General features: G+C 39.9%; 6 protein-coding genes across 10 annotated transcripts; 2 read left to right on the top strand and 4 right to left on the bottom strand.

Moving 5' to 3' along the window:
• Positions 1–3,887: 3,887 nt before the first annotated feature.
• On the bottom strand, positions 3,888–6,224 carry pla2g10 (phospholipase A2 group X; the record flags this gene model as incomplete). Its single annotated transcript, XM_083976621.1, is given in 5 exon segments — positions 3,888–4,036; positions 4,582–4,688; positions 5,373–5,541; positions 6,069–6,134; positions 6,137–6,224. Coding segments are annotated over 5 exon segments (579 nt in total).
• Positions 6,225–11,004: 4,780 nt separating this feature from the next.
• Positions 11,005–24,847, top strand: zc3h7a (zinc finger CCCH-type containing 7A). Of its 2 annotated transcripts, none has more exons than XM_083977157.1 (23): positions 11,005–11,138; positions 12,567–12,673; positions 15,308–15,347; positions 15,528–15,731; positions 17,611–17,769; positions 18,434–18,514; positions 18,715–18,768; positions 18,857–18,896; positions 18,999–19,345; positions 19,439–19,691; positions 19,805–19,839; positions 19,939–20,083; positions 20,177–20,335; positions 20,631–20,836; positions 21,492–21,592; positions 21,784–21,965; positions 22,051–22,124; positions 22,313–22,446; positions 22,957–23,062; positions 23,168–23,276; positions 23,370–23,503; positions 23,887–24,050; positions 24,149–24,847. In XM_083977157.1, the coding sequence occupies exons 2-23, from the start codon at positions 12,606–12,608 to the stop codon at positions 24,336–24,338; spliced, it is 2,985 nt and encodes a 994-aa protein (XP_083833283.1). In that variant the 5' UTR covers positions 11,005–11,138; positions 12,567–12,605; the 3' UTR covers positions 24,339–24,847. The 2 variants fall into 2 exon arrangements, with proteins under 2 accessions (XP_083833283.1, XP_083833282.1); XM_083977156.1 differs by having other exon boundaries at positions 22,310–22,446.
• Positions 24,848–25,463: 616 nt separating this feature from the next.
• On the bottom strand, positions 25,464–27,399 carry rmi2 (RecQ mediated genome instability 2; the record flags this gene model as incomplete). Its single annotated transcript, XM_083976990.1, has 2 exons — positions 25,464–25,621; positions 27,111–27,399. The coding sequence occupies 2 exons, from the start codon at positions 27,397–27,399 to the stop codon at positions 25,464–25,466; spliced, it is 447 nt and encodes a 148-aa protein (XP_083833116.1).
• Positions 27,400–28,707: 1,308 nt separating this feature from the next.
• On the bottom strand, positions 28,708–34,415 carry ubfd1 (ubiquitin family domain containing 1). Of its 2 annotated transcripts, none has more exons than XM_083976693.1 (7): positions 34,362–34,415; positions 32,343–32,615; positions 32,027–32,235; positions 31,877–31,942; positions 31,632–31,737; positions 31,449–31,531; positions 28,708–29,666 (listed from the first exon to the last, which is right to left on the bottom strand). In XM_083976693.1, exons 2-7 carry the CDS (start codon positions 32,596–32,598, stop codon positions 29,556–29,558), a joined length of 831 nt encoding a protein of 276 aa, XP_083832819.1. In that variant the 5' UTR covers positions 32,599–32,615; positions 34,362–34,415; the 3' UTR covers positions 28,708–29,555. The 2 variants fall into 2 exon arrangements, with proteins under 2 accessions (XP_083832819.1, XP_083832818.1); XM_083976692.1 differs by having other exon boundaries at positions 34,145–34,382.
• Positions 34,416–36,690: 2,275 nt separating this feature from the next.
• On the top strand, positions 36,691–48,565 carry LOC310989583 (UNC93-like protein MFSD11). The gene is made up of 13 exons (XM_083976689.1): positions 36,691–37,111; positions 37,795–37,850; positions 37,967–38,074; positions 38,161–38,240; positions 39,369–39,465; positions 42,258–42,316; positions 42,503–42,647; positions 43,702–43,751; positions 45,674–45,739; positions 45,829–45,954; positions 46,042–46,216; positions 46,322–46,457; positions 47,775–48,565. Exons 1-13 carry the CDS (start codon positions 37,022–37,024, stop codon positions 47,925–47,927), a joined length of 1,341 nt encoding a protein of 446 aa, XP_083832815.1. The 5' UTR covers positions 36,691–37,021; the 3' UTR covers positions 47,928–48,565.
• A 2,697-nt stretch (positions 48,566–51,262) lies between these two features.
• Positions 51,263–57,655, bottom strand: kdm8 (lysine (K)-specific demethylase 8). 3 transcript variants are annotated; one of them, XM_083976839.1, is made up of 9 exons: positions 57,473–57,655; positions 56,379–56,416; positions 55,806–56,286; positions 54,354–54,526; positions 53,526–53,658; positions 53,365–53,415; positions 51,730–51,879; positions 51,536–51,628; positions 51,263–51,435 (listed from the first exon to the last, which is right to left on the bottom strand). In XM_083976839.1, the coding sequence occupies exons 3-9, from the start codon at positions 56,262–56,264 to the stop codon at positions 51,271–51,273; spliced, it is 1,224 nt and encodes a 407-aa protein (XP_083832965.1). In that variant the 5' UTR covers positions 56,265–56,286; positions 56,379–56,416; positions 57,473–57,655; the 3' UTR covers positions 51,263–51,270. The 3 variants fall into 3 exon arrangements, with proteins under 3 accessions (XP_083832965.1, XP_083832966.1, XP_083832967.1); XM_083976840.1 differs by lacking the exon at positions 56,379–56,416 and having other exon boundaries at positions 57,473–57,646; XM_083976841.1 differs by lacking the exon at positions 57,473–57,655 and having other exon boundaries at positions 56,379–56,662.
• Positions 57,656–70,528: the final 12,873 nt, after the last annotated feature.

The following is a 70,528-nucleotide window of genomic DNA, read 5'->3' as shown; positions in this document are numbered from 1 at the left end:
GTGAAAATGAGTGACACACAGAACATTTCCTCCAACAAGCATAGGAAAGCAATTGTCAGTTGCCTCCTAAATAGCTTTGACGTTCACACTTGCTCTTTAAATTCCATATATAGCAGCAGCAGAATAAGTGTCTGCATTCCTTATGTTTTAATAGTCGTACTTTTATTGCCTTTACCCCCACATTTCAGTAGCAGAAGGGGCCATGTGACGGAGGCCTGGGGAAACAGATTACTTCTCCTCCTAGATGGTTTAAAAAAACACAGCATATTTTTCAATTATGAAACAACATAATTTGAAATTTGCATATGCATTGAATATTAGACCTAATTGGCCAGATGGGGTTGCTCGAAGGAAAACTAAGATTCTTTCGTCTTCATTCTCAAATGCTTTTCGACCATATTATTCCCCACACGTCGCCATCCTGTCTCCAAGCACCTGAGGGCGTCCTCCGGCTGCTGCCTTTTCTTGAGCATCTCATAAAATAGTGTAAATTCAGCCCTCTGGTGGAATCATCAGGTAATGACAGATGATGCCCAAATCACACTGTATAAAAACACCTTTGTGTATCAGCCTGTAGCACTGGTCTAAAGGCTTAACTAGAGACAGATCACATTCTGCACAGCATATGTGTTGCTCTTTCCATTGGTATACTCATAATCTTCACTGATCATTACACATAACAAGCTCTAATATTGTGTCTTCTCCCTTTAAATATTTACTGGTGAGAGGTTAAAGGTTTTATCCACATAGATAGGCTATTTCTTCTGTGGTTGGACTTTCTTTGTTATTTCTCATTTAATTTAATACCACTTGAGAGCAGTATATAATAAAAAAAAAAAAGACTGGGAGGAGGAAGACAAAAGAGTCTGTAACATGCGGTGTATTAGCAGCAGGTCCAAGTTTGCTGTGGGCTGCACACACATTGATTTTCTCCTTTGTGTGGGCAGCAGTACTCTGAGCTCAAAGGAGATTTTTTTTTCAACAAATGCAGGGGAATGTGGTCCATTCATATCCTGCTTTGCTTGTTATTAATTAATTACCTAATGTACAATTTAAAGAACAAACAAACAAAGCGTATACATGTTATTCCCGGACTTCTATAGCTATAAAGGCATCCAAATCAAATATTGGTAATGTACATACTTCAGTCCACACATGATAGCTATGGTTTATGTTTGTTCTGTTAAAGCCAAGACTTCACTGTGTGCCATCTGGCTCTCGGCTGGGGAGCAAAACAGTTGATTAAAGGACGCAATTAGCGTGGAACCGGCTCTGTCAACTCACCCGGCAGGGATTAAAGAGTGGGCTCATTCACTGTGACAACCACGCTGTCATGCAGTAGGATGGACAACCTGCACTTCCTCTAACGCCAGACTTCTGCAGGAGCTCCACACTTCTCCAGAAATGATAATATGGGGGTCAGCAAGTCAGTTATGATCACTTGAGTATCATGTCAAAATCAAGATGAAATGCATTGACAATGTCCTACTAAAGTGTGTTGCAATGAAAGAAATATCAAGGTCACCACTGACACTGAAAAATAAAGTAACAAGACACAAGACATAATACCATCAAATAGCAGCTATTTGTAACTCCAAATACCCTACAACCATCCCTGAATAGGAGAAGAAATTGTTGTTTTACAACTGTGGCAGATTTGTATCTCATTTTGTGTTTTGCTGTGTGCCTTGTGGTTACGTTGTCTGTCTCTTTGTAGTAGATTGTATCATACTCTGGTTGATTTTTCTCTTCTTAGTCATGCTATGTCTCTTTGGAGCCGTTTTGTGTCGTCCTTTGTTTCCAGCATGTGTCTCTCTGAGGTCATTCTGTAATGTTGAGCTGCTATTTAATTGACTTTCCTGGACTGACCTCATACAGAGGTTCTGGTTCAGGCCTGTGCCACCGTCGGCCAACACTCTGACCCCACCCCTGGGCACCGTGTCTGGACAAAGTGAACTTTCCTAACCTTCAAGTCGGTAGAGGCAGAGAGAGGGTTTGGTCTCATGAAGGTTATGAAGGTGTTTTTAAGGTTGTATCAGACTCAAATAGACAGACTCTATGATGAAGGCAGTTGGGAATAGTACATTTGGGGCAACTGAGAGATTAACGGCAAAGTCAAGAGCTGGAACCACTGAAATGAGGCTTCAAGGCAGCAGGAACAGACGAGAGCAGTGTGCTCTCAGAAAACCACTCTGAGGGGAAAAGCCTCATCAACCTTCACAGGCAGCACCAGGATCCAGGCTGCTTTCAAAACAGTCTCAGAAGTTGCAGGAGTTCATGAGGCAGATAACTGGGCTGGACTTGAATGGAAAGTCCTGTGATTGTTATCAGGAATGGTGGATAGATGGTGGTAACTGTTAAGCAGGTTTTCAGTTTCTGGTCTCATGAACTCAGAGCTGCAGCACTGACTCACTCTGCACCACAGTCAAGGAACATTAAAAAAGTTATTTTCAATTTTAGCACAAGGAAAACATGCTGTGCATTTTCCTTTCTTCTTATCCAAGCACAAGATGTTTAAATATTTTTAAATGAAATAAACCACCTATGTAAATGGTGCACTTTCTCTGCTCTGTCTGCCAAGTGTTTGACTTCCATAACTTCAGAGCTCATACCCTGTTGAAGGCTGGACACAATCAGGCAAGTGTTTGTGGGCCATGACCCAGATACTTATTTCCAGTCCTGGGCTTTTGGACACTGCAGCAGCATCATCTCCCATTTCAGTCCGCGCTCATGATCCTGCGCCGGTTCAACAAAGAAACTGTGTTTTTACTCGGTGAACTCGTAGACGGGGCTCAGGAGGAGCGGAAAAGCTCAAGAAAGCAGCAACATCTGGGAGGGTTTTGATTACAGGCATGACGGTGATAGCCGTTTTACTGCGCGTCAGATCCAAACCAAACCCAAAGATCTGCTCCTGCATCTCAGACATTTAAAGCCATATAGTTACAGGCGCCTCATCTCAAGGCAGGTCAGTAAATAGAATCAGTTCTCTGATCAAAATAACATCAATGTCAGCAATGATTTCTAAGCATAGACTCTCACTGTGAGTGTGCATCCATAAATCCTATGGGCTCCTGTTTTATCACTGGGCTTCAAGATTGGTGATTGTGAATGTGGCACCATCTACAGGAAATATCAGGACATAATAGAGACCGGGCAATTTCCTGCTTCCCTCACAAAAAAGCAGCCAATAGGTTTCCTCACACCCTGGTCATAATCTTAGTATGAGTATATGAGGTCACGTTATAGCAATCCAGTGACTGTATCTTATTCTGTAGACTGTATGGGAAAGTTCTTTTTTTAAACACAACAATCTGTGACCATGATGTGATGCTTTCACAACCATAAAAGGAGCAAAAAAAAAACTTAATTTGTTTCTTTACATGCAACAATTTAAGGTCTGAATCGGTTTGCTGGCTTTCTAAGTAAACATTTGCTGGGTTACAGTGTCACGTAAATAAAAATGAATTTCATACTTTAAAAAAAACAAGGCTTTAAATAGAAAAGCAGAAAACCCTCAGTTTGTCTATTAGCTCAATAAATGTCCCAATGCTTTATTTTTAGAGTGCAGTTAAGTTTAGTCAGGGACATTTACCAGGGCACAAGGACTCAGCTTCAGGTGGGCGCTGCCCTTCAGTGTTTCAACAAATCCTCCTGCTGTGAGGAGCCTCTGTCCCTCACTGATTAACATTTGACCCTGGTCCGAGCCGCTGTAAGCAGCACCACTCTCCACACTGTCACGTTTGGCAAACATCAGGAGTTTATTTGCTGTAAAACCTTTGTAATTCAATAATAATAAAAAAAGAGCCTGAAAGTGATGTAAATTAAAACAGGTTTTTTTTACTTGTATTTACAGAAGGCACACAGGACATGTGGATGCATTTATTGCGTCAGTAAATATTACACGTTGGGTGTTCGTATCCACACATAAAGTCTGGCCATACGGCGTATTTTCGGATGAAGGGTGCTTTTCTCAAACACTTGGCCGCGTTTCTGTCGCACTTACACAGCATCTTCTCACACCTGTCGTTCAAATCCTCTGCAACGAAGAACACACATGTCTTTTTTTCAGTGACAAGCCGCAAAATTGATTTTTTTGACAAAACATACATGTTTTTTTGTGTGTTCCCCATTAACAATGTGAAATGTGTAGTTGTGATCCAATATTGTGACTCGTTAATGTTCATTTTGCTTCCTAATGGTCGATTTGGTGCAATTCCTTGGGAAATGAGAGAAACCTCCTGAGAACCGAGCAATTATGAATATTATACGCTGTTTTCACATTGATTTATTTAAAGAACAACCACAAACAACCCAGTATTCTTGGTACTTTATTGTGTAAAGCTCATTAAGCTTTCTGTTGATAAATCGCAGTGGTTTACAGGGTCTTAAAATACCATGAAATAAAAACACCCAGGTTCCCACCCAATGTGCTGACTGTTACTGCTCATAGTTTTCAAATTTAACCATTTCATTGTGTTATATAGCACAGATAAACATCACATTTCCATGTGCAACCACTAAAGAGAAGAACCAGTTTCATTTAGAGTCAAATGCATTAAATTAAAAAGGAAAAAGTAATACCACACTCAGGTGTCTTGTCCTCACACGTCCAACGATACTGGTCTGTTTTGGTGTAGCAGCCGTAACGTTCTGCATCTCCATAACAGCAGTCATGTCTGTGGCAACACCTATGTATAATAATAAAAAAAAAGTAAAAACATAATAACAGCACATGTGTGTCTTATTTTGAAGGCTGCACCAGTCAAAACACTAGCCTGGAGTAGACAAGGTCAAGAAAGCAGTAGGGGGGTACAGTCAGAGCGGTGTGGTTTGAGTCACACCACTGCTATTTTAAAGGCAGGGTAGGATCAACCACAGGAGTTTTCTTAACAGATAGTTAGCAGTTAACTGGTTTGCGGGGGTTCGGTGTCTTGCGGCGGAGGCGGAGGAAAAAGAAGGAGACGGCAATTAGGATTTGGGTGTGGAATTTTTTGGGCCTATTTTGAAGCAACCAATGGAGCGTGTGAGTCTGCAGAATTTGACCATTATTCCCACCCTTCCATCCCATCGCGCAGCATTTTGTGGTCGTTCGTCTCATTAACAGACGGAAACTGTGCGCACATATCAGGATGTAGGATGACTGGGAGGAACCAAAGGCATCCAGGAGGAGGGAATCACGTGCACACACCAGCCCCAGAGTGGAGGGCTAAAACACCACCAGAGGAGGCTGAATTATATCTTTGGCACCATATAATGTATAGGTGGTGCCATATATAGAGTGTTTACATTTTGACACACACTGTTATCAGGCATGCAGTATATATCTATTCTGTCAGGTTTGGGGAGGAGTGTGATTGTAATTGCTGCCTCACCAGTCGGCCCTGTCTCTGGGCCAGCCCTGACCACCCAGGCCACAGTAGCATCCATACATCATGTAAGCCAAAGCTGATCTCCCCGTGCTGCATTTGATGACCCCGGCCAGCTCGATTAACCCTCTCTTTGTGCGCTGGGAGCTGCGTGCTGCCACAGAGGCCACGGCCACTGCAAAGAGCAAAACACAACAAAAGAAGAGGAACAAACTCAGCTTTATCCACGGAAACAAACCTGAGTTTTCTTGTTTTTTTGAAATGCTTGGTGTTCTTCTAATCTGATATGTTTGATGTGCATTAAGTCAGGATTGTCACACAGCTTTCCATTAGATCCTGATTTGTATTTACATATGTGAGTCCTGGCTATTTTTAACAGGTTTCAGGATCTAAGAAATCCATAAAGGTGCATGCGTTTAAAGATCAAAGCTACACACTGTTTGAACCTCAAGCAGCTTCAGATTTGAAGCGATGAGACAGTGGATAATACTGCAGAGCACCATCATCAGTTCTGTGTATTTGCACTTGCTGCCTTAGAACAACACTCTCACTGAATCACCAGACATAAGTAAACACAAGAAGTTCCTGCTCAAGGCTGTTACCTGCTCTGCTCCGACTCTCCTCTGCCTCTTGAAATTACTTTTTAAGCCTGCGTGTCATCACAAGTTGGAGCTGCACTTGAGAGTAAATGAGCAAACTCACCAGATAACAGGAGAAGTATCCGGTAAAACCCAGTCATGGCATGCAACAGGCAGCTCAGCTTCACACCAAGTGTTGTTCACTTCCACTCTGTGAGTGTGAGTGGGGCATTGAGTGGAGAGCTTTTTTTAGATGCTGTTTGAATAATCTCCTAAGCATCACTATTGGCCAGAGGCTAATCCAGTGTTTGTAAAACTGAACGCCTCCTAGAGGAAGTCGTCTAACCTTTTTTTCTTTTTCTTTTTTTAACTACGTCTTCTCAGGTCTCAGTGTTTGCAACAATATGCTGCTACAGATAAATAAGAATATTTTTACTTTATCAAATAAAATATACACAGGCCCAATGAAATACTCTTCTCATGTATTCATAACTTATATCATTTTTGTATTAAGGCTTTACTTTAACTTTCTTTTTGACCTTGTCGTGGCCTCTGCCAGGATAAGTCCACATTAATTACACCACAATGTTCATAAAAGGAAGAAACAACAGTCAAATACATACATTTAACAGACAGAGTTTATATAAATATAATTTATTAAAAATCTATATCAGATACAGAATCGATAATATAAAATACACCTTTTATGGTTTAGTAAATTATAAAGGGTTCTTAGAGTTCAGAGGAATGTCAAAACAGGTGTAACTGTTGCTGACATGACACATTCCCAGTTGCTTAAACACAATATAGACTGACTATAGACTCAACACAATATAGACTGACTATAGACTCAACACAGCCATAACACAAGGTAATTGTCATGACTGATAGTGTATATCTTATTCAGAAGAACACATTTTGAATAATTCACAATTTGTTGGGAAACTTAATCTCTAATTTGACTTTTTTTTCCTCAGCTTCTTGTCTTGAAAAAAAAAAATCATGCATCTGCTTTAATGTCTCGTGTGATCAGTGCGTGGCTACAGCTCCACTAAGCAAAGGCAACCAGACCTTATAATTATGACAATCACACTCTAATAACACAGCTTTTTCCTCCATAATCATCAGGACATCTACTCATGCCGATGCCGCCCATCCGTCTTCTTCTCTTTTAAATAAACACATCAGAGGAGTAAACACATCAAACCCTCGCCCTATAAAACAAACACACGGGACACATTGTAGCTATCATTATTGTCAGTATGATTTACTGAGCAGCACTCCAAGTGCCGTAAGTTGTAAGTGTGTTAGGGTGCAAGTTTAACAGCTGAGGTTGTTTATAAGACAAATTGTAGACTTGAGCTGGAAATGGCATGAATTGTGTCATATCTTTGCTTTTCATCTTTTTATTATGGCTTCTCAGGGTGTATTTTCAGCTCTGTCACGCTGGACTCCATTGTCATCCATAACGTGCTAATGTCAGGGCAGCTAAATCACAAAAGACACACGCTCCGGGTTTTTGATAACAGGGGACATATTCACAGTCCTTTTTTTTCCTGTTTTCTTTTTGATTCAGTTCTTCAGCGATGCCGCTGCACAATGTGAGATAAGCGCCTCCTCCTGGCAGGCACTATGGCTGCCAGGATGCCTGCACTGCATGAGGAGACACATCCCTCGATCCCTGCATATCTGATTATTCCCAGCTCAGTCGACCCGCTGCCACAAAACATCAGGCCAACGTTAAGATCATATCGAGCTGAACACACCCCGTCTGAAAAGTTTAATGTCAACAATTTGAAGCCTGGATGAGCCACAGATGAGCATTGAACTGAGCAGAGAGACAAACCCCAGGTTTTACTGCTATCTGCGTCAACTCAGAAGGGTGGGGATGAGTAATATGTGAATGTGATTATGACTGTAAATTATGCCAAAATACATATTTCACACTAAATGGGAAAGACAAAAGGCAAAATGAGTTTCAGTCTGAGGAACAACCAGAGGATTATGTTGGTATCAAACTTTATTTCCTCCTCAGTGTTGATTTAAAAACAAAGCAAGTGTGCTCAGGGGGCAAAAAAAAAGAAGAAATATCTGAGTTACACAAAATAGATTATAAAACAGCCGTCTGTTCCAATGCTGCAGACTGGCTAAACTTTGTACTGTTGTTTTCACATCAGGATTATGGATTTAACAATTCACACAACACTGGCAAAAGGCAGAAAAAAGAAGGTGCTCCAATGTGTGCTAGTTTATTTTGATTACGTGTACATCCAGGGGGAGAAAAAAAAGAACAATTAGACATTAATGGTTTATGTCATCCAAAATCTGAAGCACATTATGTTCCAGATGTGTTGCTGAATATCAGCATCTGCACATACATAAACACTGACTATCTTCCCTGATGTTCTGCCAATGTTGATGATGCACACTCTCTGTCTTTGAGACTCTAAGGCCCCTTGTGTTAAATGTTAAATGTTCACATCTCCTTTCACTCACTATACCAGGCCTGCTGCGACCTTGGTTACTACGGCAACTGCGGATGGGATGGGAGCGGAGCGGCTGCAGTGCACACTCACAAGGTTGGAGATAAACAAAAGGTGATGATGACCCGGGGCCGACCTTGTATGTAGACACTAGGATGAAGGAGGGAGTAAAAGGCAGAAATTCCTCCACAGACGGTCCACCTGTAAATCTGTGGGTGGCTTCTATACCTGAAAAAGAAATCGGCGAATGATGAAAATAAGGAAGAAGAAGGGAAACAGCTGGCGCTCTGCCTCCTGACTCAGATCTGTATATATGTCTATGTCTGCCGCTCTAAAGTTCAGTGTTTATGCTTGTTTTGAAGACACTCATTGAACCATGCACCTAATCTGTAGCCTACATGACAAAATGAAAGTGAATTATGAAGAGCGAAAGAAAATAGAACGAATTTATTTCTGAATATATTATTGTTGTGTTTTGTTGCTGTGTTCTTGTCCTTTTGTGCAAATTGAAATAATGTCCTCACTTGACATGGAAGTATAAACTCTCTTTCTTTTTAAAAAAATATATAATTGTGTTCACTGCAGGTTAAGAGCAACTTTCACTATTGAATGAATGAATGAATGAATTTATTTATTTCAGTATATATCAAGCTTATATAACCGAAAGGGTGTAGGTTGAAGCCAAAGCTTATATATACCCCTACCCCTTTTACCTTACTTTTTTTTTTTTATTATTATACGCATTAATACAAAAGGATCAGATCACAGACATTTGAAATTAATCAGTACACTTAAATTTCTGATCATAACAAAATAGTACAAAATCATTTAACTTAATTTTCCATACTGTAACGAGAAATTATGTTGTTCTTATAAAGTCTTTTAAAGCTGACTAGAATACAGCATAATTTAATATTTTCAGGACAATTATTCCATTTGTTAACCCCTCTAACAGAAAGACAGTGATTTTTTTTTGATTTTTTGATTTTTTTTTTTACAGTTGTTCGAGTCTTTGGTTTCTCAAATAATAGTGGTCTTCTCAGGTTATAACTGGAATCCTTCATTTTAAACAGATTCTGGATATCTTGAGGAAGAAGTTTATTTTTTTGCTTTGTACATTCATTCATAGCCTACATTTGTAACTTCACAAATAGGTGCGCAAGGTTCCCTGAGCTCGGTACTTTTTTTTTTTTTTCATTTGATTCTTCTTATCACTTGTTTCTTAATCATGTAAAATGATTAACAACTGTTACAACTTTACAGCAGAGGAGTGGGTATCTATGAGACACTTAGCAGTGTTGATTAAATCGTAGGCTAAATGAAAGAACCAGAAAATGCTTTGCATCAATTTACAGGAAAGAGAGTTCAGGGTGAGAAGTTAAAGGTTACTTCAGGCTTAAAAAAACTGTGAGTAGCATGGATGTGATTGAATTGACGGAAACACACAATGTCTATGACAAACGGGTCAACAAGATAACAAGATAACATCCATTGTTCAAAGTTGCCCTAGTGCGATAGAAAAGGAAAAACCGCTGAAATGTCCAAACAAATTAATTCCTGGAAAGTAAAAGGCTAAATGAAAGGAGTAGGGAAGACACTTCTAAATGATGTGGTCACTTCTGACTTAATATTCTATAGACTATTATAGGCTATTATATGACTTTTGGTTTCATTAACTTGATTTGACAGTTTGGTATGACAGGTCATTGCTTACTGTTTCCTTTGTAAATAACAAAGCAAGTAGATAGGGTTTGGCACGAGCTGGGGCTGGATGTTGATGAAATGAAACTGAATTATCAGTATGCTCACGCAACTTTGAAAACCTTTTGTATTTCTGTATGTGGAGTGAAATTGTGGAACAGACTGACTGGGGAGCTCATAGGCAATGTCCAACCGGTACAAACACACGGTAAGGTTCTTACATTTTGTATAGGCCTACTTGTTATTTATTCTATTTATTTTGTATTGTCAACACAAGCAACTATGTTGTTGTTTGTGTTGAGAGTACTAAGTAATTAAAAAAAGAAACAGGACACACAGGAAGTGCAGGCTAAACAAGTAGCCTACTAAGTGGAGAAGCTGTAGGACTAAATAGTGTTTCTTCCTACTCCTTTTCAAACATGCAAAGTTGTATGTAAATGTACTTATTCTGTTATCTACTCCTCTGTCTTTATGGACTTTTTATGTTAATTGTTGTATTGTTTTGGGGACTACGGATGTAATTTAGCACCAGTGCTAAATCCGGTGTACCTACTCTTGCACTGCACTGTCCCGACTAAATTGCTGAAATGCTTTAAATATGATATTACTCACATGTTTGAAATAAAGCTTTCATTAATTGATTACATTTTATTCATTCATAAAAACAAGTCTATCCGGTTTTGGTCAGTATTTTAATCAAATGTATTTGCATGTATTTGTCTCTTCGTTTTCTTTATTCAAGTAGTTTATTTACAATTTGTAGGTGTGGTGCTTTACTTTACTGTATTGTGATTTCCTATGTGGTGTCATACCCCTCCGCTGCCTGTGGGGGGCAGCAGCGCGGTGGAGTCGGTGTTGGCTCTCCCTCCAATCACGGTAGAAGAAGAGCCAAAGGGCGGCCTTCGGCGATACAGCACATCTAGCTAAGTTATTTTAGCTAAAACGAAAAATCAATTTCCCTCCTTTTCGATAACCGACACAGGGTTTGTTGGGAATAAAGATCCATTCATGTAAGTATGCACAGCGTCCGCCGGCGCCTCTTGGACGCGTGGTGACTTCGGCGGCTCTCAGCCAGCAGCTATACAACATGTTAAAGCTCGCTATTGTTTGCGTTGGGGGAACTAGTTTAACTTGGACATGCCTTCGCTTTGTTAGGTTCAGGCTAACTTACTTCCCAGAAACTTGGTGGCGTAGCGTCGCGTAGCTGCTGAAGTCCGTGTGTTTTCCAGCACCGGAGAAAACATGTGAATATTATTTGTGTGTGTGAATGTGTGTGTGTAGTGTTAGCAGCGGTCAAACCGTGTGTGTGTGTGAGTGAGTGAATCGCTATCCTTTGCTAGCAGATGATGGTTTGTCTCCTCGGTGGTCCTCCACGGCCGCGGGTAACACACGTGCGCTAAATGACATGCGCCCATTTTCGGACACCCTCTTCTCTCGCCGCAAAACTTCACAAAAATTGTATATTTTTATATAGTTTGGTGCGTTGTCGCAACGTAAACGTGATTGCAAGCGTCTGGACACATGAGTGGTCATTGAATAAAGTTAATGGTGGCTTTGCTGACCGAAGCAGGACAGGCACACCCGCCTAAAAGCTAACATGAAGTTACCACCATCTTTATTACCTCAAAGAGTTTATCTTTGTAAGGTTGTGTAACTCAAATCGTCATCTGATGAAGAAGTAGATGTAAAGAAAGATGAAGTTAAATGGCCAGATTTGTTCTAGCCAGTAAACATTTGCTGTGACGAAGCATTGCAGGACAGCTGTAACTTGGCGGCTTTTACGCGCTGTGATTGCCAGTGTTTCATTGCAAAACACGATAAACAGCTGACAGGAATGTAATATGATCCAGCAGGAACAGTCTTGGCCTTTCGACATAAATGGCGTGTATTGGTTTCTTCCTGAAACACTTGGATTTGTTTGAGAGGAGTCTCTGATAACTAACGAGAGTTATCAGCCATCCAAATATGTCCGATAATGGACCTACCGCCTTCAGATGCTAAGTTTATACACTTCCCCTGGGCTATTACCCGCACTGATTCTTATCCACAGCTTTTCCGATATGTAGTTTTCAGTCCAACTTTTGACGCTAAGCAGTGGACACGTCTGTCTTCCCGTTGACACCATTAGCTCTCAGGCTAATAAAAAAAAAAAGGAGTTGATTTCCGGAACTACAGTGCAGTCGTCATAAGCAAATGCGGAAGTAATAAAAAAACAGAAGCCAAGCAGGATGAACCTCATGAAGAATTTGTAAAATAGTGACTCAACACAATGAGCGAGTGTGGTTGTGGTGTACTGCTGCTGCTGCTAGTCAACCAGTTGGACAACCTGTAGATGTCCATTAATGATAAGGCAGTGTGTGTGTGGAGGTGTGTTCATACTGGCACTGTGACTTTTGACCGGTAAATAAAACAATTTGTGTACTGTACCATCATTTCAGGTGCTGTCTGAGGAGGAGTGTATACTAAAACACGCAAACATGTCCGGAGCGTGTCAGGACAGAAGGAGTCGCTGGCAGGAGATCCAGAAAGGCTTGCAGTTCATCCAGTAAGTGACACAGTTGTTGTGACAGATCTGACCTAGTTTTGTCCCTTTTGCATATTGGCAAACATTTTAAACAACCTTGTGGGTTTTTCCTTAAACACTGTTGCTGGTTAACAACTACAACACTATGATGTGGTGTTAGCTAATATATATGAGAGGTACAAGTTGAGGGCGGCTGGGTTTGGTTTCGTTATGTAGGCCTATCTCCGTGTCAGAGGTTCCCACAGTAACCAGTATTCACATGTTTGACATCACATTTTTTATCAGCAATACTGATCAACTCATGGGGAAGTGAACAAGATGGGATACACTACACAGACGGCATACTGTGCTTCTCTCAGCAGCAGACATCAGAAAGGACAGATTTTAAGGCGATTGGTGAAAACAAACCATTCATTTAAACATACCAATCTAGGGATGCCACGATTATACTTGTTTTCACAATTAATCGCGGTATTAAACGCCACAATTAATTAATCGTAAAGATTCCTAAATACCGTCTCTTCCCAAAAAAGATTATGTCGGAACCGTATCGGCAGGTGTACACCAAAATAAAAGTAAACGCACAGATACAGGTCCATTTATTTAACGTAACATTGAATTGGTCCTATATTAATACTTTGTGTAAATACTTATTGATGTAATTATATTTTGACTATATTTGATTCACACATTCAGTGTTGTGAAATTAATTAATGTGAATACCGTGATTATTTCTCTGATAATAATTGTACCAAGAAAATCTATAATCGTGACATCCTTATGCCAATCACATATTTTTAATGATCAGTTGTGGCATACTTAAATTAAGTAAGGGGTGGTGTCATTATATTTACGTCAAATGACAGCTCTAGTCTTGTGTTTGATTTAATAGCAGAATAGTTTATTATGGAAGATAAGTAAAATATCAGCAGGGGGTTCTGAAGATGAAGAGTTTTGTTGGCTATATGAGTACATATGCTGCTGCCTGTGTGTGTGTGTGTGTGTGAGAGAGAGAGAGAGTCGTGTTATTGAAAAAGCTTAGTCACTTCAATGGACTGAACAGAGCAAGAATGATTGGTCATCCTTGCATCATGTATTGTTGTTCAGATCAGCTGCCGTGTCAGTGAGACAGCTGATTCCTGGCTTTACTCTAGTTTTGTTGTTAATGTGGCTCATTATGTTGTCATGCATCAGGTGGAGACTTATTGTCCACATATTGCTATTGAGCCGTGCCAGGCAGCGCAGTGTTGCATTTCATCTAATGTGACGAGGCCCTTTTTATTCTTAAAACAAAAGTAATACTTAAAATACTGCAATGCGTTAACTGTAGTGTGCAGTCAATGTGAAACTTGATGTCGTGGTGTGCAAAGTTTGAGATTTATGATGGATCCCACTTTAATGAGTCATATTTAGTAAATGTCTAAGTATCAATTCAAACGCTATCATACATCAACCTAAAGAGTGAGAACTAATGAGGCCGGAAAGATATTGGAAAGAGAAGGCAAAGTGCTTTAAGACAATTAAAAACATGAATCAAGTTTAGATACATTTAGCTGTTAGTGTAATGGGTTTGTGTACAGTCCTGCACGTTGCTGCTGCCGCTGTTATCTGTAAGATAAGGCTCTTATATCCAGACAGGCCTTTGTGCTCCGGCTGTTTTGTCCATTAACTGTAATAAGAGCCCAGCATGCCTCAGTGGAAGTGTGATGGTCTAAACTCAAACTTAGTTTCCCTCATAGTCCAATGCACAAAAGAGGAAAGACGACTGAAAATGCCAGACTGCTGCTGAACTAGAAACCTTCGTAACAAAACAACCTCGCTGCCTCTCTGTGACTAAAGCAGAATTTTCCATGATGACACTTAATGGCAAACCATTAGCAGTGCACTGAATGAGTAATAACTCTAGCATCTATTAATCCTAACAGTAGGTATGGTTCTGTGAGGCAGGAAGAGATGTGGCGTTATTATTTTAGTTGCCTGTTCAACCAGCGATCGATCGTAATGTAATTTGGCCTTTTTATATAAAAAAAAAAATACTTTAGTGACTTGAATAATTTAATAATTGGCTTCACATCAATAAATTTGCATCATACCTTAAGTTACTTTACATACCATGGTTATTTAATATAACCACCAGACACAACGATCAAACGGAGGATAAAATGGAACAATTTGAAATGTTCTGTTATTTTCTGTCTGTTTCTGTTAATTTGGGTTGATTTCTTTGGAGGATGATGTGGTTTGTTGACACAGAGTTGGGTTTGCTGACTTGGTTGCATTGAACAGTCAATGCAGTCAGCACCTCACACACTGCAAATGATCAAACCAATGACACGTATAGACACCCCTGCACCACTTTCACACACTCTCTTACACATCTTCCTGTTGTGATGCCTCTGTCAGGTCTGTGATATAATATATCAGCTGAAGTGCTATAGAATGAAACCAATATGGTAGTATCAACAATATTACTACTATAATGACATTTATTGTTGTGGTAATTAAAATAAATTGACGATTATAATATTTTCCTTTTTTTTCCTTCATATTTATCAAAGACTGACCAGAAATTGTTATTTACCTCACTTTTTATTGAAGTGAACTGACTGTCTCTTCTTGTAACTTGAACCTGTTTTTGTTTTTTTTCTTCGTCAGATCAACCCTTCCATTTCCTGGAAGTCAAGAGCAGTATGAGGTAAGCTATGCAAATTTGAATGTGCTTTTTTCCATTCTCCTATTTGAAACCCTTGCCCTGTACCGAGTTAAACTTCAGGTGCAACGACAGGGTTGAGAAAACCTGTAACTTTCCTTCTTTCAAATCAAAGACGGATAAGATGTTCTTTGTCGTTTACATCTGTTTCTTTCCCATCTCCAGGTTTTCATTAAGGAGCTCGTTTGGAATCTTTTTGGAGAAGGAAATGACGTTTTTAAAGAGGGCGAATGGACAAAGTCCATCGAGATGTACACTGAGGCCTTGAGCATAGCAGAGTACGCCGACTCTGAAGAAATCTGTGTTCCAACAGGTTTACTGGAAAAGCTGTATGCAAACCGGGCTGCAGCCTATCTAAATGTTGTTCCGGTAAGTAGGTGGCAACCGTCCCACTCTCATCTTTCAGTTTCACCCGTAACCACCTTAAATTCCCACTCTAGGGGGGAGGAAGGGGGCGGGTCTTCCACTTTGCGCATTAACACTGAATAGAAAATAAAACAATTAAAGGAAACAAGGAAAGTCCAAAATACAAAATGCGGTCTTGGGTTTTGTAGAATCATTTCTGAAAACCATTGTGTTTCCAGGGCCCAGGATGCCCCACCAGTTTTATTACCTCTTCTCTATCAAACAAACCGCCTGTATCAAAACACAATAAACTAAATGTCAAAATAAAACAGGAAGTGGGGACAAGTCCTTTTACTTATTTTGCCATGACCATACAACTGAGCAGGGTTCATTAATTCTTCTTGTCAGTCACTCTGCATCACTGTACCGTTCTCCTGCTCTCATCTCTGCTGTTGATGTTGTGTAAAAAACATTTAACCATCTTTAAAGTGCCAGTTTTTGTAGAAGAGCAGCAGATGTTTTCTCTTTTCCATAAAATCTTCATGATCATTATAGTTTATCAAGAATACTAAAAAAACTGTGATGGACCGTTCTCACAGTAGACATTTTTGCTTGAATTACACAGGCGCATCAGTCCGTATTAGTAATAATAGTTACGTCAATGATTGGATCATTTCCGTTAAAAACATACACTCTTGATTTATCCAACAGTTTCTTCAAAAAAAAGAATAGGCCCTGCTGCTTTCTGTCAGATATCACATCCAACGACACTGGAATCTCCCGTTGCATCACCCGTCACGACTCGCAGCCGTTTCAGCTTGTGTTTGCAGTTATTATTCTTCATTTTCAGCACCTGACATCATAGAGAGACCAAAAAGAGGATCTCTATCCCAGCTCTACTTTCAGAGCTGCCAAGTCTTCCCGTGAAACACAACACTGTAGCAGCATATTTGTGTCCACAACTGTCCACTTTGACACACCCCCGCGCTACCAGCTTAACGGTCTTATTGAGCCTTTACAGCAGGCAGACACAGCGGGGTAGAGCACGATACTCTATTGACCTCGTTTTTGTCACGAGATTCATTGGTTCTACTTTAAGCTACTCCTCATGTCGTGTCGTAACTCTTAATTGCCATTTGTATAAACCAGTTTAGTTGCTTTGCAGTCAGGAATCTCATTCTCTGACAGCATATTTGGCAACATGGGATGCTTTCTGATTTAATAGATGTCAAGCAAAAGTGACCAATGACAAATGCCTTGATATGGTAGAAACTAGAAAGTTGATAAATTGTTGGTGCTCTTTTGTGTTAATGAGAAAAATTAGAATTTAGCGTTTTTAGTTTGGTAAGATTTAATGTTATATGATACATGGTGAACAGCTTGCAAGCTTTGCTGGTCAGTTGGATCTCTATAAGTCTCCAAAATGACGTTTATACCAGGAGTATCTGACACATTTAATTTCTAAGAGTCAGTCTCGATGTTGTCAGGAGTCACAGTTGTATACTCTCCTTTCCTCCCAAGTGCTTTGTTGTGGTTAATTACTGAAACACTGTTAGTTTTTTTTTTTTTTCTCATGTCAAATTCTGAGACTGAGTTGAAAAACTTGTATCCAGTAAAAGAAAACTTTGATTTTGGGGAAGAAGTGCTGCTCTCAGAGGAACATCCAGTCTCGCCTCCCTGTCAGAGCCCGTCCGCATAGTCATGTTGCACGTCAGTGAAGAACACTAGGCTGCTGTCTTCAGGGAGGATACACACCACACCCATATGTGATGTAACTCGCTGAACACGCAAAGTCAATTTATGATCAAAGAGCAGCCTCTTTGTTATCTGTTCTCACTGCAGCTCTGTGGTCAAGTTCAGCTTTTCTAACTCTTGTGACAACTGTGTTTTTTTTCTTTCTCAGGGACTGTATGACCAAGCATTAGAAGACTGTGAAAAGGCTCTCCATCTGAACGAGGGGAACTACAAAGCACTGTACAGAAAAGCAAAATCCTTGAAGGAGATGGGGAGACATCAAGAGGCCTATGAGACTGTTGCCAAATGCTCTCTAGCAGTGCCTCAGGTAGGCTGCCACTGTTTAAATGGATTTATCCAGATGTGCAGGCACTTCCCTCTCTGTTTCATTTTAACAAATAGGACCAAAAAAAATGAAGCGAATTGAAATGTCATCCAGTCCACAGTCCATATTTTATATGTGCATTGGAACACACAAGTTAAAGCAACCTTTACCTTTCTGGAGCTTTTACACTTTTCTTTGTAAATTGCTAAAAAGAGGTGGGGAAGGAGCTGGAGTTGTTGATTTTCAAATTGTTGTGCTGTGCTGTGTGAAATGCCAGAAAGGTAAGGGTTGCTTTAATTAATTTTTAGTTGGTTAGTCATGAGTTTATTCCTTGTCAGCCACATTTAATTTGGATTACAAATGTTTGCATCAGGTTTGACGCTTGTTGCTATTGCAAAGGTCGATCCAATCCAACTCTATTTGTTTTTCTGTATTGAATACACACATTAGAATCACAAATACTGTTCGTTAGATAACTGTGTTGCTCTGTTGTGAGAAGTAATGGCCTCACAGTGCATACAATTATGTTTGCATGAAGATCCATACAGGTGTAACATAATGCATTTGCATAATTTTCTGACATCACAGCACAATAAAATGTACAAAGATTAAAGGCGATGTTTGTGTTTTTAATAATTTCTTTTCTGTGTGTGTGTTGTCTCCCCAGGATCCCAGCGTCACACAGCTGACTCAGGACCTTGCCAAAATTTTGGGATTAAAAATCCGTAAAGCTTATGTGAGGAGTAAGGTGTGTGATCTCAAACCCCCCATGACACTTGAAGCAAAATTGTTCCTCCTAAGAACCAGTTCCACACGTTTGTAGTTGTTATAGGTGTTATAACAGGATTGGGTTGATCCTGTCAGGTTCACGTGTGATATCTTACTATATAATGGACATAAAGTCATAATTTAACCAAATTGATTGGGTTTTTCTTTATATTTGAACAGCCTGCCTTGAATGTTTTGCGTGGATCTAATTACCAAGATGCATCATGTGAAAAGGTAAACAAAATAACCCCCCTCACAGTCCTGTCGATGTATCTGTTCTCTCCTCGCCTCTCATTGTTCAATTAATTTCTTTCATTTGCAGTTTTCCCATGGCTTGTCTTCAGTTGAAGATATAGAAATTGGTAAGTTAAATACTTAAATGCAGCTTTTTTATTCGATATTCAAGACGGAACAGAAGTCACTCATCCTGTTTACCCCCCGCCCTCCCCTCCACTGTGTTTCAGAAGTGCCTCAGTTGACCCAGGATAGCAGTGTTTTGGCTCCGGTCCCAGCCCCCATCCAAGCTCCAGTGGCAGTGCACCCGCCCCTGAGCGAAGCAGTGGTGGTGGATGAATTTCCTTCAAACAACAGTATCTCATCCGTGACGCCGTCTGAGCCTCCGGGCTTCGAGTCCATTTCCCTGCCCGTGTCCGTGCCCACGTCGGTCGCCCTTCCTGCGCTCACATTTGTAAACGGGTGCAGAACCGCGAAGCCTTGTCCCATGCTTGAAACCAGTCAAGATTTTGACGGCGACATCATGGACGGTGACCTAGATGATCTGCTGGACCAAGTCCGCGACGAATCGGGCCTGGTGAGTGAACGGATACGACGGCATGGGGCTCATTGATGAACATAATGTGACGTTTCTGAACAGAAGGGTGATTATTCCTATCTCTTTGTTTAGGTTATTCCCACAGTGAAGGGGCCTCTTCCCTTGCCTACCAGTATTTCCTCGGGCAGTTCCATGTCCAGTCCATTCCTGATGCCATCTCACATCAACCCATTTCTGCACAGTAGTGCTCAGCAGTGCACTGTGAATCTGCCCCCACTGTATCACAAGTCGGGGTCAAGTACGTATTTTGGTATGGACACTTTTGACCCCCTGCCCCCACCGCTGGACTCTCTGGACAGCCTCAGCATGACAGACTTTAAAACAGGTACAGCGCTGCGCTACCTTTCCTGGTTTAGTTATGTAATATTACTTCGGTTTGTTGGTTAATGTTGATGATATTCAGTCAGTAAGTTCTTTTTGTTTTTTCTCCCTTTTCAGATTATGCCAGTCCAGTTAGTCCATTCATTCCACAGGTAAATTACTTAAGATGTTATTAATTATTAAAACATTTCAGCCCAGACATTTTTAGAGGCTCATGTTGTCATATTTGTTCTTTTTTTTTTTTTAAACAGCTTAACAATAAAGAAACCCCAATGGGGATGGCTGTGGGTATGCCTGAGGTGAAGGGTCTACCTGCTGCTGTGGATTTAGCAAAAAACCCATTAGCTGAAACACATGAATTCAAACAAGCCTGTTCACTCTGCTACGTCAAAACTGGTGAGGAAAAGGGTTTTGGTTTTGTGTCTTTTCCAGTAAAGGGAAGTAGTGTTTGGTCTAATGTTTCTTTTTTTTTCAATTTCATATCCACAGGGCCTGGTGTGTTGGATTACACACTACATACTGAAGAGCATAAATGCAAAAAGGACGCTTTACTGGGCAGAATCAAACATTCACCAGACAAAACGTGGAAGCTCATTCGGCCCAGACCAACAAAAACTCAATATGTTGGACCATATTACATTTGCAAAGGTAACATTTAGAAAATGTGCAAATATTAAATACTTCAGTAATTCACACTTAGCTGAGAGAGAGAAAAAAAAATCATAAATGGCTGCCTTATTTTGTAAGAAGGATTAATAATAAAAGAAAAAAAATAACAGTGCAGTTCCTAAGGCATGTTTTTCTTTTTTACATTTTACCATCACTTCCTCTATGTGTGGCTATTTCTGCCTGGTGTGTATTTGTATTTGTTTCTGGGACTTTTTACTCTTCACTCGCTAGTCAAGGTCTGGCCGAGAGCTAAAACTAGAATGTGTCGTTTCAGAGGTGGCTGTAGGAAAAGAGTGCCTGTACCCTGGTCACTGCACATTTGCATACTGCCAGGAAGAGATTGATGTTTGGACTCTGGAGCGAAAAGGGTTCATCTCCAGAGAACTGCTCTTTGATCCTTTTGGACCCAACTCCAACATCAGGTTGACCGTCCCCAAGATCTTACAGGAGCATCATGGGATATTCATGTTTCTCTGTGGGGTGAGCATTTCACTGTAAACATCAAAGAGTTGTGCATGTTCCAGTGGTTAAAGTGCTGGTGAAAAACATTGTTTTTCATTTGCGTGTGAGGGGGGAAAATATATTTGTCTTAGTGTAAATTAATGTTTTCTTCCTCAGATTTTTTTTTCATAAGAAACAATCTTCCACTGTCAAGACAACAGATGATTGTTCCAAATGAGACGCATCATTTTTCAGCACATAAACAACAAAATATGAAAAATAAGGCAATTACGTGTGGTAAAAAAAAAAAAGAAAAGAAAAAAGTGATGAGGGGGGATGTGGGAAATGGTTTGTCTGTTTTGTTTTTAGGCTTTTTCTTTTCTCTTGTGTAATTCTTTTTTTCCCCCGCTGCTTATTAGAAGTTGGCAGGCTTTTTTTTTTTTAAGACGACACAAGAATAGAAGAATATAATACGAAATGATTCCTACTGCACGGCTGGTTTTAATCTGCTAGCCTCTCTGCTCATGTTAAAACAAAAAGCTACTATGGTGGCAGAACCTCTGTGGTGACTCATGCTGCAGCACAGGAGCCCAAGAGACCAATCCAGAGAGTTCCTATCAATGTCAGGCCCCGTCAGCCTTTTGTTGCTACCATAATAAAACTTGCAAAGGTTTAAATTGAATGTGATCTGCAGGTGTGCTTCGACCACAAACCCAGAATAATCAGCAAAACCAACAAAGATGAACCCTCGCTCTGCTCGCATCCAGTGACAAAGCATGACTTTGAGGATCATAAGTAAGTCATTTCACATCTCATCACCCTGAAACTGTCATTTGTTTGAGTAAAGCATTTAACTTAATGGTGTCTATGAAAGACAGACTTGAACTTCTAGTTGAAATAATGATAAGCTAAAAGCATACAAGGCCTTGTGGGGGAATACGATTGGGAAATAAGAGAAGGATAAGATTGCGTGTTTGTCTTTTTAGGTGCCTGGTCCACATTTTGAAGGAGAATACAGTTCGTTATTCCAAAATCAGACCCCTGAGAACTCAGTGCCAGCTGGATCTCTGTCGCCATGAAGTCCGCTACGGCTGCGTGAGAGAGGACGACTGCTTCTACGCCCACAGCCTCATCGAGCTCAAGGTCTGGATGATGCAGCACGAGCTTGGTAAGACTTCCTCTGCCAGTCTTTTCTTTTCCCACAGTTTGCAACAGTGAAAAAATAACTCACTTTTTTTTATTTTATCTGCTAGGTATCACACATGAAAGTATTGTCCAAGAGGCAAGGAAGTTTTGGAGTGCCACCGCTTCATTGCAGGGAGTCCAGGTAAAACTTCAGGAGTGTGGTCACTGATTTCTCATTTGTTTAGTGCTAGCATTTTCTACTATGCTGTTTTTCATGGTTATTCAAAATAGAAATAAGCTGATGTGTCTGTTATGTGTTTTATTAAATGTAGGAAATATTTGTTGGCTACAAAGATTTTTTTTTAAACGTCCCTTAAATCTCATCAGCAGCTTTCCAGCGTTCAGAGGAGGTTCGGGCCTCCAAACCTTAAGATGATGTTTGTCTGTGGCCAGTGCTGGAGAAATGGCCAACTCAGTGAAGCTGACAAAAACAAGAAGTATTGCTCGGCCAAGGCGAGACACACGTGAGTATTCAGCTCATCTAAAAATACCAAATCTCGCACTTCTAAGACGCAATTTACATCTTATTCAACAAATGTGTGTAAGTCTGTGTTAATGAGCATTCCTCCTTTTGCCAAGATTATCCGTCCACCTGACAGGTGTTGCATATTAAGATGCGGATTGTGAGCGTGATAAAATAAAACGGTGCGGTTTTATCACACAACACAAAGCTACAGATGCTGCGTGCTGCTGCAGAGAGCGTGTGGTTGGCGTGAGCTGTTGCCCATGAAGTCACATGACATCCATAGCTCAGCATGTCTTATGAAAAAAAAATTTCGAATGGCCTTTCACTGTGAGCAGCTCAAAGCACACGTGTGTGGAGTTATAAGCATCCTGATATCACCACACCTGTCAGGTGGAGGGACAATCTTGGCAAAGGAGGAGTGTTTGTTAAAACTGATTTAAATACATTTGAAAATGTTTTTTAAATAAATCTTTAATGTCATTGCTAAGCTGTTCTTTTTCTGTCTCAGGTGGGCAAAGGACAGGCGGGTGGTGCTTGTAAGTTCCCATGAAAGGAAAAAGTGGACGACAGTTAGACCGCTTCCAACCAAAAAGCCAATCCCATCTCAGTTTGAGGTTTGTCAAATGTTCCTCTATCTGGGCGTTGCCTAAAATCTTCTTGCATCTCTGAAGACAAATCCTTGCCAAGATCACCAAAGGTTTTTTTTTTTCCTTTATTAGATTTGCATGCATGTGACAGCTGGCAAGAAGTGTCAGTACATCGGGAATTGCACATTTGCTCACAGTGTAGAAGAACGGGACCTTTGGACCTACATGAAGGAAAACAACAGTGAGTTCTGTCAGAGTCTTATTGGTTGATTCTAATTAGCATGTGATGCACACTTCATCTTATTATTATTATTTTTTTAATCCCCTCATTTAGTTCCAGATATGGATCAGCTTTATGAGCAGTGGCTGCAGTCTCAGAAGCCTGGCTGGGGTGAGGAGACCTCCAGTAACTCAGTCAGGGAGAACGGCAAACAGATCCACATGCCAACAGACTACGCTGAGGAAGTGGTGAGTTTAAGAGCTCAGAAAATGACAGTTCTTTTGTCTGGCCGTGCATTCAGTGTGTGAACTGCTCTGTGGTGTTATGTCTAGAGCCTACAGCTCCGTTTTGGTTCCACATGGCACAATGCTGCAGTCTCTTGTTTTACCAGAACGGGATCTTCAGCCGTTACAGGAATCCAGCAGTGTTGCTTTGCTTTGGACTTGAATGTTGACGGATTAAAATCTGTTATTGCCTAGTGGTTAAATAATGATAGAACACATTTTAATAGAATCCTTTATTTATCTGTAAAGTGATTAAAATAAACGCTGATAAATTTGAGCGATTTAGAAAACAGATGGTAATTAGTCGTCTGTGTAAATGAGATCCTTTTTTTTGTTTTGTTTCACAGGCTGGCAATCACTGTTGGCTGTGTGGTAAAAACTGCAACAGCGAGAAGCAGTGGCAGCAGCATATCACTTCAGAAAAACACAAAGACAGAGTTTTCAACTCTGAGGATGATCAGAATTGCTGGCAGTATCGATTTCCCACAGGCACTTTCAAAGTTTGTGAGAGGTAAGATTATCTGCCACGGCATATGGCTCGTCTCTGGTTCCCAGTCTGATTCCAGTGCGTTTTTTGATGGTTGACATCTGATCTGGTGTTTTTGACAGGTTCCTCAAAGGCACGTGTACGGAGGACGAGTTGTGTAAGCTGGCGCACGGGGAGCAGGAGCTAAAAGAGTGGATGGAGCGCAGGGAATTCCTTTTGATGAAACTTGCCAAAGCCCGAAAAGATCATCTTATAGCACCAAATGACAATGACTTTGGAAAATACAGTTTTCTGCTTAAAGACATTAAATAATATGGTGACAATATTCATGCTTACTTGCAAATAATGCAGTATTCAAACAGTCTTGAGACAGGTGATCCTAAAGGGCCTCTGAGGTACACAGGAAATAGCCTGATCACAGCATGATTTTAAAGGGGGCGTTCAGGACCAGCCCTCTGATTGGTGGCTGGTTTACTCTGATCAGAACTACACGAGCGTTATCGTTAACAGCAAATACTGTGTGTAAGACACTTGAAGCTCTGCTATGCACCTTTTCAGTAGAATATCTGAAACCGGTGATGAAAATAGCATGTGTAAAGCTTGATCAGAGACGTGTTCAGATAAGTTGACCTAAAAAAAAAAACTAATTTCTTTTCATAAACAGTTTGTATATGTTAATGGCCTTTTACTTTTCAATAAGTTTTAGGTATGGAAAACTTAAATTGAGTTCAGTTGACATTCTCTTATTTTAATCCATCAACTCATTTTTCCATTTATCCATTAGTGTTACCAGTGTAATGGGCACCACACCAAATAAAGCTTCTTTTATAACCAGTGTTTGATCTGTTTTATTAATTACACATCTGGAACCAGCGGTGAAAGAAGTACTTAGATCTTTTCAAGTAGTAATACACTACTAAAAAAAGCTCAATTACAAGTGAAAGCACCACACTGAGTATCATCAAGTACAGTAGGCCATACTCACCACCTCCCTGTGACTGGAAGTTTAACTATTTAAGGGTAGTTAAATCACACATGGCACATATCAGTTTATGTTTTGTATGTAATGTGTCTATACAACAGTTGAAAAAAAATCCCTGTAAATATAGTTAAACTGAAATGTAAGACAAAGTTTTAGTTGGTAAACGTACATGAAAAGCACTGCTGAGCATGTCACAGGTGTAGAAACATTTCGTATTTGGCCCTTGAAGGTCATCTTTCATCTGCCAACACCGACCTCCTCAGAGCAGGGAAGGACATGCCTCCAAAAATGTTATTTCCGTGCCATGTTTCGGGATTAAAACGTGCACAAATACATGTCCGAGTCACTCTTCTTGAAGAATCCTCTCCCTCCGCCCCGCTGAGTTAAGTTTTTCACTTGTTAATAGCCACTTAATGTGCTGCACAGCCAGCTGGATGCACACCAACAGCAGCAGGTCATCCAGCCACCAGCAGCTGCTGCAGGTCCTCCACCTCCAGCCTCCACATCCGTCTGTGCAGCGCGGCGCGCTCAGAGAGGTCTGCCATCTTCACTGCACGGATAACTGGCTCCGGGGAGACGGCCTGGATGACACCCATCACCATGACATACTTGCCTGTAACAACAGCAGCAGGTGGCGGATTGTTCAGTGACAATGGATTCAAAGGAACAGGGATGGCGATGGGAGAGAAATACTGGGGGATGTGGGTGTTTTTCATTCATGTGCAGTCATTATTTTCAGGCCTAATGCGCCTGCTTTAGGGAAACAATTTGCAATTCTCAGGGCTGGCTGCTGTGAATTTTCATGTAAATAAGCCACGGATCATGCACTGACTGAGAAACAATATACTGCTGCCGTGTGTGGTCTCAGTGCTCAACAATAATATATACAAACAATGGGGAATTGGCAGAGGTGGAGTTTTGCCATAAGGTGAAAAGAAAAAAACAACCCTCCATGTATTTGTCAAAAATACACTTACACCAGAGTGTTAGAGCTGTAACAGCTTAACACATCCCACTGCAGATAATCTTGTCGACCACAGGTGCAAGTAATAACACTAATGATGGCTGCATGCCACCGAGTTGCTGTGGATACGGGCTCCATGCATGGCATGGCCACACTTAACATGGCCCAGAGCCATGGTTTGTGTTATTAGTTACACCTGTTGTAAATTCTTATATCTGCTGTATGAACAGTCTACAGTCTCATTTACTGATGAGGAATATTTACATATTTTGACGTCGTCATTAAAAATGAAGAGACACTGGGTATTATAAGGAGCAGCCTAGAGACAGGCTTCATACCAGCCTTTGAATTTAAAAATGTACATATTTCATTGCAAAGAGACAGGAAATTAGCAGTAAAAACTGCACTGTGATCTTGATGGATAATTTAATGAAATCAGTGAAATCACCCTTTATTTTCCCCTTAACTTAAAAAAAATAGAGATTTAACCAATACATCTATTTAACTAGTTTAACTGGTCACAAAACTACAGTTTTGACATGAAAATGTATAAAATAATATTAAAGCAAAGGTTTACACCAGTTTATGTCTAAATGTAAATTGAAATGATTAGTTCATCAAATGATTGACAGAGTATTAATGTATTTGATACACAGAAAATGAACACTTTGTCAAATATTTCTCTCAGTTGTCAGGAATGACCTCTTCTCATCTTTATCCAAACTTTCACACATGACCGTTTAAAAAAAAAAACTGACATCTTGCAGACAAATCAGTTTATGAGATAACTAAGAAATGTTTTGAGCATTTTATTCACTGACAGAGACAGTGCTTAGGTGCAGCCCTATGATACCTAACCTATGCTAGTCTTTGTAAAAAGCAAAGTTGGGTGGAAACCCCTTACAGTCTATGGTGGAAACATAACATTAACACTCATTTTGGTGCAGCAATATTTCACATTAGATATTGTCTTGGTTTTAACATTTGGTTAAGGGAAGAAAACAAACATAAATGTGCCTCATGATCATTGGCAAATTATTTAACTTAGTGGAAAATAAAAATGCAATTAAGCCTATTGAAAACAAATTGTAATAGTATCAGTTTACCCATAATAAAGACTTCATCAAAGTGTAATTACCTTGGGACAAACATGGCTTCCCTCTGGGGATGTTGTTGACGCCCTGAACCGCAAACGTCCCCGTTTCATCAAGGAGTAACACGGTGTTTCGGTCCTGCTGCACCTCCAGGACGGTGCCCTGCATCCACACCAGTGAGACCGTCAGAGAGCGACCCCTGCTCGGTCTGATAACGTAGCCCTCCCCGCTGCTAGCAGGGCCCTGGCTCTCTGCCGTCCTCAGCTGGCCGGACAGCACCTTCACGGGCGGAGGACGTTTCTTGTCGGCGAGTGTTTTCTCCAGGTTATTCATTGGGGACTGATAATGTCGTAACCCGGTGGTTCACTTCGCGGTGGTCTACGGCTGGAAATATTATTTGCATTACCCGCCTCTCTTCAAGCGTGATGTTTCACCGGAAGACGTGGCGGTGTTTTGCAGGAAGTGACAACTATCAATTCCCGCCTGTGACCCTTCAAAGTAAAAGCATGACCTCAAATTCGGAATATCCCATATACCAGAGGGTTTGAACGTTTTTCAGGCCAAAGACCCCCAAACTGATTGAGAGATGGAGCAGGGATCCCTACTATATTAAAATAAATTGTGTATTATATTAAACCGGGCCCAGTGCCATGTATAAACGTACCTTGTTATTGTGCATTCAATACTAAGCTATTCAAATAATACACTACTCTTTTAAACATGCAAGGTAGCCTACAGTGAGTAGGGCGGCCATGCCTCTGCCATTGTTAACTGATACCAATGCTGATATCATGCACACAAGCTATTCAGATTGACCTTTTTTATTCGAAGCACAAATGTGGAAACCGCCATAGACTGTATATAAAAAAGGAATATCCACATACTCCAGAGATACTATACATCTCCAACTGACCATCACTGATGATAGTTTAGTTATTTTACCGGCACACACCTAGAAACTAGCCAGTTGTCAGTAGGAAATAACTGGCAATGGGTAAATGTCCCAAAAATATACATACTTCTAGGACCTCAACAGATGTTATTTGAAAAATAATCTGATGTCTAATATTTTCACAATTTTCTATGATGAACACTCAGCTCTCTGAGTGTTTGACTGTCAGACAAACAAAGCAATTTGGATGTGTTAAGGCTCATTTTCAGTGGTTCAATATTTTATGCATTGAAAAGAATCACTCATTCCAGCACTCAGCCTTTTTTATTCAAGAACAAAATTATTGGATGCACTGATGATAATTGTGGGTTGCAGCATTACACTTCTCCTATGATGGAATAATACAGCCATGTCCGAGGTCTGGGTTCATTGTTGACAACAGTTGCCTGCTTAATAATCCACCCTTGGCAATTTGCAGTTCCTTTCTGAGAATAAAATACTAGTATATTTGGACAAAGTGTGCATTAAGAATTACATTAATTAGCAGCATAGCGTGACACAAGCTGGCCGAGAATATTTTTTTTTCGCTAATAGCAAGCTATGTTACAAGCTATGACTTTGGATTTTGACTTCAATACATTTGATAAAAGAAAATATATATAAGCCAAAAAGACTCCGCATCTGACACAGGAAAAGTTTTTTCATGTTAAGTATACATATCAGAAATAGTACCAGCTTAATGTACTGTCTTATTTGTCATCAGTACCAATGGTGTTGTGAACTGGATATAACAAGTATCACTTGAACTTGATGAAAAACATTAAGTACAATCCTGCTGGAAATAGAAAAAAAAAAAAAAAAAGATGGATAGGTTTGGCGTTGGTGTAATGTTCCCATTTTGAAATAGAGGGCTGTAAATCTTTCATGCTGTATTGAAATAATAGAATATGCTGTAGCCTGCAAGAAACCGTGGGAGACAACAACAACCCAAGACATAAAACCAAAACTACACAAGGATTGCTTTATAAAACTAGTGTTAAGATCGTGTGGTGGCCAAGTCCAGACTTCAATCTAATCCAGAATTTGTGCCAGGGCCAGAAAATTGCCGTCCACTCACAGTTGCTGTGCAATCAGACAGAGTTTGAGCAGTTTTGCAAACAGAAATAGTCTTGGACTGTTGAGAAGTACAACACTTGTGGTTCCACACAAGAAGGATCAAAAATAAATGTCTGGGTGGATTCAACACTGAACACAGAGACAAGAACAAACAACACTGTCCCAGTGGTTTTATTTCATTAAATAAGTTTTATTTCTTTAAGAATAACTGAGGAAAAGTGTTAGCAATTTCTGTACAATTGTTTCATTGTTTTCCCTTGCATTTGCTGCAAACTTTGAATGATCAACAGGGCTGAGAAATGTTATGCTGCCACATAGTGCACTTTTAACCTAAAAAGAATATGATTAGTCCACAGGCATCCGTCCGTTTCCTTCAAATATATTCCAAGAAGTTCTTTAAGCTTCACTATTGACTCCAGTTTCATTTGTCATTGGCTCCTCCACTCAATCCCAGTTCATCATTGTCAAAAAAAGAGGCACATTAGAAATACTGCCATTTTCCAAGGACTGTGTCTTTGATTGCATCAACAAACTGTGCAGGCACCCAGTAGACCCAATATTGAGAAGCTTCTGTCGGACCCAACTGAAAAGCCTATGAAAGCAAGAAACAATGGTAAGCACATCACACGGTGTCACATCTGTTCTAGTGCTAAAAACAAGTCTGTAAATATAAACAATAGGTTATAAAGTATGTCTCTAATAACAAGAGACCTTCCAATGAATAAATAAAAGAAATTCCTTCACACTAGCCAACTCAGACACTCAACAGCCATTCAGCAATCCATAATCTACTGACTTTCACTTCCACTCATGCTGCAGTTCCCTCAGGGCGAATCACTGATACCAATAGCTGGAATAAAAGCGTCCTGCCCACTGACATTTTAAACCGCCCTCATCTCCTCCTCTTACAGTCTCAACCCCATGGAGATGCAGCAATATGTTCTGACTGAGTACCTGACATCATGTCTCTTTGTTGAACCAAAACAATACATGGACTGATTTTAGGAGCTAATGTCTCTGCACTACAGGTGTTAACACTGCATCGATCCAGATCAGTAAAGCACTTAACTACTCACAAAATTGGGTTGGCTACTCGGTTCAGTTCAAAACTATCATGTGACAGTGATTAGCCTCAACGGCAAGGAAGCAGGAGCATGTGGAAACTCCCTCAAATGTACTGTATCTTCACAGCAGACAGAAGACGTTAGTCTGTAGTAAGCTGACATTAAATTCACACCATTTTACAGATATCGCTTTTTCATTTTCCTTTTTTCATTTATCGGATTACTTATACGTACAATATATAATATTCTGGTTAGAATATCAATATGGAAGAGATACATAAGATGATGTTGTATAATTATTACAGGTCCTCCTCCAGTGAAACAACCAGTTTAAAAAGAAGCCATTCAGGTGACAGAATATTTAACTGAGCTTTTCCTCTTTTGAAAAAGAGACATTTTGATCCTTTTGAAACTACCTGATAAAGCAACTGAAGCTACTTCTCTCATGACTTCTGTCTCTCTGACACTGACAAACAGAACTGCCTTTGGACATAAAGGTTAATCTAGAGAACGCACTGACATTTACCGCTCCACTGCACAACCCAAAACAGCGGATGATGACCTCATCACTCTAATGTACACACATCACAGTGACTTCAGCCACCAGCTCAACCTGCACCGTTTACCTTTGTATCAATTACAGCAATTTTGTGAATTATGATGTATTCAAACTTATGGTGATTTTAAGCTTGGTTCAGTGACATGACTCAAATCAAATGTACAAATATTTTGGTCTCTGAGCATTTGGCATCTTGATTCAAGCAGGCCCTATTTGCACTCAGGGTGGGTAACCAATATGGCTATAAGTCACATGGTTGAACGTCTGCTTTATGCTGTGAAAGAATCTATTTTAACCCAAAGACCTAACCAAGTAGTTTTGTTGCCTACACCCAACCAAACTGCAACTGAATAAAAAAAATAAGTCAATTCAGATGAGACTAAAATAACTAAGTATTAATTCTGATTTCTCATGGGGATTTAACCCTTGTCTACTGCAGGAGAGTCCTGTGTTTGACCCATTAATTCCTTTCAACCTCTCTAAAAAATGTTCTATTTATACCATCTCGCCTGACTTCATAAATCCTTGCTACTGTAGCTGTGTGTAATAAGCAACTAACAGCAGCAGACATTCAGAATGCATCATACACAGTGTATGATGCTTATTAAAAGGCAGTTGGCAACGATACAATTTGTGCCATCCTGTATAAAACTCACTTGTGACTATTTTCACCTGGGTGCAAATAGTCGCACTGTTTGATTTTTCATAAAACAAATATGTGAGACATGTGGGTAGTAGAATGAACAGTTACCATCATGTGATAGTCCTCATGGCCTTCAATGATCTCAGACACTACGTTTTTAATGGAGCCCATCGGGACTTTCTCTGTTCTCTCTGTAGAAAAATATAAACAAACAAAAAAAAACATCAGGAAATGTCATCATCATCAATGTCTGGAGGGGACCTAACAATCTGAGAGCAGCTGTAATCTCACCTTTCGTGCCAATCCACAACTGATCCTGCTCCAGTTTGAATGTGAGTCTAACTTTTCCTCCGGACTTGTTAAACATTCCGGATAAAGGCACTGTTGGTAATCGTTCCTGTTGACGGGACAAAGCAGTTGCTCACCATGTCTGGTTACATTTTCAACATGTATCAGTGGTGACCGCTTTGAAGTGCTGTGGCAGTCAATACAAGGCAAACAACAATGAGGATTGATCTTCCTCGATCTTCTCTCACCTTTGTTCCTTTAATAGCTGTCATTATGTCATCTGGTTTACCTTTGTCCAAAACCTTCCTGTGTTGCTGAAACATCAGTGCAGATTTAAAAATGAACATCCATACCTCCATAAACATTATACTGTTCTATAGAAATGTTATTTAAGTTACCTTTTGCCTGCATAAAGGCTCTTTCTTGTTTTCTTCAGCTTTAACTTCCTGCTGAATGACCTCTTTGGGTGTATTCACAGCTAAAACATCATTTATTGTTGATCCTACCACCATAATTTTTGCACCATTTGTAATCTTTATTTCGCGTAGCGTCTTGTCCTCTGGAAGTAATCCTTTGTACATCACTTTCTGCATTGCAGGTGGAAGACCTAAAATTGACACAAGGCAGACAGTCATTGAGCTCCAAGTCTTTGTGATTCACTGTTAGCAGATATCGTAACATTTAATCTAAGGTAAACTACTGGTGTGGTCTTACCAGTGATGGAATGGATCCTCTCTTTTAGTTTGGCTCCGGTGCTATCAACAGGAATTTTCAGATCATATTTATTCTTGTTCCAGATAATCTTCAAGTCCACCGTCTCCTGCTTATCATCAGCGTCGTCCCCATTGCTAATACTAGAGTCCTGAGTTGTGGCGTTTCCTGCATCTGTGTGAGACGTAGCTTCTGCGTCACCTTTTTCAGCGTCCTCTCCCGGTGGCTCGACTTCTTTTGGCTTTGCCTCAGTCTCCATTATGACTTCTTCACTTCCTGGTAGAGCATGAAAAACCTGAATTAGATCCACTACATTAAATGATGTGTAGCTGTTGGCTGAATGGATTTTTAGGTCTCGGAAAAGCATCTCTCATATTTTGTATTGATAGAATATTCAGGAGAGTTATTTTAAAAATCTTCAAAGTAAAAAAATACATTTAGAGTATCTGCTCTTGTGCTATAATCACCACTAATATATAGTATATAGCCCAGAGATATAACATTTTGGTTTCACTTTTTAAAGTGACAATGAAATATATCTCAATGTCTAACTTCTTACACAAACAATTAGTTAAAGCAATATAGTAAAATCCAACACAACAGCAAAACATCACAACATCATATACACTAATGTCAATATATTTTTGTGTTTACGAAATACTATTATACTATGGCTACAGTTTCAATGATCTTAGTCGTCTTTATTGGTGCAGTGTTTTATAGCAGAGGTGGACCACCTTGAGTAATAACACAACAGCTGAGTGTGTTTACTGTTTAAGCTGTAATATCCTAACTAAACTGATCATATATAAAGTTGTGTCAGGCTCTAAGGGGATTACCACCTCTACTGTTTTTCAGGGGAAAACCCAGCTCTTTCAAACATGCACCTTCCTATCAAGTTTTATTACCTCTCTATGAATTTCCCACTGATCAAGTATTTTTGCCATCATATTTTTTTTTTTACCATTTTAAAATATGCACATTTTATATACTGTATGTTAGAGCTATTAAACTAAACTAAACTACTAAAACAGTGGTTTCCTTATTTATGGGAGAGTAGTTGGGTTATAATAGGCTTTCTTTAGAAGAATGAAAATATCGAATTTCCCAGCAGTTCAGTTCACACAATGAACAGCATTAGTGCGTAGATATAAACTCAACTGCACCAAGTGTGTAGCTACTTAAGTCTAGTTTCGCTTTTCTGCTCACCCTCTCTCTCTCTCGTGGTCTTTCTAGTTCTTTCCATCGCTTACTTTTTCACACAGGGAGCATAACATTATTATTTGACCCGTGTATTGAACGGAGGGGCTAAACAAGAGCGGACTATGCCTCAACCAATACACGTTAAAAAAAATTTTTAATCAAAAATATGCACCTTTAAAAAAAACACTGGTTCTTGTCATACGGTTGGCCTTACTTGGTTACAAAACTGATAACGTTAACGTAACACAACATGTTGGTACTTCGTCGTTACCGTTCGTTAACTTGACTAAATTTATTTAGCATATGAGCAGCTAAAGTGAAAACAGCTAAGCCACAACATTGATTCAAGCTTCTCATGAACCGTAGCCTTCCTGCAACCTAGATACATTTGACTGATGTTAGCAAGCGTTAACGTTAGCTTGCGACAACACTGGTGAACACTTCAGGAATAACGCTGCGCACAGACGCCAATTTACATTACACTGTACTAATAGCATCGTATATTAACACATCGGTTAGAAGTAAGTGTTACTTCATTAACAGCGTTTACGCCAAATCTAAAAATATGAAGGAAAAACTGCTATATTCTACTCAATACCCACCATCCTGCGTCGCCATGATGATTGTGTACAATCTGTTGTAGGTTGTAGGCAAAGAGATTACAGAGAGCAGGATGAGACCAGCCCCGATACTCGGGAAGTCTAAAGTCCACAAGAGCCGCAGTAGCGCTCAAACGTAGGTTAATGTGTAAGAAAATACAAAACAAAGAAAAAACCTGTAGGTAAAATACAATGACACGGTGAGTGAAGCTTTACTTACCGATAAAACGTTAAAACGGTTGTAGTTGCAGTCAGCCGGTTAGCGGACAGACAGTACGGAAGTGCGCATGCGTCAACGACAAACAACTGCAGATAAAGTTGTTTCACGATAAAAGCGGTTGAATATGCGATAAATTGAATACGACGCAGACATAATCTAGTCAAATAAGACTGTCGTAAAAATAAATGTTTACACTGAAATTACTAATTTGGTGCCATAGCCACAAATGGGACTTTTAACAAACACGGAAGTGACTGGTGGTAGCTCCTCTTGATTCGCCATGGGCCTTTGTTTTTTGTGGCAGCAGAAGTAGGCACCGAGAGGTGGCACTTTTGTCAATGGCTATTGGCTATGTTTTTTTCTTCTTTTACATTGTATGGCGTTTTGGATTTGACGTGATTCATTACCGCCAACTATTGGATTCTGTGAAACATCTCCAACTGTCCTATGACGTGGATGAAATGAAGGACAGAGCACTATGCTGTAGGCTAATCTAGGCCTATTAAATTAATTTTTAAGGGCACTCACGGTTATTGCTGTAATTTGGTGAGATTAATTCACGTTCTCAGTTTCCATGTAGCCTAACAAGCTCACGGTAAAACCCTTTCTTAGGTTCACCACTAATAACTAAATCTGAAAAATGATGAATGACAGAACGTGCTTCCTATCTGCCATGGTCATTGTCCTACTCACCATTATTTTGTGATTCACTTGATGATAGCCTACCTACCTAATTATAGTTTTTGAATGACTCTTTTGAGATTGCAACTCATTATCAGTCAATCAGTGAGACTGCAATTAATATAATAATAGTCATGATGAACACAGAGAAACAGCAGCACTTCAGTGTCTGTGCATTTGAACATATACATAGATTAGGCTACAGTAGGCTATAATTCCTCATATTAGTCATATGTGTAATTTGTTTTTCAAAATTCCAGTTTATTTAGACTTATTTACTGTATTTACATATTTACAGTTTAGTGATGTTGAAGCACTGTATGAAGTAACAGCATTATATTTATTGACCCCAGTGTAGGCTACAACAAAATTAAAATGCCAAACCAGTCAGTGCATCAGTCAAGGTCACAGAAAAAACAACTATAAAGGGGCATAAAAAGTAGCTAAAATAAAAAATGTTAAAAAATAAATAAGACAAAGACCAAATACACAACCATGCATTATTTCTATTTCATTAATTACATCTGCCAATTGTACAATCCCTTATTGCACTCTAACTGTAACACTGTGTAATATCACTCTGTTACAAATGCCTGCATTGAAATATATATATACAGCAGGGAAAATAAGCACTGAACGCGTCAATGGACTTGCATGGTGAGCATGCATAGAGGCCATGGCAGTTGACTGCATTACTCATTGTTTTTTTGTTGTTGTTTTACAACTGTATCCTGTCAGAAATCTTACGAGGAGCACCTGGTCGTGGCCAGTTCATGGTGAAATTATGTTATTTTCAGTTCCCAATAATGGCACTAATGGATAAAACGGTGCATTCAGACACATCTACAGTATAACCGTCCGATGCCATCAGTATGTTCTGCAACATAAGTTTCTGAAGATCTTGAGAGGCTCTTTGCTTTTCCCCATCATGAGATGCCTCTTGTGTGACATCTTGGTGATGAGAAACCTTTTTATAGGCAACTGGACTAAACCAGCTGATATTACTTTGCACTGATAGGGGAGAGGATTACTTTCTAAATACTAACAGACTCCAGCTGCTTTCTTGGCTTTCCATACCTTTTCATGCATTATTATTCCCTGTGTCATTTCACTTTATTACACATTACTTAATTTATAGACATAAATGTTTGGATTTTTTTGTATGTGTCCATTTATTTTATGTCAATAGCTTGATTAGAAATAAATATTCTAAGAAAAATGTTGACGCGTTCAATACTTATTTTCCCAGCTGTATATTTTCATACAAAAATAGCCTAGTTAAAAGCAGAATATTGAAAGTAATAAGATCGCTCAATGCAGAGTAGCCTACTATTTTGCTCCTTTTTTTGCATAGAAAAATGATTTGATAAATCAAACTTATTTTCTGTTGACTCATCACAATGAAATCACAAAACAAATCACAAATTTGTAGTGCAATTTAAGCTGTTGAATCATTAGTGAAAGTGCAAAACATGCATGAGCATGCAATATATTATCCTTTGGGATGTGGAAAAAAGAAAATAAAGAAATCTGTGTGTTCCTCCTCTCGCCGCTGGGAGGCAGCAAAGATGAATGAGCGCAAATCACTGAAATCCACCGCATAAATAAAACGAGAAGAAGAAGATGAGCCAGGAGGAGGATGACGACAACCGTGACGGAGACGAAGGGAAAGGAAGACTGACCTTAAAAAAGTGTGATCATAATTAAAGTCACAAGTTGTCATGCGTACTTGGTATGATAGGAGGGAAGTCGTTTTTCTCCGTGTCCACTCCACTGCTCCTCCTCTCCTGCTGTTTGCGCTTTAACCTGTTACTGAACAGCCAGGAAAGTCAACTTTAGTGGCGCGACTTTGTTGAAGAAAAAACAAAAAACACACATGCATTGATCCGACAGTGCGTCCTACAGTTTGTAGCTCATGTTGAGTGGACAGCACAACAGAAATTTACAATGTATTAATAGGACGCCCCAGAGGAAACACCATGGCAGACAGAAGGACTTTCAACGTTGTGATTCTGGGTGTGGGATTTCTGTTCATTTTCACCGCCTTCACCACTTGTGGGAACATTGAAGTAAGTTAACAAAAAACAAAACAACAAAACACAGCACAACCACATGACTGAGCTGTAACAAATTCAAACCTGCTAACATCTGTTTGCTGTGTTTCCTCTATGGATTGTTTTGAACAGAGCACATAGCACAGTTAGTTCACAGTAGAAATGTGGTTTGTTTTAATGGATTGCACATATTTCCTGCCTCCCAGCTCTGTGAAACACACCAAGATAATCCCTTCCTGCTCTTATACATGTGTAACTAACTTTATCACGTGTGTATTTCTATATTTAGGTGACACACTTAGAACTTATAAACATCTTATGGATTTATTGCTTTTTTTATTTATTTATCCCATTTCCATGTTGTGTATGTTTTATAACCTCTCCTGGAGATTAGGATAACTTATTGTAAAAAACAAACAAACAAACAAACAAAAAACTAATGCTTTATTTATTTTATTTTGTTATTCATTTTGGACATGGTTATTATGATTTTAAAATTTAACAGCAGATGTCTAATGTGAAGGAGGAAACAGGGCAGCCAGAGCTGTGTCATGTGCATCTCGTGTTTCTAATTTTCCCCAATGGTCAGAAATGATCAAACCGGATGAATGACATGAGGACATAATTATGTCTCGTTTGTCTTGTCTAACCCATGTGCTTTCCAGTTTTATTTGGTTAATTATTATGTTTTATTTCAGCAAACTGTTGTGAAAAGCCTGGAGAATGGCACTTTTGCTGGAAGTGGGTACCACAGGTAAGCCAGGCAGGCTCACATCCTCAGCTCAGCAAAAGATCCATTTTGTTGTTCATCATCAGTATTTATGTGAAGTTGTGATATTGATTTTTTTTCTTTTGTTGCTTCCTTTACAGCCTTGGAATCATCTATGGCGTGTTTTCCTTCTCAAATTTGCTTGCACCGACAGTCGTTACAGTCGTTGGACCAAAGATTACCATGTTCTTAAGTGGCCTGCTTTACAGGTGAATATTTCTATAGTAATCATGAAGGTTTCTGCCAGATGATGAATGGATGTCTCTATTGACTGCTCCTCTTGTCTTGTGTCTAGTGGGTACATTGCTGTGTTCATCATACCTTCAACATGGTCCTTTTACTTCACCTCGGTGCTCATCGGCATAGGAGCAGCCAGTAAGTACCTCCTTCATACACTGTGCTGGAAACGAGAGGGAAAGAGTTGTGGACTGGAGTATTGTTATCCAAGTATTATTTAACCCCCATCTTCCTTTTCAACAGTAAACTCAAAATATGGGAACTTTAAAGGCCATGCACATTCCCAAGTTACAGACATAAAAGATTATTTGGCTCTGGAACTACTGTCTTCTACATTATGATACAAGGAGGAGAAACCAGGATTATAATTTCAACTAATATATTTTATTTGTAATATTAGTAGTTGCATTGATTCCAATTTATCAGGGTACCAGTAATTTAACTTTAAGAAATCTTATTTTTGCTCACAGAAGGGAGACAACCAATGATTATTTATTTTCATTGTCAATCAGCGTTGGTTGTTTTCTGGGTTCAATCATTCCTATTAACCAGGAAATCTGTAGCAAACAGTGGTTGATTATCAGAATAGTTGTTCATTTCCTTTTCTGATTTATTGAATATTTATTTAATTGCTTCTGGCAGTTTATCTACTTAACATTTTAGTCGTAATTGACAGGTTTATCTTTTGGTTCGGTTTATTCTGTTTTATTTACCGACTCGGCCATATCAACATTTGTGCAGGAGACAGTGTATTAACAATAGCTGAAGATACTGCGGCACAGCGCTTTGTTTGCCTCCTGTTGGTTATTTCAGCCTATATGCAAGCTCAGTTTCTGTGTTAAAATCCAAATTGTGTTTAATCATGCATACAGGGATTATCATGGCTGGGATGTGATGATGCATATAAACATTATATCCCAAATTAGACCTTAAACAGGCGAGGAGCTGTTTCTGTAAATACTGTGCAGCACCTTGAGCTGGTCCAAAGATGTTAGTGTGAATACAGAGAAAGCGGCTCTTTGCTGAACTTTTTACCGAGAGAAAAAAATAAAATGAAGAGAAATGATTCGGGGGCTGTTTTTTAATGCAGCCTGAAATCGCTGCAGTGCGATGAATTTTTATCACGTCCCTGTGTTCCGTGGGGTGGACGTATTAGTTACCAACATGGAAAGATAATTTTTCACTTCATGTGGGCAATTAACTGACTGGTTAATTTCATTTCCCCCCATCGGACTGACCCCCCTCCTCTCCTTTGCTTTCCCACAGTGCTGTGGACGGCTCAAGGACACTTTCTGGTGGAAAACTCCGAGGCCTCCACCATCAACAGGAACACTGGGATGTTCTGGGCTCTCTTACAGTGCAGGTACGCAGCACACTGGTGCTAACATTAAACTCCAGTTGTAATAGCGGTCTTGAAGATGATTTCGTAACATAAGATATGTTTAGACAAGGATCTTAGTTAGTCATATATAAGGAGAGGGGGTGGAGTTATACGTTTTACTTCTTCTCACTCCTTTTCGAATATGTTTTGTCTTATTCTCTTTTTTTATTATTTTATTTTCATATTCAAAATAAACACTTTAATCAATCAATCAATCAATGAAGTCTTGAAGGTACTGCAAGTGAGTTGATAAACTTATGAAAAACAGTGGATAATAAATCAAATAGACATAGGAAATTTTCGACATATTTTAAAGTGAAATAATCTCATTAAAAAACTCAAAGCCTGTCACTGTGATAAGCCAATGACAGGAGTTGTTATACTGATGCTGGCCTAACTACATGATATACATTCTGTAAGATTACAGCAAAAATGCATAGTATCTGGTTAGCAACAGGAAGAATTAAAAGAAATGTATCTTCCCATGGTTTCGGCTCATCCCTGAATGTTCAGTCGTTATCATTACAATAAAAAGTGCTCCGAGAACAGATTGTTAGGCCACTGTTGGAGGACTATAGCAATACTTCACTGAAAAGCTTCATTTAAACCACACTGAATTTAATACTTGGATTAGACTGAATATGATTCTCCGAAATGATTGGAGGCTCTAAAAATCTTTCATTAGCCGCTGATGAATTACCTGTGTCGTATCATTTCCTTCCCATTATTACATTCAGTGCATAAAACACAATCCATCACCGTGTGTTTTTCATGTTTTGTTTTCTCACTTTGTTTGATGCAACTATTCCAGTTGATCAAAGCCACAGCTTCACTGCAGCAGCCAAACTCTGGTCCTGTTTGTATTCTCAGCCTGACAGGGTATTATCATATGCTTTATTTTAAAATATATTTAATAAATTGTGTCCCAACTTATCGGATCTGCCTGGAAGTCATTAGTTCCTCTGCGAAATATAAAAACACACAGCCTATTAAACCGGAGCTTCTGCAGGTGGGAGTTTTAGCCTTTTCATCTCTTTTATTTGGCCCACATGCTCTTGCACACTGGCTTGGACAACTAATTTGTATTTGCTAAAATATGCAAATTGAATTAGTATAATAATTACATTGGCTGTCACCTGTGCCAAAGCTCACAATAGGGCAATGCTAATCTGACTCTGCAGTGGTTATCCCTGCCACAGTAAACTTATGAATCTTCACAGCCTGCAGACACACACTCACTCGCACGTACACAAACACACACAGACAGAACGCAGTCAGTGTTATCTTTTATGAATAACCCCTGTTATCCCTCGCCGAGGCTTTGGGACAGAATAATTGCACATCTACATTTTCTTAGTGTAGTTGATATGTCATTGAAGACAAATAGATCAGAGCATTTTACAGGAGTGCGCTGTTAAACACAAAAGGCAAATGAGCAGCTTCGGGAAATGAAAGCAGCTTCTCCTCAGAGGCACAAATGTAGATTACTGTGTTTATAAAGTCAGTGCTTGATCCAGCAAAGACAAAATAATAAAAATGAAATACAAAGGACCATCCGCAGTGTTTTCTGTCCGTCAAACATGTTTCCTCTGCCGACATCTCCGATAGCACTGTGTTCCCAGTGGTTTTTAATTACAATGATTGTCCTAACGGGGGCACTTTAATTAAAGGTCAAAATTTTAAGCTCTTAAAGGCCCCAAGAGGATTTATACACATAAATCCGGCTGTCCACAACAAATTGCGCTGCAGGTGTTGTAATTAAATGTTAAAAGAAAAAAGAAAAGTCACATAGTCTTAGAGGATGTTTTTTTTTTTCCTTTTCTCCCAGTCGGTCGACTCAGTGGGAGCAGAATCCAACTTAGTGTCAGAGGTAGTGGTGGGTGGGTCTCCAAAGTGTTCATGGTAGCAGGACATGCAGCATTGTGTTATCTAAAATATTCACCAAAGGCAAAGAGTTACAGAGTTCATTCTTAATGTTGGAAACAGCAGTTGACACAACAACTTCAACACAAGCTGCTGTGGACTATAGATCATCATATGTGAATAAAGATGGAAGGAGCTTTCCCATCATCCTCCATCCATTCAAACTTGCAGTATCTGGTTTTATTTTTGGCCTTTAGGGGGCAGCAGAAACAAATTATGAAGACCATTTTGAGTTAATATGGCAAGTTTCTGAGCAGACAGCTTCTTATTTACACATCTACCAGCTATACAGCAACATTCACCTGGCAAATGTAGGTCCAATATTTGGCCTTTTTAACACCTATTGTTTGTCTCTAAAAATGAGACTCCTGAGGGGAATATCTGGCTCTATAGCCGCTAAATGCTCTGCTCTGCTCACCAGCTCATTGCTAAAGTAGAGTGGTACAGTAGCAGAGCAGAAAGTGAACAGGTTTTCAGAGCTGCCTGTTGCTCACTGTGACAAAACGAGAGTAATGAGAGCAGAGAATAATGCTTTATTTATTTATTTAGAGAATAAAATGTTGCAGGATGGCCAGCCAAACAATGAGCTGGAACTTTCTATAAAGCAGAGATGAATGTAATCCCATGGCAGTGAGAGAATTCAGCCTTCTGATGAAGATCATGTATTATGACTTAAAGTAGCGAAACAGCTACTAAATTGACCTTGAAGCTAGAGTTTTGAAAGGGTTTTTTATTATGCAAAGGCAGCGTTCACAGTTTTGAAAATACAAGGATTTCATCTAGCAGCCATGAAATGCGATTTCATGTTTGTTATTTACACAATTAATTTACCAGTATTATCTCACCTACAGCATGTTCTTCGGCAATCTTTACATTTACCTGGACTGGAATGGAAGAGCAGAGATAACAGGTATAGGGTTAACTTTGAACGAGAGCACTCATGACTGTTCATTGAAAAACATAATGTGATGATGAAAGTAAAATATCAAGAGGATTATAAGAGCGATTGGCTATTCTGAATGTGCCCTTGCTTGGTGTTGTTAATATATCTGGTGTGTTTTAATTAAAGCGGTTTATTTTAATCTCCCTCTCTCAGACGGCAGCAGGAAAAACATCTTTCTCTCCCTGTTGGTCGCCTCCATACTCGGCACACTCAGCTTCCTGGTGTTGAGAAAGAGCCATCAAGAAGAGGAGATACTCTCTGAAGAGGAAGGGCGGTCGCTGCTCTCCACTCGCATGATGTAAATCCTTTAGATAATTACACCTTTTTCCCCGCAGTCTCGGAAATTACTCCGAATATATAAAAATGTCCGAACCACCACTCAAAGGACACAGAGGGTACAGGCCTAAAATGATTTTGAAAGAAGTGACTAGACTTTAATTGTAATGAACACATTTTTGTCAAGACCACAGAAATAGTTCATTTACCTTTTAGCTATAACTAAACCAGCAAAGTCATTATAACAAAATAGCTTCATGGCTTACATGGAAGTTTCAAGATGAGAGTTCTGCAGGAGTTTTTCAACCACTCTTGTCCTTCACAAAAATGACACCGAGCATTTTTCTATCCCAGATCACTGCAATTCTGTCATAGTCAAGCATAATCATAGCACTTCATACAAGTAGGATGCAATCAGGAAGATCTAGGACGGTTGGGACGGAGACTATCTCTTTGACAGTGACAGCGGTTAAAGACCTCAACCTCTCCAGACATGGCCCTTCACATTGTTTCAGACATATTTTAAATTTCTTCGACTTGAAGCTGGACAGAGGAGATGAAAATAAAAAACATGGCTGTTATCAACGACCGAATGACCATTAAAAAAAAAAGAAAAGAAGAACAGATGCAAAACGGTTGTATCAGACAGGAAATCTTCTCTGTGAAAAACATGATGAGATTAAAATAGAAATCCTGTTAGCGTCCTAATTTTGGACCAAACGTATTCTGTCAGCCCGTCTCATGGTAGCAGATTGTGTTTGGAAGGTGTGTGTTGTGTATCTGCTACTTGCAGGTATTTGATCCTTGCGTACTGGCTGAGTTTTACTTTGTGCATAACTCTGGCAGTGTAACAAGGATTCCTATAGGGAGCAATCATTTTCTGTGGAAGTGCTGGTTTTTTCACTCACTTGGGATTTGGCTGTTAAAGTCCTGTGATCTCTTTGCAGATAAAGTTTCTTAGATTTCACCGGTTCTTCACTCAAACGAGACTGTCATTGTTTATATGCACTGATTATTTCTACTGATTACACTTCAGCTTTGTAGGAGTTTAAATTGATTGTTTTTCTGTTGTTTAGGTATAAGCACAGAGCAAGCACAGCCGTGCAAGATGCCAAGTCGGAATTCAGTAAGTTTCATCCATGGTTTCCAAACATCACTCTTGTTTATCACCTTTTGAGGAAAAGACACTTTGTATTTGCCCATTTACATTTTGCATGGCAAATGAAATTAATCGTGTGCTCACAAGTGGAAGCTCCAGAAAACAAAACACAAAACAAAAAAGTAATTTATTAAATAGCGTTGATACACTTTAACAGGTACTGATGAGAGACAGTTTATAACTATCGCAAACTTTCAGCTCTTGACCCTAGATGCGTGTTAACATGCACAATGTAATTAAACCATTCTGTTGTCATTTACCTAAAACCACAATATACAGATGCGAAAGTAAAACAACATTATATTGATGATGTACAGTCCAAGACGACACAACCATAGCAAAAACTAAACAAAACAGATTTGCAGTTTAACCAAGATCTGATGTTGTACATTTTGCATCATGCCCGTATTAACTAACTTGGTTTAATGTGTCTACATGCTTACGTTTGCTAATGTAAGCAAAAATAATTTACAGCTGACAGGAAAGTAGATTTTCCCAGGACAATGGTGCCAGATCAATAGTGAGAGGATCGTCAGCATTATATTAATCATCAATAGCAATTCTAGTCGTGGTGACACTGCACCCAAAACCACAAATGTGAATTTCGTGGTGGAACAAGAGAAATCTCTCCGTATCACCAAATCCATTTAGATACATCATATAGGGATCATAAATGCCTGTAAATGAGACATATTATGCCCCCTTTCCACAAATTAAAATAGTTCCCAGGTGTCTTAAAGACATATCTGTGACATGATAAGGTCAAAATACCCCAAGGACCAAACATCACAGCTCTTTTCATCCTCTCAAAACAGCCCTGTTCAGAACGGCTGGTTTCAGTGCCTGTCCCCTTAAATGCAAATGAACCACTGCTTGCCCCGCCCCTTCTACCGGTCCCAGGTAGGGTTGGTATTATGCAAATTTTAATCCTAGTTACATCACTGGAAGACAACTGAGGGAACAGCTCGTAAAACCACATGGATTTCAACCTAGGGAGCCTGCACGTTACAGATTTTTTTCACATTTTGGGGGCCGGAAGGCAAGACAAACACCCATATATATGTTAAAGAGCCTTCAAAAAGTGATATTTCCATAATACGTCCCCTTTAATTGATATTCAAGGTGGAGTTGTGATTGACTAAGCAGCCGTCACTACCGCCCACTGAGCTGTGCTGCTAGCCTGGCTGTAAAAGCACATGCAGTGGAAGTGGAACTGCACTGTCTGTCTTGCAGTGTTTATGATCGGAGGTACAGATATTTCACAGGTGAGATAGGAACTAAAGACCTTCCAGAGGTGTTGCTTTGCTGTTCCTTTGGTTATTCGGCATACTGCAGGTAACCTCTATGGTCCACATTTCACAGCTGTTTGTCTTAAACTAGCGGGCGGTCACAGGCAGTTTTGTTTTTCCCTCAACCGAGAATTGCTTTCATGTGGATAAAAATCTTCCAGCGTAACAACTGAGTACACACAAACTGTCTGCGTGAGACTTTATTTCAGATTATATCTCTGTTTGTCAACTGGAAACTCTGCTGCACTTGCACCTGCCATCAGTGCAGCAAAGATGCATGCTGATTTATGTCAAGAAAGGGCAAACCCGCATATATAAACAAACCTACTGGGATTTCTTCACTTAAAATCTGAATTTCCCTCTTCGCCTTAGTAAAAGTGTCTCTTGGGTGTTTTTCCCACTTGCCTTTAAATGTACCCTTTTGGCTTATTGAGGCAGAATATTTTCTCACATTGTACCTGCATTGAACTTTAATTGTCAGAGGGAAATGCGGCTTTAACGTCTGCATTTTTATCTGAGCTCAATAGAAAGGAAGAGTATTGGCGCCATGAATATATTCTTTATTAGCAATTCATATCAGTGTTTTGGTCTCCTGTTCAGAAACTATCCTGCAACTTCTGAAGACTAAAACTATACTGCTGCTGAGTCCCTGCATGGCATACAGCGGTAAGTACGATGGAGAATGCATTCCCATATTAAGTATTTTACCCCCCAGTGAAGGCTTGCATCTACAGAACACCCTCTTTGCTTTCCAGGCCTGGAGCTATCTTTCTACAGTGGTGTGTATGGGACATGTATTGGAGCAACCACACAGTTTGGAGAGGCAGCTAAGGGCTTGATTGGGATCTCTGGGATCGTGGTAGGCATTGGAGAAATAGTGGGTAAGTTTACATCTCTCTATCAAAACTCGTTTATTGATTTGATTTGAAGTCACTGAATGTCTCTGGGTTAATGTCCTCTTTCACCAGGCGGAGGCTTGTTCGGGTTGTTGTGTAAGAACAACCGCTTCAGACGGACCTCTGTGGTGTTTCTTGGAATGGTCGTCCACTTCGTTGCTTTCTATTTGATCTTCCTGAACATCCCAGATGATGCTCCTGTTGTGTTCAAAACCACCTCCCAAAAGAAGCCATATCTAACTCCCAGGTACTTAATTTATGTGATAATTCAACAGAAAAATACAACACGAATATCAGGAAGGCCTCTCGCGGCTCTGTTTTGCTTTAATGAGAACTATATTTTCTCTGTCAGTGTATCCATTGCCCTGCTGTGCAGCTTCCTGCTTGGACTTGGGGACAGTTGTTTCAACACACAGCTCTACAGCATATTAGGCCGTGTTTATGCGGAACACAGCACGCCCGCATTTGCCATCTTCAAATTCATCCAGGTAATCCGGAGTTGCCAATTCTCAGACGTTGTTAGAAGAGCCGAGAAAAGATGGGTAAAATGTTGTCTTGTCAAGTGTGAAATAAATTCACCTGAAGCCCCATTAAAAAGGAAAAAAACAAGACCCACACATACCTCCTAATCTCCCCCTTTCTCTTTCCTGCAAAATTGGTCTCTAACCAGAAATAAACCCCAGAAACTCTGGTACTTTTCTGTTTTCATAAATATTAATGAGCGTGATAGAAATTCTGATGTAGTATTTCTAGTAAAAACAAATACTTGCATGTCGCTACTTGGGTCTGGTGAATGAATCAGAGTAATCGCACAGAACAATTAAAATTCAATGCTGGAATTTGTTCAATCTTCTTATCTCCAAAATCCCAGTTAGTAAGCTAATTCCAGCTAATTAACTCTAATAATCCACTATTACACAGCTTTACTCAATCTAAAATAACCTTTGGATGGTTTGGAAGTGAACATGTACTTTGTGAAGCAGCACAGTAGAAAGATTTCTGCTTTAATGTTTGTATTTTTAACAATATGCTCAATTTTTTACTAGAAAAAAGACTGAGGATGAGGAATAAACAATGAGCTTTGCAGATTTAACACAAGAAACTGAAGTAGCTTAACTTTTTTAAACCAAACATTCATGGTTAAACTATAATATTCTGGCATCTGAATCCCATTTTTGTAGTTATTGTTATTTTTCAAGCTTTGTGTTTCGGATTTTGTACAGGATATTTAAAGACATTGGTTGGATTGATTGTAGAATTAAGTAAACATCAGTTTAAAATGAAAAATCACATTAAATGATCTTATTAGATTGTTAATATATATTTATATTAGCTAGAGGAGCCAGTTTTAGTGTGAAATCAAATAGAGCATGGGAACTGCAACACTGATTAGAATACTCAATGTAATGTCCTACTTTCTATTAGTCTTAATTCAAAAAACAGATATTAAATCTTAATATATCTCCCACTTGATAATATTAGTCATTTTCTGGAGGCGTTGGCAGAGTTGTTTTGTCCATTACAATACTGAGTATTTCTCCTACTAGAGCCCAAAGAACAAAGCTTGACAGACCTGCCATGTCTAGTTAAAGTCGCTGAGCTGTGATTGACTGATTGCTGTTGGCTGAGGTTAAGTGAGTGGTCATCTGACAATAAAGACACAACTGGGATCTGTTAGTTTAAGGAAGCGTGAGTGTTATTTCCTACCATCCGGGGGTAGCTGCTGCAGGACCTCTTAGCTGTCCAGTCTTGTGAAAGTTACTCGTCTATTACACATCGGAGTAAAATCTGTTATCCCCTGTCAGTCTGTTTTTGCAGCAGTGGCGTTTTTCTACAGCGGCTACGTCCTGTTGATGTGGCAGCTCCTGCTGATGATCATCCTGGGCTTCGCTGGAACTCTCTGCTTCTTCGTGGTCGAGAGGATGCAGAATTTCTCTGTAGACTACCAGGAATATTAGAACAGAGACACTCTGATATCAGCGGCGATTGTTTCGTGGGACAGACACATGGTGTGTGGAACTGAGGCCACCGGAAAAACAATCCTGCATCTTTTACTTCATGAGGGTTTATTTTAATATCTCTTTTTATTACAATGCACTGAAGGTCACACCCATTTAGATAACATTCATACTTAAAATAGTCTGGATTTATGCCACAGCTGAAACCAAGATGCCTTTGAATAGTATTGCATGGTTATCAGGCGATCTGGATTGTACATTGCACATTTTATCTTTTCTCAACAGTAAACAGTATGATTGTTAATCATTTACACAATTTTTACACTGCACTTTTGTCTTTGTGTAGGATTGTAAAAATAACCACTCGCTTATCTTACAATTTATCTGCATTGCTTTTGAGCTCAGGTTTGTTACTAGTGCCATTGTCGAAGACATTTTTTTTTTTGCATCTTGTTATAACTTTTAAAAGCTGTTTATAGTTGACCAGAATATTGACATTTGGATGAAAATAGATGAAAATAATAATAGAGCCAAAAAAAAAAGTTAACTAATTAATGCCTGACAATCAATGTTTTTAACTTTTGTAAATTTTGCAAATCAATGTCAGTGCTTTTTCCTCTGTCGTTTGTCTTGGATGAATAAATATCTATGCATTTTGAATTTTCTGAAATTTAATTCAACTGAAAAAGCAAAGCAATGTGATACTTTGCATATCTACTCTGTGATAAACATGTAGTTTCAGGTTCAGGTGGTATTGGTGTAAACAAGGCCAGTCAAGGTCACCTATAGAGACTCCATATAGGTGGAATATTTTCTGCTCATCCATCAATCAGACAAATTGAGGGTAACTGGGAGATTCAGCCAATGATCCTGGCCCATGTTTCAGTTTTGTGATCCTTGACTGGACTGAGTAACAGAGCTGCTTAAATGCCTGCAGCCCCTGGCACCTAAACGTTCACATTGTGGCCCAAAAGGTTCGAGGGGAATTCTTGGGTTTGCGCCCCATATGTCAGCCAGTTTACAAGCAGCACTCACTATATTGTATTACAAGACAAGACAAATCTATTGGATTTAATCCTGATTTGCCAAAATCTATGGGGCCATTAATCAAAAGAGCAGCAGCAAGAGATGGGACTAGGTTGGGAGAGAGAGGGTTACAGGCCCAGAGGTCCCACATTACTTCACTGGTAATTGACTATTGATTACATTATAATGAGAGTAAGCAGTTTTGCGTGATCTTAAGTCAATTGTGCCACTTACTCGACAGCAACAACACACTGATGGGCTAAGTGAAGTATACAGCATTTACTCAGGATTAAATTCTGATGGGGTTCATATAATTGGTCTAGAGAGATACCCTTTAAGGCAAGTAACTAGGTTTGGATAGGATAGGGCTGTTACCTGTACACTGGCATGTGTAATGTGTCAGTTGTTTTGTTAGTCTTTCTCTGTTGGGAATTTTGATGTAAAAAACAAAACAACAGTTTCACTTATTATTGAACTCAGCAGCTGCACTTGACTGAAATCTGTCAAGGTGAATCTATCCACGATCCTTCATTTAATATTCATTTATCAGTAAATAGCTAAAATATTCCTAAGCACTGAGACAAAACTGTGATTTTAATTCCAGTCAGTGTCTGAAAGTGTCTCATAAAGTTACCGCCAATAGAAAACCAGTCGGCCTTGAGAAAGCAGAGCATTGACTGAAACAGTGAAATTGAGAGAGAGAGAGAAAAAATGTTTGTCACATATTTTCAAGGTGTCAAACTTTGGACCTTGCAAAGCTGATGATTGCAATTATATTATCACTCTAAAACCAAAAAGAGCTAAAAATGTCAATGCCACTACCAAGAAAACACACCTACAAGTAAAATGTGTCTGTTTCAGTTCAATTTGTACCAATTTGTAAGTTTAAATGAACCTAAATACATTTTAAGGACAGTTTCTCTGCGTGGCGGGGCTAACTGCTTTTAGCCTGACTTTGATTAACCGTGTTAAGTGCTTTTAATGATTAGATTTAGCTATTAATGGCCTTATGTGGTAAAACTTATTATTTTACTGTAACAATCAACATGGCATTGAAAACGGGAAATGGGAATATGTGGGAAATCACACGAGCTAGCTGGCTAACTAGCCGGTGTGCAGTCTTATAGCCTACGTGATGTTTTTTTCTTTGTATTTTCTTTTGTAGAATACACATTGTTCTTTAGCATAATGATTTTGATGTAAAATGTTCTTGTCAAAAATTCAGCTTTTAGAGACTCATTGCATTTTCAGCAATTGCAGTTTATTTAAACCACTGTCTCATGTTTCTTTTGAGAGTCAGTGTTTTTCTCTACACAAATCCTCACTCCTCGCTTAATCAGGAAAACCAGCACAAGAAATATTGTTTCCTTGCACTGATGTTTGAACACAAATATTCCCACAAAGCTCTTCAGCCTCCCCTCGGAAATACTGTATTCTCATGATTTCCCAAAACAGTACTTTAGCCGACTGTGAACTTGGCTGTGAAGCAGATCAGATGTGTACATCAGCGCTGATCTACTTTATTCTGTCACATCCCCACGCACTTCATGGATGTAATTAGCAGGCTTGATTGAAATGGACCTACGGGAAACACGACTGGGGCTTGTCAGAGGTCTGAAATTGGAAATGAAGTGTTGCTGTCTTAGTTTGCCGTTGTGTTTTTTGGCACTCGACAAGAGTTGTACTGTCAGGGTACTTAACCAACGAGACCATTTTAATTTCAAAGTCTGTCTGTGCCCAGGGGATTAATTCATTTAATTTATTAAATTTCATCTGTGACCTGCTTGATTGCCTCAACCAGAGAGCCGTGTTTATTACCACATTTTTGTACCTGTAGCTCACTCGGTTATTAAATTTGAGGACTTGCCTCATTTCCATGAATTATGGAAATCACACATCTGAGGATATTTGTAGGAATAAGGTTCAGAACACAATTAAATAAGCCAATTTGAAAAGAGAAACATATCCTATCAAATTAGATGACAACCCTCTGTAAATTATATGCAGGATGAAATTAGCACAAACAGTTTTAACTGCTCATTTGTTTTTTTTTTCCCCCTGCTGGTTGCTTTCTACACAATAGATGTTGTTGCAGTCATCAGCAGCACAATTAAACTAATCATTCAGCAGTGTGTGTTCATTGTTCATGGATCAAAGGTTTGTGTGATCAGCGGTTGTCCTAACATTTATGAGAATTAGCCTCGCATTAGTTAAGAACTCCAGACTGATTTCCACCCACAGCATCAGAAAACAAGCCGAACTGCAATTTTTCCACAAAAATAACATTTATTTTATTTTATTTTACATCTACAGGGAGTCATGACCACCAGAAACTGACAGAAAAGCTGAGCTCCAAGGATCGGACATAATGCCAGTGGCGGACCGGGATGAACAGCACGTCCCCAGGTTGTAACATACATTCAAGATATGGAGCCTTGGCAAACTCTGGGAATCTCTCTCCGTCTGGATTCTCCACCTCCACCTGCATAGAAGGAGTCAGCGATTGGAAAAAAAAAAAAAAAAAAAGGCATACATTTGCAAGCTCAACATGCACCACTATCTCTATGGACTGTCAATCCCACCTGACTGGTATTGTGAAGTAGCTGTGATTGATGAGGGTACAGCTTGTCTGTGTCCTCTGGGGAATATAGGCGAATGTATTTGCTTCCCACAACCTGACGTGTATACAGGGGAAAAAACGTGGTGGTAAACAAACTGATCATGTGACAGATCTTTGACACTAACTGCATCCATAAAACAGTTTTATCATCATCACCTGGGCCAAGAAGTTCTGTTGAGGGTCCTGGTGAAGAGGAGACACCGTACCGCCGGGCCCGAACCATGCATTTACAGTAATGTTATCTTCATCTTCCTCGCCCAGACAGCAATAATCAGGTAGGCGGATGTCTTCCTTCAGCTCGGGTATCTAAGGCAACATTAAACAATAAAGTTTAATTACATCAGGGGCTCTGACTAGATAATATCTTATTGTTTCTTACCAGAACATTTGTAGACATTTCCCAGCATAGTGATATTAAATAATGCTATTTTTCTTTTTACCCTGCTTTTCCTCATGGTATTTCAAGTATTTTTTCTGACAAAATTGGTCTGTGAATTTGTCCACCTCTTTGGTTCTGAGTGAATAATAGATGGATTGCGATGAAATTACCGGCAGATACACACTTTAGTATCCCCAACAGGATTAATTGTAATAACTTTTGTGATCTGCTTTTTCATCTAACACCTTCCTTTTGTTTTATGACCAAATCCATGCGAATCAGCTGCTCCTAACACTAAGATATAAAAATGCTATAAGCGTATATATAATATAGCATGTTCGTGTTTACAGACTCTAAGTCCTGTTAACATTTATTATTGGTTGTTTTTAATACCAGTGACTCTTACAGGCCTACATTCCTGCCAACACGAGTAATCTCCTGGTGCCCTTCAGTTCTGCTGTTTCTTTCAGTAGACTTGTGTATTTTGCATGGCCCTAAACCGTTACCAAAAATAATCCTTATACAAGTTGCCAGATTGTGTATAAAACACAAGCTAGGGACAAAATCCACACACATACATTAAATATTAACCCATCTGTTAATTAAAGAGCTGAACACAAGTTGTTAATTTTATGACCATCTAATGTTTATCTGATTTTAAATGTCAATATTAATGGATGTGTGATGGACTTTACATTTTTTAATGAATCTTCTTATGTATTTATTTATCTATTTACTTTAACCCGCCTCCCTGACAAATATCTTACATACAGCCTACATATTTGCAGGAATGGGTTTTCCTGAATTCATAAATTTGTGAATATCTCTGGGTAGAACACCATGGGATCATTTTTTGCGAGTGATGACAAAAGGCAAAATTGTCTATGCATATGATCCTTGAATCAGTTATTCTTTTAACACCAAGACATTTCAGATGAAAAAATCATAGTTGCAGTAAAGAAATCTAAAGGAAGATTTAGAGGAAATTATCTTTTTCATGTTAAAATAAAGGCTGTCCTTTTGTACACATGAATAAACAGGTTATTGCAGCTTATTCCTGAAAGATGAGGATACAGTGTGAAACATCTGGAAGTGTGATGATGACTCCTCGTTCGACCTTGATCAATCAAACGGCCCTGAACACACAACTTTTTGCCTTGACGAAGTGACCTTTTCACAAAGTTCACTCCAGACAATGTTATTGACTTGTAGGGTAAAAAAAAAAATGCACTAAAACATCAACAAGCAAAGCAACGTGTTGTGAGGATGACAGCTGGAAAGAAAATGAGATTTTCCATCTTTTGCAGTGCTGAAAATATCGGCTGAATAATCAATTAGACAACTGACATGATTAATAGATTATTATTGTCATAATCATCTTGATAGTTTCACAATAAAATACTGAACCATACCTGATCAAAGAGCTGGTGCTGAGCCAGATAACCCAAACTGTTCGCTCCAGCCTGGGTGAGTTTGAGCCACAAAGAAAAATCAATTAAAATACAACCTTTTATCCTTTTTTGTACTTGTACTGTACCGATGTAACAGCTGTAACACATGAGGATACACTCACTTTATTTAATATATATCGATCGATGAATTCGTTGACTGTGAGCAGCGTTTGTGACCACTCCTCATCCGTGTACCTGGACCCCACCTCCACAGGAACGGTCCGACAACCGGCCACAGACCTCAAGTATTCTAAGCTTTGCATGGGGAATGAGGGAAGATAATGAATTGAATTAAACATCATTGCTGTAAGACCACAGTATTATTCACCAAAAGTATCTGGCTATTCTCTATTCAAGAACTGCCTCCTGTCCTCCTCCGCCATCAAGAGTTGCGAGTCAGATGCCAGGAGTCGTGTGTCAGGTGTCAGAGTGAATAGTGAAGCAGTAAGGTGTCTGCAGTGAGAGGGAGGACAGTGAAGGATATTCTTCAATAGAGAAGGAGTTATATCAGATATTAGAGTCGGGAGTCAGGGATCTAGGGACAGTGAAAATAATGTGAACTCACTTAATGCTTTCTCTCACTTTCAGGCAGGCAATGATTAATGACTGAAACTAACACTATGCTATATATCTGAGTGCTTTACATCAAACTGATGGAAATTATATGTTACATACTGACGGTCCTTCAGCATCAGACTGTAGCAGCTGGATTAGCGAACCCATCTTCTGTCACAAGTGTAAATTAGTCTGATTACTCGGCTACACTGAACAAGCTGGGAGGGGGGACTGCTGGTGAATATGCTAATGCTAAAAGAGAGTGAAATCAAAGCGTACATAGACAGACTCTGAGATGTGGCAGAATTAGGTTCCTTCAGACAAGATGATGCAATCTGGACACAATATTGATCTGTTATTCCAACACAAAGTCATTCAAAGCGGAGAAATCAAACCTCCAGGGGTGTTCGTTTAGGGCGGGCCAGTGGTCAATGACCCCCTCTAAAACCACCGGTTTGAGGGGCAGCAGGTAGTTTGTGTTGAAGCTCTCCAGTGATGGACACTTAATCCTGGGAATTGCCAACTCCTCTTTGATCGCAGGAGCAAGTGGGCTCTCGATCTTTATTCTCTGTTAATGATGCCAAAACAACAAAGATCTGTCAGTGTGTTTTTAAAGGGATATAACAAGCAGGACAAACAACTGATCATAAGTCTTTCTATAAAGTCTGTTTATAAATCTTTTTTTCTTTTTTTTAACAAAAACGTATCTATGGATATTCTCATTCATCCAGGTCATCGTTCTTTTCTGGGCAAATTGAATCGTAGGCAACTGGACTTGTATTTGTCTGGGAAGACGTTTCGCCTCTTATCCAAGGGGCTTCATCAGTTCGTACGCAACAAGTCTCACTAGACCAGTTGCCTACGATTCAATTTGCCCAGAAAAGAACAAAAACTGATGCAACTTCTTTGATAATTGATTAATTGTTTAGATTAGATTAGATGAGTTTATTTGTCCTTTTCAAGGAAAATTGTTTTCACCATTTCGTACAAAGCGGCCTCGAGAAGTTTATAATTTCCTAACTGTAACAGATCTCCTGGTTTGCAAATGTTAGGATGTATTTATTATCTTTGTGTTATATGCTAGTAAAGTTAATATATTCCTTTCAGACATCTATTATAAGTGACCAAACAGCTGAGTCAGCTGACTGATTAATTACCTAATTAATCAAGAGGGTGATTGGGGGTTTAAAATATAACACAAGTAGCCATTAGTTAGTAACACCTGGATGCTTCACATATATAATTACAGTTGAGGATTTCTTTAGGTTTTTTTTCAAGAGAAGGACGATCCTGAAAATCCGACTCCAAACTCTCCATCTCAGTGTTGATGTTGGCTAAACAAAGCCATCTGGCATTTGAGTGTTTGCTGCAGTTTATCTCTGGTGATGGAGAGCAACACGGGAAGAAGTAAGACTCTAAAACCTGAGAAAGGCTTGTTTTGAAATGTTCTCATCAGTCACTGTTTGTTGCAGGAGAAGAATGTTTGATGGCTCCACGGTTTTAAAACTGCTGCCTAGAAATGACAGGAAGACTACCTGGTTTTAAAACCAGGACCAGCTAGAACTACTTTGAAGTGCGCTCAAGTGCTCAGCTCAATCAGAAAAGTTTCGTTTCGTTAACAAATAAAAATCTATTCTAATTACAGTTGAGCCTGAAGAACTAAAGCAAAGCTGTTTTAAAAAAGGTTGCACGATACGGTTAGTGAAGCATCACATCACTCTCCTCACATCAAATGCTTTCAATCCTCTTTTGATAGCTCCTCTGATGTTAATTATAACTCCTGATAAACTTCAGTGACTAACTCGTTCATAGAATAATGTGCGTTTTTAAACAAAGCGTTCACCAACCTTGATCACGGCACGTTCTGTTTCATCTTCTCTCTTTGAGGATTTCCTGACTTCACCCTGCAGGATCCCCACAATAACATGCAGTATATTCTCCATGATGGCTGCACCCATGAGTAAACCCATGTCACAGGTCCTGACGGCTTGCAGGATGTCTTCCTCCGAGGGGCCTTCGCGACACAGAGCGGCCACTTTGAAGAGGCAGCCGTAGGAGTAAACGCGTCTCCACTCTTTGTCCACATGGCGCCACGTCCCCGTGTTGAGCTTCTCCCACGAAAAGTCCAATATGATCTGAGCGTTCAGCGCTCGGCTGGTGGTCGTGGCTGCGTCGCTGTACAGCTGCTGCCTGGAGCGTTTCAGCACATCCACCACACTGGACTCCACTGTGTCGCTGAACTGGAGAGGAAACTCTTCTTCTTTCAGAGGAAGAACTGCAGAGATCTTCGACCACGGTGTAGCCATGATGAGGAGGTCTTTATCTACGCTGTGGGACAGACAGAGGTACAAAGTCAGACAGGTTGAAACCCTCTCATCTTCTCATATTTGTCTGATGATGTTAAAACTAACTGGTTTTACTTTGATCACTCCCCCTGTGTTCAGCTGGTCGTGATCCACTGTTGTAAACACAAAAAAACACAGGACACTTGGTTTTTTCCATCACTGAACACGCTCTTCGCAGCAGTGGAACAGATGTATACACCTAATTTCCAAATTGGCAACCGGAAAATACAGGTGAGGGCATCCTAAGCCAGAGTGACACATGCACAATGATGACACTCTGTCACATGGTGCCCGGAGCTGCCAACTCTGCCTCCATGTGACTCCATCCATGTCTGGATGCTCTGTGTAGCTGGAGGTGATGCCAAAGCATCAGGCGGCCAACTATAAGCACCTGATCTCTCTCTCTCTTTTTTTTCTTTTTCTTTTTTTTTTTGAGCACATAAACACAGCCTTGTGAACTCTGATGCAGACTGAGCGGAGTCAAACCGAGTGCTTGCAACACGCCTGAGGTAATCACCAGCGTTGGAGCAGCTGAAAGCGTTCAGTATTACAGCACAGCAGCTGAAACATGTGCAACCTTTGACTTTATGCACATTTAGCAACAAATAACAAAACAACAAGAGTCACTCAGGATGTCAAATGTTGTTAAGGAAACCATTCAAGCAGGTGGGCAGAGTCGAGCTTCACTACAAGTGCATCCTCTCCATTTAAATAAGCTCATGATATATTTATTGAAATACTTATTGTATTTTCTGAAATGAGATTTACTGTGGTACCTGAAGGCATCATAATCATATCACTTATCTGATATTTTAAAACACAAATGCAGGGTACCATAAGTTTGAAATGTGAAGACACAAAACTTTATCCTGCAAATTAAATCGACTTGAGAATAGCTACTATGGATTCTTGAGCAAATCTGAAATTATTGGGTGTAAAATTAATCTGACTATATTTAGATACAAATAGCCTACTGTATATTTCCTTATAAATGTATAGTAGCCTAGGCTATCCTTCTGTCAAACGTCAGAGGTCTCCAGTGTCTATAACCAGAGCTCCATTATATCAACACATGACAAAAAGACAGCAAATGTGTAAAAGTATTTCAAAAAAGCTGTGAATAACGTTACAATTGTAATATTTGGGCTGATTTGTGAGCTAATACTCACCCACACAGCGAGACCAGGAAACCGACACGTGCGAGGAAAACTTCATGTAATACGTTACATTTAAATACTACATTTATATATTGTTACGATATTAACACTGACATTACTACATTGTTTTAAATTGATCACAAATACTCCAACAAAGCTGCTACAACTACTGCAGCTACTCTGGTCTGCTGCCGGTGTCACAACATAAACACACCGAGCGGGAACAACGACACCGGAAAACATCAGTTCCGTGTTGCGGTGAAGATACACCACAACAAAGCAATAAGCTTTTTTTTTTTTTTTTTTAAAGGTTTTGAAAAATGTGTTGAGTCATCGGTATCACAGTTTCATTTTTTCCAACAGTGCCAGCTTTTTGTGATTAGTTTAGAAGAAACTTTGATTTTGCATTAACACTAAAGTCCAGTAGATGGTGGTAATCTCTGCTGGAGCTCGAACCTGTGAGGCTGTATAAAGTCAATTACTGGGTGACTCACCTGTTAGTCACGTGGTTCCAATTTCTTACACCCTCCACCCACCCACACTCTCCCCCTTACACTTCCACATCTGTCTGCATCCTCTGCAGCTGTGAAGCTGCACAGAAATCTTTTCTCAGCCTCTCTCATCTCATCTTCTTTTCCTTTCCTTTCCTGTCATACTGTAGGCTACCATCCATCTGCAGTGATGGTAAAATACCACAGTGCTCCTGTGACAGCAGCCTGATTAGAGACACATTACATAAATTACAAATCTGTCTCAACAGGTGAGCGCAGTCATTACGTGCCATTGACACAACAATTCTTCCATAAGGAATACAATTACACAAACATTTGTTTTACTCTCCCTTCATTGCTCTTCCTGCTCGGAAAGTTTTATGCTAATACCTATATTCCCAGAGGACTGACTGATATGTATCTGCTCATGTGGAGGCAAAAACTAATTGATTTTGATTTTGTCATTTTGATGTCACACATAGATATATGATTTTTTTCCTCCTACATATGTAACAGCTTTTTTTTTTTCTTCTTTCTTTTTTTTTTTAGGGTTGGTGGTGGTGATGACAGTTGGTGACAGGGGTCTGGGCCTGAACAAACATGATAGGAAACCTCTGGTAGGGAAAGTCTGGAATCTATAAACACACGGCACTATTATCAAATGTCAAACACTCTATGAAATTCAAATAATCTCGGTGCAAACTGCGGAGCTGTTCCTGTATGTAAAGCAGATGGAAACAAGAGAGACAAAGCCTGCCTTTCCAGGAATCACAGGGGATTTTAAAATGTTTCATGCATTTCTGTTCACTCTCACAGTGTAAACAACAGAATTCTCTTGGCTCAATCTATTGTTCACTTACTTGCACGGAGGTGAGAAATTACTGTAGAGCACAAAACTGCAATGTGTTGTTTTATTGTTTTTCCCTCTAAGCTTTTTCCTGCAGCAATTGAAATAAAGTGGCTCGAAGAAAATGTGATTTACAAATTTAAATGAAAGAATTAAGTACAAGAATGTGGATAAAGAGAGGAGGGAAGACGATGAAGAAAAAGGGACCTGTGGCCTCAGCTGGTCAAACACTGGGGGAGAAATCTTCACACCATGATGGGAGCGCTGTGTTTGTACACCTCTGCTTGTGTGAGCTGCGGAAAATGGTTGGTGGTGGTGGTGGTGGTGGTGGTGTGGTGGTCCCAGCAGGAGAGGCCGATGTTTTATTCAGACGTGCCCAATGCCGTTGGTTGTGAGACAGCGTGGGGCTACGCTGAAGGTCAAAGGCCAAGCAATGTTATTCCTCCCTGTACTGTCGGCGCTGACTTCATGCGCCGCCTGTCCTGCCAAATCTTCATCGGCAGGGGTCAGCGACCTTTCCCCGGTTTACACGGAGGGGGAGGAGGAGGAGGAGGGTGATCACTCTGTCTGTCCCTCCCAGGGATACATCAGATGGTGTCACTCAGAATATATCAAAAGATTTGATTCTAATATTTATTTATTTTTCAGGATTCTTAGATGAGAAATTATTCTTGACAATTCAAACATGTGTTTGAATTCCCATCAGTGAGAATATCTAGTAAATCAAAGGAGCTTGGTTTGACTAAATCAACTCAGGTTGGTGTTCTGGAGACTGGTCATATCCAGGGCCGTTTCTAGGTATTCTGGGCCCCCTGAAAAAATACTGAAGTGGGCCCCCACTCCCTGACTTTTCATCGCTACTTTTTTGATTGACTGTGTAAAAGGAATTTAGTTAAAAAAAAAAAAAATCTCTCCTGGGGGGATTTGTGGGCCGTACTGGGCTGTGGGCCCCAAGAATTGTCATCACCTTTCTCCCCTATGCAACGGCCCTGGTCATATCACGTGATATGAGATGACTTCTGAGTATGAGGTGCTGAAGATCGTGTCTGAAAGCTCAAGAGCTGCTTGTGGTGAAGAGCTGTTACATTCAGAAATGTTTAATACATCCTGATGATCTAAAAGTTTCAATGATTTATTGTGCTTGGTTTATTTTAGACCAAGAGTGAATAAAATGTGTTTCACGAAAAAAAATAAAACTTTCCTGCATGATTTTTTGTAAATTAATTTCACTTTGAAGTAAACAACTTTCATTTTATGCCTCCACAATATGTTGCTATGTTGTTTGGGATCTCAGCTGAGCCCGAGTTTGTGCAGTAAACAATTAATTTGGTTTTGTATTATCATAATTCCCTTTGAACCTGTGCTTGTCTCAGCAGCGTTGTAACAAAAAGTCTTTGCAGCAGCAGCAGCAGCAACATTAACAGCAGCAGTAACAGCGGCAGCAGCCCGGGGTTTGCCAGCAGCTGAACAGGGCAGCAGGGCAGCGTGGACCGTGACTGTCAGCAGCGTATTCCCAGAAGGCCTGCGAGGGCTGAACCATCGGGACACCGCAGGAAGGATGTAATCACCACCATTACGCTCCAGGTGCTGCTGAAATAAAAGAGGGAAACAAGCCTCCGGTGGTGTTGCCATGGATCAGAATCCAATTAAACACTGTTTAGCTCGACACAAACTGCCAGTCATAGCCTGTTGACTCATGAAATTAATGTATTGTCGTGGCACAAAGAAACTGTTGCAACAGAGAGTGCAGCATGACCCAAAGCGGGACCCATTCAAACTGCTGTAGCTTCATTCTTGGGGGATGTAAATTTCATTAGGCAATTGAAGTGTCAGAGAGATGACACAATATTGTAGCTATCCATAATACTAAACTCTGGGCATTTTATTCTTTTTTGCCAGTGCTCAGTTTTGAAGGTCGTCTGTTTGTTGTTTGCACACAAGTACACATCATGTCAATACCCCCCAAATGCAATGTCACATTTATCCCCGAGGTAATTTATGCATACATAAAAGCTAGTGGAGGTTAAAGGTTGCTGCATTCCTCGGAAACCTGGTAATGGATATTTGGAAATACCCCGAAGAGGTAACAAATGAGAGGTGTAAAGTTAAATGTCCTGTGAAATCATCAGGAGACCGAGAAACAAGCAGCCTTTACAGCCTGTGGGAGGTTTCCACAGACAATTATCCAGGGCACGACCACAGCCCTCAGCTCCGAGTGACTACAGGTCAGTGTCGCGGGCAGTGCCGCTCACTTACAGATGTTGCTGGTGAGTCGGGGGGCAGGGATTGACAGAAGCGGCCGTCCCCCCTGGGTCACAGACTGGTGTAGGAGAAGAAGAAGAGGAGACGAGAGGCGACGAGAGGCTTGGTTTGGCTTGGCGTACCTCCACCGAGCGGTGTTAGTGCCTGCTCGCTCCAAGCAGGTGCTCAGTTCCAGTGGCTTAATGTGGGACGCCAGAGTGCAGGCAGTCCGTCAAAACCACTTTGGATCAAATTAATGCAGCCAGGTGTGCCCCTGCAGTTGGGGCTCAGGTGACACCTGCTACTTCCCTTTAATTAGAGCTCAAACAGCTGTTTCAGGGTAGACAGAGAGGGAGAGGGTCCCCGGGTTAGTCTGCTGCCTCACTCACCACTTGATACTGGTCACATTTGATTATTGCTGCAAGCTTTGGGTGATGCTGATGCACTAATCGATATCTGGATATATGGTTTGGTTTCGCCCCTTAATAACCAATGAGAGCCACTGAGTTGAATGTGTTTGCCTGTTTGGGTAATCCCCTGTTTTCCAGTTTTCCCTCTGTGCATTTATGAGAGGAGTATGGCACTTCTGGCCAAAAAGACTCACTTCTGACAAATATGACTCACTTGCTAAGCAAGACGAAGATAAAAGTGAAGGCAGTCTTCACCTCGTTATTCTAGTACTGTGAAGAATCTTCAGGGGGCTGCAAGCTCTTAGGGTAGTTTAGGTAGCTTTGATCTTTCTTGGATGCAGTAATAAGCATAGTGCAGATGAAGAGAGAGTATCCATCTTGAAATATGATTTCCCTTTGGTTCTTTAACAAGGCTAAAAAGAGGTGGGTGGTCAGCTCCAGGGGCTCCGCAGGAAATTCCTTGCTCCTGACAAGGTGTGAGTGTGGAGCTCATGCAAACGACGGAAAGGATCTGCACAAAGTGATTACTCTAAATGTTTGGGTGCGCCTGCCTGCCGCCGTTACCAAACGCTGCACCCCCCACCACCCTACCCCAACCCCCCTACAGTCTGAGACTCTGCAAGCCAAAAGGTGGAGGGTCTGTTTCATAACGCTGCTTGAGGAGAAGACAGCTTGAGTCTTATCAGAGAATGCACTACAGGAAAAAAAAAAAAAAAAGACACGGGCTGGTGATTGATCTCCCTTCATACATATGTAAATAGACAGAGTATACATTTTTGATAATATGCTAACAGTGCATCCAGGGATTTGGATTTATAAAGATTTTTTTTTTTTTTGCAATTGAATTTTCTGCTACTCATTCTCTCCTTCGCCAAATGCAAACTATGACACTCACTCTCGCCACCTTTGTCCTGAGACTATGCAAAGGTCAGACCCACAGACAGAGTTCATTTACCAGCAGAGAGCAGTGTTGTGGCAGCAAAGTCCTCCCCCCATCACGGCTTAATAATTTAGTATGCAAAGAAGTAACTGGAGATAGTCAGGTATGTGTCTCGCAGTCTTTGTTGACACTGTTTTGACTCCAAAGGCTTTTTCATCAGGTCAGATTCATGAATGACATCTATTATATTACACCGAAAGGCTGTAAAACAGAGATTGAGACTTCAAAACCTCTGTCAAGGCACAGAAAACAATTGCAATGTGAACACTAAAGAAAAACTAGAAAAAAGAAAAGGGTTTTGCGTCCTTTTCAATTTACAGAACAATGTTCTTTTTGCGGATAAATAACCAGATGTACTAGAGCTGTAAACATAAAGTAGGCAAGGAGAAAACTCTTGTTTCTTTTTGCACTGTTCCCATATTTGTTGAATTTGAAGTTGAAGATGGAGGATTAGATAAGGAGCTGCTGTTTCCAAAAGAGATTTAACACTGATGTTTTTGAACCCATTACAGGCACAAAAAGTATCTTCCCCCTCTGTCTTTTCCATTGCACATGGTCTTCTGCAGAAGAAGACCAGGATGACATCCACAGTTGAAAAACGAACATGCACAAGACCCACACAACGGTGTGCACACCTGAGTCAAAAATGCCTTTTGGCGGTTTGTGAACAAAATAAAAAGCCATAGGAATCTGACCTTGGCACACGTTTCAAGCTTCAAACTGGGTCAGCACAGTCACTTCGACTTGTAGGAGAGGAGTCCATTCTTTATTTGTGTGCAAAGTTGGAAATCTAATGCTCCGGGTGAATGCATCCACAGAGCTGTATGTCAGTATATGCGAGGGTAAATGTTCGCACTTGTTTGCCGTGGAAGGAGGAAGATGGTTAATTTTCGTGGCACCTGTGACCTGCCGCTGTTTCTGTCACAAACAACTGCCTCTTTGAATAAGGAGGGAGAGAGGAAGATGTATCATGGCAGATTCAGAGGTGGGAGTTTGTTTTTGTTTGTTTTTTTTCCATCCCAACAGTATTGGACAGACGTATGCAGGGCTATGTCAAAGTGTCATCACATGGTATTGATTTAGGAAACCTGAGCAGCTGATTGATGATTTCCCCTTTGCTTTCCTTTCTCTCTGCATGTTCTGAGTGATACTCCGCATAAATAAGTCTTTGTATTTTCCATAGATTTTTACAGCAAATATTATCACACCAAACCTCCTTCCAAATGCACAAATATAACTTTCTTACCCTACGTACCCACCACCACCACCACCACCACCACATTCTTTAGAGAGGTTAAAGCCAAAACACAAATAAAGCAGAGTAAAATAACTCATTCCTTCAACCACCTGCCTCTCCGCTGAACAGATACACAGACACATCGGTGAACATGCCCAAGGGCTCTTATCACATCCAGCTGTCAAATGGGTGCTGATCCATCATCCAAGTTCTGTGTTCACATTTTGACACTTTTACTGCTCTGAATAAATCTTAAAACATGTTTAAATATTCACAGCTTTTTATAGTGGGATTTGAAGCAAGGATTCTCCATAATACAATAATATAAAATACAATAAAAACCATCCCTTGTCTTTATTCGTATAATGCATGTGTTAGCCTCATCACTGTCTTATTAACCTTTTTTTTAAATATCTTTTGCCTAATTAATTTGCCATTTCACACATATTCAGATTCAGCACAACGTCAGCTAATTATATATTTTTATCATTGAAGACTCTGTGCACTGTAACAGGGGATAGTAGTAACCCATAAATCCTATCCTATCCTATCCTATCCTATCCTATCCTATCCTATCCTATCCTATCCTATCCTATCCTATCCTATCCTATCCCATCCAAATTCAGTGAAATGAGTCTTGAGGTCATTATCAAAGGTGCTGGCTGAAAATCAATCAGTTGAACACACAGGCAGAAAGCAGCATTTCGTCGGACAAACAATCCGATTTTTTAGTAAGTGACTGACGCTGACAAATGTGCACAGACCTGACACTGGATCGTACTAAGAAATCACTGGTTTTCTAGTTTAAGGAGAACAAAAAACACGTCTCCAGCTCAAACGATCGCAGAGTAATGATGCCATAAAGACAACTTGATATTTTGGAGCATGTACACTCCCAGAGGATAATTCAACAAGGAGCAGATAAATTGTTGCCAGCTTTCCCGCTTTTATTATGTCTTTTCACCCACCACAGCAGACTTTAACAGATTTCCTATTACAAAATTGTCTTCTCCCTTTTGCTCCTCATCAAAAATAAATTGTGATATATTCCCAAGTCATGCTATCTAAAACATAAACCCAAACAAACAAAGCTGGTAACCTTGGAAACTGCAGCCTTGTAAGAAACGACTGTAGCACTGGCCCTTCAAATATTCAGATTATTCAGCCATCTTCAACTTTAATATTTTATAACGAGAGTCACTAAAGTTGGTAGAAAATGTACTGAAAGTGTGTTCACTCCTCATGAGAACCACAAACCATGAGCACCTTTAATAAAATGCTTATGGCAGAGTTTAAGATACATTATTCCATATAATATATTCTCTCAGATATCTGTTGAAAGCAGAGTTAATAAAACCTCTAGGACGTCACTTATAGGACACGCAGCTGAACCGGCTGAAGTACTGCTGTCCTCCCTAAGCTTCTTATATTTACTTTGAAATGAAAACCCGACCAGTTCATTAGCTTCCTCAGTCTAGATTTGCCTTGGGGGAAGGTTTGTCCTGCCTTGCCTGTGGGCCTTAAAGTTTGTTTTATGTCAACTTGATTGTATGTTTGACATTGACAATTGAAATAACAATATAAGAAGTTAACATACTCACCCCTCCTGCCCCCCTGTGGAATAACTTCTATCAGCATGATTCACAACTCACCTTCATTTGCAGCAAAGTAAAGAGGATTTAGCAGTTCTGCAGTAATCAATAATGTACTTTGTGGACTTAATCCATGCAAACAGTTAAAATGTGAGTGGGAAGACCCTTTGATTCTCTGTCTGGCCACAGAAAACATTTCCAGTTGCCACATTTTCTGCTGCTGAAACACTGCGATGAATCCTTTGCTTGTAGGATGTGAGAGATTTGGCAGATCACTGACTCCAGGCAAACCTGGCAAGCTTCACTAGTTTGTATTTTAGCTCGGTTTGACTGGGGAGTCTCAAACTCGAGTCTCTCTCTCCATGGTATGGGCTTCTAATCTTGATGCTAATGCTAAGTAAAACATAGACATACTGGGATTCAGTATTGTAGCTGAGAGTAGCCTGTGTGAAATCATGAAAACAATTCAAGCTGTTCACTCAAAGTCAGTTTTTTTCACTGCAGTCGCTGAGTCTTCTTCCAAAACAAGCAAGAAGAAAAAAGAAAGAATCAAATCCTACTTGTTTTTTGGGGTTTTTTGTTTTCATTTTAAAAAGATAGTGGCCAGAAAAACAGGGTGATGCAAACAGAGCTTATTTGGCCACCATCAAAGGTCATTTCATAATTATTCAGACATGATAGATTAACATGTACTATAATCATCATCGTCTCTGTCACTGTCTCTCTTCCACGGTCATTAAATGTAACTGTATAATCAAAATGTGAATGCATCACACACACAGACACACATCCAAACCACAAATACAACCACCCTGAACAAACAAACCAAATGAATAAATGCACACTTGCATATTTGCACATACACGGACCGTACATATGATAATGTGCATGTTCACACACTTCCTACTTGTGCTGTGCACACTGTAGCTATACTGTGGCTTCAGAGAGTCACCAAACGATTGTAGACACGTCTCAAGGATGATTAAAGCAAACAGGACTGCATCCCACCACATCACAGGGTCTGAATACTCCTGCAAATGAGAGAGCTCGGTTTTTGATTTGATGTTTTCACTTTCTTGATTGTGTAGATTGATGGGCAAAAATTGCAATAAAGTGTGCAGAAAAGTGGAGGGTTCTGAAATACTTTTTGGAACCACTGGCTTCATACTTGTACCTGCAAAATCAACACATACTGTATCCCAAACTACAAAAAAAAGAAAAAAGTATTCAGGTTTGACCTTAATTTTAGCACTAAATTAGGCTACTCTTAGGGATCATCTCTGGATTACCACTATGCTGTTTTTGTTGTTGTTTTTTTCAGCTCACTTCAGATGGTCTCTCAAAATTAAATATAGAGATACTCCAACCCCCTCAATTTGAGCAGGAAGTGAGGTGTTCACTTCTGGGAGAATATAAAAAGGATAGAAACTGTTCATAAAGCAAAAAAAGAATGATGCAGATATCAAGATGTTAGATAATGAGGACTCCTATCCTATAAATCCTGTATGGATGCTGTGCAAAACACACCAACCCAGCCCATTAAATAACTTGCACTGCAACTATGCAACTAAACAAACTATCATAACATAATGTTATTTTAACAAATCAGTCAGCACACCTTTCGCATTGACTGTTCTGTGGTAATCATGACATAGTGCTGTACACACCTTTGAACTGAGGCTGAGGAAATCGGTCTTGAGTACAGTATTGTTTCTCTATTTTCAAGAACAGTGGTGGTAAACAGTACCTTTGTTGGATACTATTTTCAGTGGCGGATTAATACGTAAAGGTCGACTGGTGAGTATTTAAGTGGGTGTATGTGGGATTGCCTCAAACTATAAAGGTTGCAGTTGTTGTAATGATGAAACCCAGTGCAACTGTGTGGGTCCTTAATGTGTTTGATATCTCTGTTTAATATCACACAAAAACACAGTGGAATAGAATTGAAACACATTACACTATACATGCATTAAATTATACATAACCATCAAATTTATGTTCATAATGTGACCTATCACATTCAATTATTCCATACCTCCTTATACCCACTGCATGCATGTGTTGAAAACTGAGGGTATTGTAATGTCACTATACTATACTTGCCATTTTTCTCCACCCATCTACCCTAAAACTACAACATCATCTTCTATTACCCCCACCAAGGTGACATTTACCCTTCATTACCACCCTGTCCATACCATTTACACATCCCACATGAATATTGTGACAGAAAGATATAAACCTCAGATACTGTTTACACCACAACACAGTGTACCACTCCGGTTCACAGGTCTGATCAGAGGTATTTCAGCCTCACCTTCGATTTATAAGCTTTGCATTGTTGCCACACTTTTCTCTTTTTTTTCCCAGAGTACAGTGCACAGGGGCATGATTACCTCTCTACCTGTGTGATGGAGACATTTCCTCTGTGACTTAGGTTCCCTTCATGCTTTCATTACAACACAACCATACATCTTCCCTGTATCCTGATGGTGTTCTGGGGCTGCAGCAGCCATCTGGGGAAGTATACAGACATACAACACTGTATCATTTGTGGCAACCTATCAACACCAGCCTCACCTTTTTAATTCTGATGTAGAGGGTGAAGCGAGTGGTTGGGCGGAGGTGCTGATGATACAGTCCCCTTCATGCTGAGCCTGCTGAACAAAAGAGACCACAGAGACCAACTCTCCTCCAAGAGACACATGAATCATCACTGACAAGGCTCCTCCCCCTGTGGCGTCGCCGCCATGAATTATCTACCTCTGTAAAGGCCTTGATCAATTAGTCAATCTCTCAAATGCGGCCCTCAATTAACAAGGTGATTCCCAATGCTGTTGGCTCCTAACATGTTGTGCATCACTTGACGCTGCCAATTAAAGCAGTGCTCTGCCACGGCACTCAGAGCCGATATGGGTAAGTATACTGAGGGATTCATCTATAACCACTCTGCCTGTGAAGCTGAAAATGAGGGGGTAGCAAGCATCTCTCTTAGATTGATGTGCTCGGGGATGCTGTTAGAGAATTGATTTTGTTATAAATTCAGAGAGAAGGTGCCAATCACCTGTGTTGGCAGCCAAAAACACCCAGTCTGAACAGAATTTGAAACGAAAGCAGGGCTAAAAGGAGATGTCTGTGGGTTCAAACAGAATACAGATTGGCAGTGGGATGTGTGGGCCCTCGGTGCTCCCGAGCAACATGCCACTACCCAAAGTCCACTCCAATAGACCGTTGCATGTGTCAAGGGGACTCTGGTGTGTGAGGCTTGCTGTAATTTTAGCAATCTGTTCCCTTGGCTTGGAGCTGCTCAGGCTGTTACATGTTTGAAGTCATAACCCTGGCAAGATGTCCTCCATTTCCCACCGCTGGTGAACTGTGCTGCTGCTTGTTCGAGAAGCTCCAACCTCTGCGTGCTCTTCACTGCACCTACTGCCCTCATATTTGCACCCCTGACTCTCCAGACTGCTGCCATCAATGTTTGAATGCTTGGTTTATCCCAACTCCCATTTCTGTGAGCGAATTAAAGTACAGGTTAATCATTGGATTGCACTAAACCATGAAAGATTTACTCATAGATCCTTTAAACCTGAAGGAATAGTTTAACATTTCGGGTTATATGCTTATTGACTTTCTTACTAAGAGCTACATGAGAAAATTGATACCGTTCTGTGACTTCATGGTCACTTAGAGGAGGCTGGAAACAACTAGCCTGGATCCCCCCGAAGCTGAAAAGAAAAATATCAGCATCTGAAAAACTCATAAATTAACATGTTACTTCTTGCTTAAAGCTGCTAGTTCTAAATTTACCCTTCATCTGGTTTCTTGCTGGAACACGTGGTTAGCAAGCTAACATTGATCAAAGAGAAAATATAATAGAGGGCTAACTTTCCTCTGGAGGCCACTCTTGGTGAGAAACAATGAAATTTGATGCTGAACCCGCAACAATTTTCCAAACCTGGTTGTAGGGCCGATAATGATAACACTTGCCAACAACTTACAAAAATCTTCATTTATTAAAAAAAAAAAAAAACTGAAAAAAACAAACAAACAAAAAAAAAACATAATTTCAAAATTCAAAATGACAAATAATATGAGGCTCTTTCGTCTTGGCTATGTAAGTTATTTCTCACTATTTCCAGTCTTGAGTAGACCCTTTCTCCAGCTAGATATATTCAGATATTCAGATATACTGTACATATGGATTGTACAATGTATGAACATTACTGTGTCTCTGCAGTGGTTGATTCCGATAAAGTGAAGCAGCTATGTATCGTTCCAATGTAGCGGGCTCTTTCATATGAGCGGTAGCTGACGTGTTTTGCATAATGTACAGTAGTATACGAGCCAGAAATGTGGCGACTGGGTCCACACAGAGGTGCTTCATGAAGTTTGATATTTAGTTGTTTATTTGAGTAGTGTTTGGGCTGTGTTTGGGTCATATAAACATGGTTTTTACACGTTGTGGGCAGCTTCTGCTGTTTAATTTGATGTAAAATATGACTATATTCTTTCATAATTAGTGCTATAGAGGCTCTGTGGCTTGATATTTGTCTTTTTACATAGATGAGCTGCATTCGCTTCTTTTTTATTGTCCTGCTATGAAGCAGCAAAAATATTTTCCTGTAAGATCAACCTGGGTGCTGTTACCATGTCCACAAATCAGTCTCCCATTCACCAGCTGTGAAAGAGCTCTATAATTTCTCTCCTGATGAATTCATGAAATCTCTTAAGTGAATCGGATACACTGGCCGTTTCCGGGCTTGTCTCATCTGCATATTGTAGGTGTTATTTGTTTGACTCCACTTCACTGAGCGCAGCAGTAACAATGTGGGAGAGGATATGGACAGAAAATGTCCGACAGGTCTCAGGTGATCTCTATAGAAGTGCTAACCCATGTAATAGAACAACTGTGTTCTCTCTGAGCCGGAGAGCACAACACGACACATGAATGGCCACGCAAATCCTCGCATTAATATTGGAGTTGATAGACTCCCATCAAAGCTGCTGGGCCAGATGCATTACATTTCCTGGCTCATTGAAATCGCCATATTTTCCCCCCTTCATTCTTTTTTCAAATTAGACATGCTTTGTTGGAGGAGTGTCTTCCTCAGAGGAGAGATGAGGGGCCAACAGCTACAACAGCTCTGCTTACAGAGTGATACATCTGCCTTTACATTAAGTGGCTCCGATTCTTTGAAAACATGAGGATGTAATTTGAGGTAATAGCTCTGGCACCTCGTTCTGCTCCTTCAAATAAATAAGCAAGAAAGCTTGTCTGCAGATACAGTATTTCCCATATCTGCGTCTCAC

Source organism: Trachurus trachurus (genome assembly GCF_905171665.1).
Source record: "Trachurus trachurus genome assembly, chromosome: 8".
NCBI classification, from domain to species: Eukaryota; Metazoa; Chordata; class Actinopteri; order Carangiformes; family Carangidae; genus Trachurus; species Trachurus trachurus.
Note: the sequence above shows the minus strand (reverse complement) of the source record. Positions and strands in the feature narration are given on the sequence as shown.

Bases quoted from the DNA above. Each gene is read 5' to 3' on its own strand.
- zc3h7a (XM_083977156.1), top strand. From the start codon at position 12,606: ATGTCCGGAGCGTGTCAGGACAGAAGGAGTCGCTGGCAGGAGATCCAG. The intron at 20,336-20,630 runs GTAACATTTAGA...GTGTCGTTTCAG, and splicing joins ACCATATTACATTTGCAAAG to AGGTGGCTGTAGGAAAAGAG. The intron at 21,966-22,050 runs GTAAGACTTCCT...TTTATCTGCTAG, and splicing joins GATGATGCAGCACGAGCTTG to GTATCACACATGAAAGTATT.
- ubfd1 (XM_083976692.1), bottom strand. The intron at 32,236-32,342 runs GTAAGACCACAC...TGTCAATTTTAG, and splicing joins GAGGATCCATTCCATCACTG to GTCTTCCACCTGCAATGCAG. The intron at 31,532-31,631 runs GTGAGATTACAG...ATTTTTCTACAG, and splicing joins GTTGTGGATTGGCACGAAAG to AGAGAACAGAGAAAGTCCCG.
- LOC310989583 (XM_083976689.1), top strand. From the start codon at position 37,022: ATGGCAGACAGAAGGACTTTCAACGTTGTGATTCTGGGTGTGGGATTT. The intron at 43,752-45,673 runs GTAAGTTTCATC...TCTCCTGTTCAG, and splicing joins AGATGCCAAGTCGGAATTCA to AAACTATCCTGCAACTTCTG. The intron at 46,217-46,321 runs GTACTTAATTTA...TTTCTCTGTCAG, and splicing joins AAGCCATATCTAACTCCCAG to TGTATCCATTGCCCTGCTGT.
- kdm8 (XM_083976839.1), bottom strand. From the start codon at position 56,264: ATGGCTACACCGTGGTCGAAGATCTCTGCAGTTCTTCCTCTGAAAGAA. The intron at 54,527-55,805 runs GTTGGTGAACGC...CATCATTAACAG, and splicing joins CAGAACGTGCCGTGATCAAG to AGAATAAAGATCGAGAGCCC. The intron at 53,659-54,353 runs GTTTGATTTCTC...CCCCATGCAAAG, and splicing joins CTAAACGAACACCCCTGGAG to CTTAGAATACTTGAGGTCTG.